At 42.8% G+C, this 72,089-nt stretch overlaps 3 protein-coding genes and 1 pseudogene across 4 annotated transcripts in view; 3 read left to right on the plus strand and 1 right to left on the minus strand.

Moving 5' to 3' along the window:
- LOC124024532 (fish-egg lectin-like) overlaps positions 1-9,931 on the minus strand; it is a 16,786-nt gene extending 6,855 nt beyond the window's left edge. Inside the window, exons 1-7 of one of the 2 annotated variants that reach the window (XM_046338453.1) lie at positions 9,829-9,931; positions 9,680-9,749; positions 9,330-9,563; positions 8,934-9,151; positions 8,682-8,800; positions 8,006-8,090; positions 7,108-7,464 (exon numbers count right to left, since the gene is read on the minus strand). In XM_046338453.1, the coding sequence (XP_046194409.1) occupies positions 7,408-7,464; positions 8,006-8,090; positions 8,682-8,800; positions 8,934-9,151; positions 9,330-9,563; positions 9,680-9,734 (768 nt within the window). In that variant the 5' untranslated portion in view covers positions 9,735-9,749; positions 9,829-9,931 and the 3' untranslated portion in view covers positions 7,108-7,407. Of the gene's footprint in view, positions 1-7,107; positions 7,465-8,005; positions 8,091-8,681; positions 8,801-8,933; positions 9,152-9,329; positions 9,564-9,679; positions 9,750-9,828 lie in introns of those variants that run through there. The other variant, XM_046338452.1, reaches the window with a different exon arrangement.
- A 28,042-nt stretch (positions 9,932-37,973) lies between these two features.
- LOC124024534 (fish-egg lectin-like) lies at positions 37,974-40,173 on the plus strand. The gene is made up of 5 exons (XM_046338455.1): positions 37,974-38,202; positions 38,316-38,549; positions 38,709-38,926; positions 39,028-39,146; positions 39,738-40,173. The coding sequence occupies exons 1-5, from the start codon at positions 38,148-38,150 to the stop codon at positions 39,877-39,879; spliced, it is 768 nt and encodes a 255-aa protein (XP_046194411.1). The 5' UTR covers positions 37,974-38,147; the 3' UTR covers positions 39,880-40,173.
- Positions 40,174-53,678: 13,505 nt separating this feature from the next.
- Positions 53,679-55,861, plus strand: LOC124024533 (fish-egg lectin-like). The gene is made up of 5 exons (XM_046338454.1): positions 53,679-53,818; positions 53,935-54,168; positions 54,343-54,560; positions 54,695-54,813; positions 55,424-55,861. The coding sequence occupies exons 1-5, from the start codon at positions 53,764-53,766 to the stop codon at positions 55,563-55,565; spliced, it is 768 nt and encodes a 255-aa protein (XP_046194410.1). The 5' UTR covers positions 53,679-53,763; the 3' UTR covers positions 55,566-55,861.
- Positions 55,862-67,326: 11,465 nt separating this feature from the next.
- Positions 67,327-69,123, plus strand: LOC124024531 (annotated as a pseudogene).
- The last annotated feature ends 2,966 nt before the right edge of the window (positions 69,124-72,089 follow it).

Genomic DNA, 72,089 nt, shown 5'->3' on the forward strand with positions numbered 1-72,089 from the left:
TGTACACATAGCATTTGTCTTCATTTGTCAGATTAACTCTTTCTGTAGAATAACTGTTTACTCCTTTTTCTTCTTCTCTGGAACCAGTCAGGCAACAATACATACTGTACTTGTGGTAGGTAGCCAGTGGCTAAGGAATTAGACCTGTGGCCCAAAAAGTGTCCTGTTCGAATCCCGGGCTGGCCGCTGGAATAAACAGGCGGAATTGATTTCACAACTGAAGGGCTGCTGGGTTCACATCCTCAAAACATTCCCTTGATGTTGGGACCTTGAGCAAAGTCCCCGATAACCCCACAACATGTTTTCTATCCAGGGGTGCTGCACTACAGATTGAACTTGTGCTCCTCTCAACTGTATGTGTGATGTCTGCTGTTTGGGGGGGTGAGTACGGAGCAGAAGACATATTTTGGTTGTTCGCTCTAACTAATGGACAAAGTTGTATTGTAAAGAAGTCAGCCAGAGTTGACGTGGGCCATAGTAAAAACAAATGTATGCTTCCCTGGCGACCATTGCAAAACTATCTTTACTCCACACACAGAGACGTGTACATAGCTCTCCCCCGCCCTCCATTTGGCAAATCTGACCATAATTCCATCCTCTCGTCATGCCCTGACCTTAGAGATCCCAATTATTCTCTATGTTTGGTTAGGTCAGGGTGTGGCTCGGGTGGAAAGTCTATGTTTTCTATTTCTTTGTTTTGGCCGAGTGTGGTTCCAAATCAGAGGCAGCTGTCTATCGTTGTCTCTGATTGGGGATCACATATAAGTTGTCATTTTCCGTTTGGTTTTTGTGGGATCTTGTTTTCTGTTTCGCTTCTGTACCTGACAGAACTAGATGCTTTTGTTTTCAAAAGTTATTTTGTTTGAGTGTTGTTTTGAAAATAAAAATCATGAACACTTTGAGGAGTATACCACATCAGTCACTGTTTTCATCAATAAGTGCATCGATGATGTCGTCCCCACAGTGACTAGTACATATTCCAACCAGAAGCTTTGGATTACAGGCAACATCCGCACTGAGCTAAAGGGTAGAGCTGCCGCTTTCAAGGAGCAGGATTCCAACCCGGAAGCTTATAAGAAATCCTGCAATGCCCTCCAGCGCACAATCAAACAGGCAAAGCGTCAATACAGGACTAACATTGAATCGTACTACACCAGCTCGTCGAATGTTGCAGGGCTTGCAAACTATTACAGACTACAAAGGGAAGCACTGTAACACTGAAACATGCATGAGAGCATCAGCTGTTCCGGATGACTGTGTGATCACTCACTCCATAGCCGATGTGAGTAAGACCTTTAAATATGTCAACATTCACAAGGCACCGGGCCAGATGGATTGCAAGGACGTGTACTCCGAGCATGCGCTGATCAACTGGCAAGTGTCTTCACTGACATTTTCAACCCTTTCCTGACTGAGTCTGTAATATCAACATGTTTCAAGCAGAATCCCATAGTCCCTGTGCCCAAGAACACTAAGGTAACCTGTCTAAATGACTACCAACCCGTAGCACTCACGTCTGGCTCACATCAACACCATTATCCCAGAAACCCTAGAACCACTCAGATTTTCATACTGATGATGCAATCTCTATTGTACTGCCCTTTGCCACCTGCACAAACGGAATACCTATGTGAGAATGCTATTCATTTACGACAGCTCAGCCTTCAACACCATAGTGCCCTCAAAGCTCATAACTTAGCTAAGGAACCTGGCAATTAACACCTCCCTCTGTAACTGGATCCTGGACTTCCTGATGGGCCGCCCCCAGGTGTTAAAGGTAGGTAACAAAACATATGTCACGCTGATCCTCAACACGGGCGCCCCTCAAGGGTGCGTGCTCAGTCCCCTCCTGTACTCCCTGTTCACTCAGGACTGCAGTGCCAGGCACAACTCCAACACCATCATTAGATTTGCAGATGACACAACAGTACGACAGCCTATAGGGAGGAGGTGCCAGGACAACAGCCTCTCCCTCAACATGATAAAGACAAAGAAGATGATTGTGGACAACAGGAAAGGGAGGACTGAGCACGCCCCTATTCTCGTCGACAGGGCTGTAGTGGAGCAGGTTGAGAGCTTCAAGTTCCTTGGTGTCCACATCACCAACAAACTATCATGGTCCAAACACACTAAGACATTTGTGAACTAGAATTATTTCTCCATGCAAGACAAGAACGTGGGCTCTATCAAATCTGCCCCAAGTAGCCACAGACCAGATAAACAGATAAAACAATCTCACAAGAGTAGGCAGGGTAAACCCTCACAATTTATATTAGTTCCATGTATAGTACAAAAAAGAAGTATAAAAAACATCAATAATCAATATGCAGAAACAGTTTGTGATCCGTTGATAAGTTAATGTACTCTGATTACTTGTTTTATTTGTTAACTAACACATTATCAACTGTATATGCGCCAAAAACCATGTTGTTTTGATAATTGGCATTTGTTCAGCTCTAACACAACTGACACATCTGGTGAATCATTTGTTTATCACTGGTAAGAAGAGAATTTGCTAAAGACAGTCATCTACATTTTAGAGTGTCGGATGGAGATTCAGGGAGGCTGCCGAAACAGGGAAGGAAACCAACTCTGTTGCTTTTCATTTAACCACAATGAATCATTGAACCCTACAGGGGATATCAACATTGACAATAATTTGCTGTTATTTCAGTGGTAGCACACTGGGAAATATGTTAATGAGACATGTATTTTCAGCCAACAGAGTTTTCTAAAGTTGTCAGTCTCAGCAAATTATACTCTGTTTGCAAACTTCAATATTTAAGTTCAAAATAGTTTTACATTGAGCAGAAATCATTGGGTTGATGGAGTATTCCATGTCAGCTGAACAATTACTCAATTTTAATTACAGCCATATCGAAGCTCACTGGACTTTTCCCAAGTGAAATGTTTTAAAGTGTACATTTAGGTAAGATGTTTATGTCGTGTCTGTGACTGAACTATTTGAACATTGATTAATGACTAGTTATGGGATGCCTATTATTCTGCGTAGTTATGGGATGCTGATTGCTCATCTAACATTGAACTACGAACATTGGAACATTGACTGAGTGCCTAGTTATTGGACACTGATGGTAGATTGAGCTATGATCATGATGTATTATGAGAGATGATGAGCTGTGACAAGGATTGCATTCTCAAATGCCTTGTTCATACAGAATGATGGATGTTTCTGCCCACTACTATTTATTCTCAATGTGTGCACTGCATGGTGAAACCGACTGGAGACGACCCAAAGACGACCCAGGTCGTAGGTCACGTGCTTCATGCTCATCAGGGATTGACATTAAAGTCTGAAAGGCACCTGCCCATCGGGCAAGTCAGGAGTATTTTTTGGTTAACTGAAGATTGGATCACTTGCCTGAAAATGTAAATGAGCTGCTCACACTCAGATTTGCCTTTTAACTACACATAGGGGTGAAAAAAAAACCTCATGTAATTCTGCCCAAAAACCATTACAATTGCTCTCAACCAGTGGCACATGGGCTTTTTAGGTGAGCACTGATGTCGCCCTGTGATAAGGCAGGGGTACAAAATATTTTGCATGTTCATTCCCAGCGGCCCCTCTGTTGGCATCGCTGTGACGCTCCACCAAAATAAATTATACCGCATGTTAGAGACATGACAAATGAATGGCGAATGAACTTGAAAAATAATGGTATAGCCTACACTCAAATACGATGTGGTTCAACTAGAACATTGACATTTTGCCAAGGCAGAGATGAGTGGCTGACCCGAAACGCACGGCAACAGCAGTGGATGTATAAATTCTTCCCTGGTGACAGTAGCCAAATTTGACATTAAACTTTTTGGTGTTTTGTGAAAAAGATGTCTCTTTCCACTCACCACTATTTGGAAGCTGGAAATATCTTGCAAGTGGATAAACATGTGCAGGTGGCCTATGAAGGAGCCCTTTGAAATTATAGTTTGACAATCAGATGAAAACATTGTGTTTGTTCCACAGTAAAAGGTAACATATTTGTTAAACATATAAGTGAACTAAAAAATGTTTTTGACCAGGCCCATAGAGATCCTTAGAGACTGTAGATGTAATTCTATGATTAAGCTCATAAAAAATGTTGGTTCACGCGCTTGATCCCGTACCTGGATATAGTATATGGTAGAAATAGTATGTAGCCTTTTCTGTAGCCTACAGGCAGGAGATAAAATGTATGACACAACAGACTGTTTTACAAACGGTGGCTCTAACACATTATTTATACATTTCCTTTGATGGCCTACATGGTACGCTACACCCTAGTAAGCACTGGCCGACGCCAATTTTATTTTTAATTTATTTTACCTTTATTTAACCAGGCAAGTCAGTTAAGAACAAATTCTTATTTTCAATGACAGCCTAGGAACATCCGTAGCTCCATATAACTCTCTCTCTCTCTGTGTCTGTCTGTCTGTGGTGATTTAAAGAAGAGTGAAGTTAAGGACTCATTACATTGCTGAATTTATCTGAAATAACATCTGAATTTCTGGCGGTGTCCATTTTGAAAGTACTAAAGGAATAGGCCTACCTCGTCGCAGATCGTTTGCTAATGATCAGAACAAACATTATGAATTTACTGAACATAAATGTAATAATGTTTGTGTATGGTTCAAAAGTCTAAACTCATGTCGGTATTGTCATGTATTGTCATATTATGTCTTGTTCCTGTTCTTTCTCTTCACTCCGTCTCCGTCTGCTGGTCGTATTAGGTTAACTTCTCTTCCTCTCCTTCCCCCAGCTGTTCCTCATGTTCTCTAACTACCTCGTTCACCCTTTTCCCACCTGTTCCCTTTTTCCCTCTGATTAGGTCTCTATTTCTCTCTCTGTTCCTGCTTCTGTCTTTGTCAGATTCTCGTTTGAGTTTCTCATGCCAGAACCAAACTATCGTCTCGTTTGCTTCACCCTTGTCCCGTCCTGTCGGAATCTGCCTGTTCATCTGATGCTACGTGTGATCAGGTACCTCTGTCCTCTACGACCCACGCCTACCCAGAGAGACCAGCAGTCTGTCGCCGCTCACCCAGCTATTCTCCTCTGCTGCTAAGAAGGGGACTCTAACCCAGCTATTCTCCTCTGCTGCTAAGAAGGAGACTCTCACCCAGCTATTCTCCTCTGCTGCTAAGAAGGGGACTCTTCTGTAAATATCAGAAGGACTTTATGATTCATTTGTCGCCCTCTCTGCGGGTTGTCTATTTTGCCATTATATACATCTGAAGAGGATCTATGTCTTCCCTGTGTTTTGACATTAAAGGACTCTGTATTTGTTAAACCGCTTTTGGGTCCTCACTCACGTGCATAACAGGCATTCACTATTATTGACGCAGAATGTGATTATCGAGTTACACAAATCCACAAGGAATCCGTAGAAACCATATTTATTTAAGCAAGTCTGCCATACAGCTGTTTTTATAAAATGCAGTGAATTATGCCAAATTAACTGTATTGCTGCCAGATGATGCACAGCCTGGTCTCATAAACGTAAGTCTGGGACACTCAAATTAGTATGATATGTTAGGTTTGGTTTGACACATGATTACTTAAGTCTGGGTGGATGGGTGGGTGTATAACGCGTTTGAATCTCATCACGGCTAGCTTTAGCAATTTAGCTAATTAGCTACTGCAACTATTTACTATTTATTAGGAACTTCACAACTACTTAACATGTTAGCTAACCCTTCCCCTAACCTTAACCCTTTAACCTAACTCCTAAACTTAATCCCTAACCTAGCCTATCTAACATTAGCTGTCAAGCTAACGTTAGCCAGCTAACCAGAATATGTAACATAATGTACGCTTTGCAAGTTCGTAACATATAATACAAATGATAATTCGTAACATATCGTATGAAAATGGTAATGGACATCCACAAATGAATACGAAATACGAAATGTAACATATCATACTAAATAGTGGTCTCGGATTTACATACAGAATACTAATTACTCTGAGACCAGGTTGCCAGGCTCCGCTGATAGTCAGGTGTATTGGTGGTAAGGATTCACTCCATGGTGCAGAAAGGAAAGCTCTGCTGTCTGCATAGCTTTATGTAGGCCCTAACGGTATGTGGGCACTGTGTCACTCTTATACTGCAATTAATGGATTACATTACATTTAAGTCATTTAGCAGACGCTCTTATCCAGAGCGACTTACAAATTGGTGCATTCACCTTATGACATCCAGTAGAACAGTCACTTTACAATAGTGCAGGATTGTTTAATGCAGTGGTGTAAAGTACTTAAGTAAAAATACTTTAATGTACTTCTAAGTCATTTTTTTTGGTATTTATTTTACCTTTATTTAACCAGGCAAGTCAGTTAACAAATTCTTATTTTCAATGACGGCCTAGGAACAGTGGGTTAACTGCCTGTTCAGGGGCAGAACGACAGATTTGTACCTTGTCAGCTCGGGTGTTTGAACTTGCAACCTTCCGGTTCTAGTCCAACACTCTTAACTACAAGGCTACCCTGCCGCCCCTATCTGTACTTTACAATTTATATTTTTGCCAACTTGTACTTTTACTTCACTACATTCATAAAAAAAAAAAAAGTACTTTTTACTCCATACATATTCTCTGGCACCCAAAAGTAAATGGTTCGATTCACACCCTTATCAGAGAACATCCCTGGTCATCCTTACTGCCTCTGATCTGGTAGACTCATTAAACACACATGCATTGTTTATAAATGTTGTCTGAGTGTTAGAGTATGCCCCTAGCGATCTGTACATTTTTTTTATTGTGTCGTCTGGTTTACTTAAAATAAGGAAGTTTTACTTTTACTTTTGATACTTATCTATATTTTAGCTATTCTATTTACTTGTATTACTTTTAATCAAGTAGTATTTTACTTGGTGACTTTCACTTGAGTCATTTCCTATTAAGGCATCTTTACTTTTACTCAAGTATGACAATGAAGTACTTTTTCCACCACTGGTTTAAGGTTGTGTTGTGTAGTGGCTTTGCTGGAATGTATCTCAAACAATTTGTTGAGTTTCCCGCACCAAGATGTACATGCTAAAATCGTCACTGGCAGAGCAAACAAAAATCCCCCTGTTCAATATGAAAAAAAGAGACACGGAAATTACAATAGCCTCAAACTGAATGCTTTATTTTTTTTGCGGGAAATGGTTATATAATGAGATAATAAGCATTAAAAAGGATTCCATCCATCTCAATGAATAACCTCTGAAGCAAGATCATTAAATTCAGTGATTACTATTGACAGAGATAAAGTACTGAAAAGTATAGTTAGTAGTAGGTTTTAGAATGAAGGATTCCTTACAACTAATGTTGGGCATTCTCAAGCAGAAGGCTGTTCCAGAAAGAGAGATCAATGAGTTAGCAAGTGAACTTTAGACAGATCCCGAACGGCATTTAGACGCAGAGGAGAGGCTAAGGTGTGCACACCATGGTGACTCCAGACTTGGAGATGACCCAAAGACGGCCCAGGTCAAGACGGCCCGTCTGGTGTTCAACCTTCCCAAGTTCTCTCACGTCACCCCGCTCCTCCGTTCTCTCCACTGGCTTCCAGTTGAAGCTCGCATCCGCTACAAGACCATGGTGCTTGCCTACGGAGCTGTGAGGGGAACGGCACCTCAGTACCTCCAGGCTCTGATCAGGCCCTACACCCAAACAAGGGCACTGCGTTCATCCACCTCTGGCCTGCTCGCCTCCCTACCACTGAGGAAGTACAGCTCCCGCTCAGCCCAGTCAAAACTGTTCGCTGCCCTGGCCCCCCAATGGTGGAACAAACTCCCTCACGACGCCAGGACAGCGGAGTCAATCACCACCTTCCGGAGACACCTGAAACCCCACCTCTTTAAGGAATACCTAGGATAGGTTAAGTAATCCCTCTCACCCCACCCCCCCTAAGTTTTAGATGCACTATTGTTAAGTGACTGTCCCACTGGATGTCATAAGGTGAATGCACCAATTTGTAAGTCGCTCTGGATAAGAGCGTCTGCTAAATGACTTAAATGTAAATGTAAATGTCATAGGTCACGTGGCCCATGTGCATGGACATTGGGATATTGCTCCATCCGGTGCCCTCTGGTTTACTGGCTGTGATGCCGTTTCTGTGTTGAAGAAAGGGTTGAGGTTCATGTTTTAAAGCTTATCCATTATTTTAAGTACATCCATTTTTGGACTGTAATAATTGAATATAACCATAGATTTTTGAAAAATATAACTTCTGCCTCTTGAGCTTTATTCAACCACATCAGAAGCTAAAATGTAAGCTTTTCCTCAATTGTTTGTAAACAAACAATGTAGAGCTTTAAAAAACATGTTACATTTAAAAAAAAACAAATAATTGATCTGTCTTTGCATCTGTAGCTCCATGTATGAATTTGAGTGGCTACATTTCTCTAACTACATTCCTCAGCTGTTTACCAAAACAAGTGGTGGGGTGTCTGGGAAGTTGTTGTTTTTATCCCAAACTGTAGCTTCACAGGACATCCCACTTTTACATACTTCATCTTACAATGTCTACACATTTCTTTATAAGTCCTATAAGTTTAGATCTGATTATATTTGACTGATTTTATTTATGTATCTACAGTATTTTAGTTGTTGTGTAAAGAGCTTCACAAAGCATGTACAGTAAGGATAATAATTATAATTTAAAGTATGCCATTATTATACACATAGTTCAGTAGTAACCTTACCTGGTATAAACTTGGCCTACAGAGTTGACCCCAAAGACACCACCATCAGTTGCCACCTCAATCATGGAAAGCTTGCCGTCAATGTGACTCCACCCGTTGTTTTGACAGTCTTGATTCAGCTGGAAACAAACAGATTCAATCAGTGTTTTAGGACAATTACAACAGATATAATATGAAACAGTTTTAGAATAACTGACACTCTCCATCCTCTACTACTCTACTCCAGCTCTCACACTCTTTCCCAGATCTTACACTCATTAAGAAGATATCATCATTCTTGTTGACTGCCCAGCACCCAAAGGGTCCACAGCTGTAGTACTTCACAGCTCCTGGCAATCCTGTCCATGGAAGAGGTGAGCCTGAACCCTTGTAGCCAACTGTGGCACTACGTGTCAGACAGAATGGAGTATCGTCCATGTTGGCCCCCGCAATAAACTGTTCACCTCCAGCATCCAACTGTTTCAGAAGGCCTGAAGACCACAAAGACAGACAGACAGACGGACAAGCAAATAAGGAGCACATATCTGTGAGTACTGCCAAATGACCTACAAGTTTACAATTTAAAATGTTTTCAACAGCCTGATGATATCAGGAAAGCTGAAAACAAGGTGTCATCTGGATAAATATTGAGTAATTCTCTCCACTAACCTGCAGCTTGCACCCAGTTACCGGCTACATACTTGTAGATTGCATAGTCCTTGTTGACACCCCAGATCCCTGCTGGTCCTACAGTGATATGCTTCAGGGAACCAGGCAGGCGGATCCATTTATCACCTACCAGGTAGTAGGGGATTTGACTTGTGTCCGTAGCAACCACTTGCCCCAGTCCTGCATCAATCTGCATCAGATTCTTGATGTTTACTACCTCCTGACAGTCCCAGGCTTTGGAGACAAAGACATGAGTCGAGCACACAGACAACAAGGAGGATGACATTATGGAGTGAACTTGATGATCAATTTCAAGTTGATCAAGCATGTTTCAGATGATGGTTACTTACCATGACTGATGGTCAGGAGACAGAGGACCAATAGGACGGCTGCAGTGACTCTCATGATGTCTCTGTAGATCTACAGTATACGATTGGTTGTACACCAGACTTCAATTGTCCCCTTGCAAGACTTTGAGCTTTTATAGCCCTGCACATACCTTTAACCAATGATGGCTTCCTGTTCCACCTGTTTAACAAAGACTTGAGGGTGTCCGGTGTCCATCAGAGAGAAGGTGTCACGCCCTGGTCGAAGTATGTATGTTTGTCTTCATTTATTTGGTCAGGCCAGGGTGTGACATGGGTTTATTTTGTGGTTTGTTTTTGTATTGGGGTTTTAGTAGGTATTGGGATTGTGGCTGAGTAGGGTTGTCTAGGAAAGTCTATGGTTGCCTTGAGGCGGTTCTTAATCAGAGGCAGGTGATTTTCATTGTCTCTGATTGGGAACCATATTGAGGCAGCCATATTCTTTGAGTGTTTTGTGGGTGGATGTTCCTGTCTTTGTTATCACAAGATAGACTGTATAGGTTTTCACGGTCCGGTTATTGTTTTGTATTGTTAGTGTTTATTCATTTACATTTACATTTAAGTCATTTAGCAGACGCTCTTATCCAGAGCGACTTACAAATTGGTGCATTCACCTTATGACATCCAGTGGAACAACCACTTTACAATAGTGCATCTAAATATTTTAAGGGGGGGGTGAGAAGGATTACTTTATCCTATCCTAGGTATTCCTTAAAGAGGTGGGGTTTCAGGTGTCTCCGGAAGGTGGTGATTGACTCCGCTGTCCTGGCGTCGTGAGGGAGTTTGTTCCACCATTGGGGAGCCAGAGCAGCGAACAGTTCGAATTATCCATGCTGCATTTTGGTCCGATCCTTGTTCCACCTCTTCGTCAGAGGAGGAGATAGAAGAGAACCGTTACAGAAGGGTTGTGTTATTGTCACCTGATGACAAAGATCATTCCTTTGTTCTTCTCATGTTTTCTGTGTTTACATTTTATTTTGTCCTTGTCTCTTTTTTTTAACTGTCATTTTTATTCAGACATTTGGAACAACACAAACAAATAAACATAACATTTAAAACTATACATTTCAAAAATAAGTAGCAAAGACCAATAGAAACAAATTGTAGTGTATAAATACAAATACAAAAGAGACTTGAATTGTTACACTATTAACCTATTTCTAACAAAAAACACACAAATAAAGCTAAATTTCACAAATCCTGTATCACACCAAATACATATATAGAATAACACACTTATAAAGAAGAGAACCGGATTATTGCACTTCAAACAAGAAACACACAAACTAAATGTCACCACTAATTGCATTAGTACTGTACAAAGTTAGAGGTGCGCTATTTGATAGATTCCCCAACTCTGCCTACCACGGGCTTCCAGTGGGGAGACCAGAGGTCAACCCCCCCCTCCCATCTCCTACTTCTGAGAGGTTTACCTTCCCAGGAAGTAGCCTGCCTAGCTCACAAACTAGAATCAGTGAACCCACTCTGACAAAGTTAAGTGACTTGAAAATGAGCGATAGAAAACCATTGAGCAAATTTCACCATTCCGAATATGATTGTTTTTGTTTTTTGTGCGGGCGCCCCGTGCCGCCCCCAGCAGGATGCCGCCCTAGGCGGCTGCCCATGTCGCCTATACCTAAATCCACCACTGTATGTATGGGGGACAGAGGAAGGGTCAACCCCCTATTATTTCACACAGTGAGGCAATATCATTTATGTGATTTGTTAAGCCACATTTTACTTCCACTACTTACGCAACAACTATATTGTAGTTAATTCATTGTTATTAATTTGTAAAACATTTCAGATTTGTTTTTTTACTTTGACATTATGGAGTATTCATGGATTATTTTGTGTAGATCAATGACAAAAACAATACAATTAAATCTATTTCAAGCCCACTTTGTAACACAACAAAATGGAGGTGTAGACTGTCTTTAGGCCTGTATGTTTGCTATGTCAACCTACAGTACATCACAAGCGCTGTGTGATCAATAATTGAGGTGTAGAGTATTCACGTGTGTAAAAATGGTGGCCTCCTCTGCTGAGAAAAACAGCCTAGACCAGGAAGAGCCTGTTGAGGATGCTGGTGACCAGCCTTTGCTTAGTTTCCGTGGTCTCTTTGTTGTCTTTTTGTGATGACCAGACTTCAGTGTGTTTTTGATGGTGACCAACATAAGCCAGTCACCAGAATCAAGTCACGTCATGCTGGCTTGAAAAGGGATGTTGTGAACTTTTGTTCTCACAATATGCATCCAGAATGACTTCCAGGGTTAGAAATAACACTAAATACGACCCAAACTGTTGGATGTGGTCAGACCAGCTTGACCAGCTTCGTCACCAGTATAACAGCATCACCATTATAAGCTTGTATGTTTCCAAAATACAGTGAAGGCTTGTCACCAGCAAAACCAGCTAGACCATGCTGGTCAGACCAGCTAGAGCATGATGTCTACCACCTGCTGTCTACCACCTGGCTCTTGACGGCACAAAACGACATCTACACACACAATACCCCATAACGACAAAGCAATATTTTTTTTATGGCTGGGGGCAGTATTGAGTAGCTTGGATGAATAAGGTGCCCAGAGGTGCCCAGAGTAAACGCCTGCTACTACTTTCTGCTTTTTGTGACTCCTGTCTTTGGCTGGGAAAATGGCTGTGTTATTCAGTGATTTGGTGGTTACCTAACATAATCGTTTGTGCTGCTTTTGCTGTAAAGCCTTTTAGAAATCAGACACTGTGGTGGGATTACCAACAAGATTACCTTTAAAATGGTATAAAATAATTGTATGTTTGAGGAATTTTAAATATGAGATTTCTGTTGTTTGAATTTGGCGCCCTGCACTTTCGCTGGCTGTTGTCATATCGATCCTGTTAACGGGATTGCAGCCATAAGAATATTTATATATATATATTTATTAATATTTATTTACACAAGTATACAGACCATTTGATACTAGACTCATTTTGAGTACAGGTGCATCCTGTTTCCATTGATAATCCACCTGTTGTAAATTCACTTGATGTGACTTGATTTGGAAAGGTACACACCTGTCTATATCTGGTCCCACAGTTGACAGTGCATGTCAGAGAAAAAACCAAGCCATGATATCAAAGGAATTGTCTGTAGAGATCTGAGACAGGATTGTGGCGAGGCACAGATCTAGGGAAGGATACCAACACATTTCTGCAGCATTGAAGGTCCCAAAGAACACAGTGAGATTGATTGGACATTGATTGGACTAAATCGTTTAAAAAATATATTTTGGTATATTAGCTGTCGCTGTTTTAGACTAAGCATAAGGGATTTGATGTTAAAATGTTGAAGATTAAATGGTGCTGGAATAGTGGAGGCAGCTCCTGTTTATTTTGTTATACTTGCGGTAACGTGGTTCTAAGTTAGTAGTTGTTTAGTGGTCATGAAATGTCAGAAAGATTTACTTCCTACTGTAAGTCATGTCACTGTTTGTTACGTGCAATATGCTTTGTGGACTTCACCAGACAGAGGTTGCTAAAAAAGGTGTGGTTCAATTTATTCTGTCACTGTGTCACGCCCTGGCCATAGAGAGGCTTTTATTCTCAATTTTGGTTAGGCCAGGGTGTGATTAGGGTGGGGATTCTAGTTTTTTTATTTCTATATTTTCTATTTCTATGTTTTGGCTGGGTATGGTTCTCAATCAGGGACAGCTGTCTATCATTGTCTCTGATTAGGAATCATACTTAGGCAGCCTGTTTTTCCACTTAGTTGTGGGTAGTTGACTTTGTTAGTGGCCTGTATAGCCCTAGTAAGCTTCACGTTCGTTTTTGTTGTTGCTTGCGTTTGTTGGCGACATTTATAACATAAAAAGAAATGTACTCTCACCACGCTGCACCTTGGTCCGGACATTTCCCTGACAACGTGCGTAACAGAACTACCCACCACAAACGGATCAAGCAGTGTGGTAAGGAGTTCTGGACATGGGAGGACATCCTGAATGGGAAAGGATCCTGGACGTGGGAGGAGATCCTGGTGGGAAAGGATCTCTTGCCGTGGGAGCAGGTGGAAGCAGCGAGGACGGCAGAGGCAGCGAGTAAAAGGGCCCAGGATTACACAGGGTCACGGCTGGCACTAAAGACCGGGAGGCCAATATTAATATAATTTAATTATGCCAATGTGCTTTCATCAATTGAAAGCCCTTAATCTATTTTATGAGAATTTGTAAGATTTCTTGTTTGCATAAAATAGACGCAGACCAGTCTTTCAATAATAGGGAATATAATTTATTCTCGGAGCGCGCTACCACTTAAACACATGCATCAGTTTATATACAGATCATGACGTCATTTCACTGCTTTAACAGAATCCCCTCCTCTCGACTGGGACTAAGTAAGGTGAAAAGTTCATTCTAACTTACTAACACACTCCCAGATTGACTTTTGACCCCTCAACATTATCGATCACCACTGAACTGTCAGTTTTATTAGACAGAAAACCTAGGAATGCACTCACTGCCTTATCTAAAAACCCCAGAGCTAAGTTTCAGTTGGGTCAACCATAGGCTAACAACATTATGTGTTTACTCAGTACCTAACCCATTTGTTTCTGCCTAGTTGGAATGGTGTTCATTAACTTTTATTACTCCTTGTCCTGTCACACAATCCCTTCTTATGAACTCATATTGTCAATCACTTATAAACCAAAGTATAAGTTTACCTACATACAATTCTATTTTAAATGGGGATATTGTTTATTCATTTATCCATAATAAATTCAACAGCCAACACCCCAAAACATTGTGTGTGTGTATATGGGGGGGGGGCACACGAGGAGATTGGCTGAGTCAGGTTGGAACCCTGAGCCAACTCCTTGTGCTTACCGTAGGGAGAGTGGTACTGGTCAGCCACCGTGTTATGCAATGGAGCGCACTGTGTCTCCAGTGCACATTCACAGCCCAGTGCGCTACATTCCAGCTCCCCGCATCAGCCGGCCTAGGGTGGGCTTCCAGCCAGTACGGAATGTGCCGGCTCAGCGCATCTGGCCGCCAGTGAGTCTCTACAGCCCAGATTATCCTGCGCTGGCTCTGTGCACTGTGTCTCCGGTGCATCTGCACAGCCCTAGTAAGCTTCACGTTCATTTTTGTTGTTTCTTGTTTTTGTTGGAGACATTCAAAATAAAAAGAAATGTACTCTCACAACGCTGCACCTTGGTTCGGTCATTTCCCTGACGACGTGCGTGACACACGGTGTATTCTTACTGTCTTTGCCTTAGGCATATATGTCACGTGTCAAGGTATATGAACTAACAAGCTATAGAGCAAACAACTCAACTATCACAACATAGGTTGTAATATGGCTTTTTTTCTGGCTTCCCCAGTGATATTACCTTCGCACCTCTACTGTATGTTTTGCACAGTCTGGCAGTAACCCAGAACTACCAGAGACGGAGGATCTCTCTTTCGGCTGCTGCTGACAGACACTGCATGTAAATTGTTCTACTACACCCTAAAACCTTATACAGTATGTACACATAGCATTTGTCTTCATTTGTCAGATTAACTCTTTCTGTAGAAGAACTGTTTACTCCTTTTTTCTTCTTCTCTGGAACCAGTCAGGCAACAATACATACTGTACTTGTGGTAGGTAGCCAGCGGCTAAGGAATTAGACCTGTGGCCCAAAAAGTGTCCTGTTCGAATCCCGGGCTGGTCGCTGGAATAAACAGGTGGAATTGATTTCACAACTGGAGGGCTGCTGGGTTCACATCCTCAAAACATTCCCTTGATGTTGGGACCTTGAGCAAAGTCCCCGATAACCCCACAACATGTCTTCTATCTAGGGGTGCTGCACTGCAGATTGAACTTGTGCTCCTCTCAACTGTATGTGTGATGTCTGCTGTTTTGGGGGGGTGAGTACGGAGCAGAAGACATATATTTTGGTTGTTCGCTCTAACTAATGGACAAAGTTGTATTGTAAAGAAGTCAGCCAGAGTTGACGTGGGCCATAGTTCAAACAAAGATATGCTTCTCTGGTGACCATTGCAAAACTACCTTGACTCCACACACAGAGACGTGTACATAGCTCTCCCTCGCCCTCCATTTGGCAAATCTGACCATAATTCCATCCTCTTGTCACGCCCTGACCTTAGAGATCCCTATTGTTCTCTATGTTTGGTTAGGTCAGGGTGTGACTCGGGTGGGATAGTCTATGTTTTCTATTTCTTTGTTTTGGCCGAGTGTGGTTCCCAATCAGAGGCAGCTGTCTATCGTTGTCTCTGATTGGGGATCACATATAAGTTGTCATTTTCCGTTTGGGTTTTGTGGGATCTTGTTTTCTGTTTCGCGTCTGTACCTGACAGAACTATGCGCTTTTGTTTTCAAAAGTTATTTTGTTTGAGTGTTTAAAAAAAAAGCATGAACACTTTAAGGAGTATACCACATCAGTCACTGTTTTCATCAATAAGTGCATCGATGATGTCGTCCCCACAGTGACCAGTACATATCCCAACCAGAAGCTTTGGATTACAAGCAACATCCGCACTGAGCTAAAGGGTAGAGCTGCCGCTTTCAAGGAGCAGGATTCCAACCCGGAAGCTTATAAGAAATCCTGCAATGCCCTCCAGCGAACAATCAAACAGGCAAAGCGTCAATACAGGACTAACATTGAATCGTACTACACCAGCTCCGACGCTCATCGAATGTTGCAGGGCTTGCAAACGATTACAGACTACAAAGGGAAGCACAGCCGCGAGCTGCCCAGTGACACAACACTACCAGACAAGTTAAATTACTTCTATGCTCGCTTCGGGGCAAGTAACACTGAAACATGCATGAGAGCATCAGCTGTTCCGGACGACTGTGTGATCAGTCACTCCATAGCCGATGTGAGTAAGACCTTTGAATACGTCAACATTCACAAGGCACCGGGCCAGATGGATTCCAAGGACGTGTACTCCGAGCATGCGCTGATCAACTGGCAAGTGTCTTCACTGACATTTTTCAACCCGTTCCTGACTGAGTCTGTAATATCAACATGTTTCAAGCAGACCCCCATAGTCCCCGTGCCCAAGAACACTAAGGTAACCTGTCTAAATGACTACCAACCCGTAGCACTCACGTCTGGCTCACATCAACACCAATATCCCAGAAACCCTAGAACCACTCAGATTGTCATACTGATGATGCAATCTCTATTGTACTGCCCTTTGCCACCTGGACAAAAGGAATACCTATGTGAGAATACTATTAATTTACGACAGCTCAGCGTTCAACACCATAGTGCCCTCAAACTCATCACTTAGCTAAGGAACCTGGCAATTAACACCTCCCTCTGCAACTGGATCCTGGACTTCCTGATGGGCCGCCCCCAGCTGTTAAGGGTAGGTAACAAAACATCCATCACGCTGATCCTCAACACGGGCACCCCTCAAGGGTGCGTGCTCAGTCCCCTCCTGTACTCCCTGTTCACTCATGACTGCAGTGCCAGGCACAACTCCAACACCATCATCAAGTTTGCAGATGACACAACAGTGAGACAGCCTATAGGGAGGAGGTGCCAGGACAACAACCTCTCCCTCAACATGATCAAGACAAAGAAGATGATTGTGGAAAACAGGAAAGGGAGGACTGAGCACGCCCCTATTCTTGTCAACAGGACTGTAGTGGAGCAGGTTGAGAGCTTCAAGTTCCTTGGTGTCCACATCACCAACAAACTATCATGGTCCAAACACACTAAGACATTTGTGAACTAGAACTATTTCTCCATGCAAGACAAGAACGTGGGCTCTATCAAATCTGCCCCAAGTAGCCACAGACCAGATAAACAGATAAAACAATCTCACAAGAGTAGGCAGGGTAAACCCGTTTTCACAATTTATATTAGTTCCATGTATAGTACAAAAAAAGAAGTATAACAAACATCAATAATCAATATACTGTGTACTCTGTATTACTTGTTTTATTTGTTAATTATCAACTGTATATGCACCAAAAACCATGTTGTTTTGATAAGTGGCATTTGTTCAGCTCTAACACAACTGACACATCTGGTGAATCATTTGTTTATCACTGGTAAGAAGAGAATTTGCTAAAGACAGTCATCTACATTTTAGAGTGTCGGATGGAGATTCAGGGAGGCTGCCGAAACAGGGAAGGAAACCAACTCTGTTGCTTTTCATTTAACCACAATGAATCACTGAACCCTACTGGGGATATCAACATTGACAATAATTTGCTGTTATTTCAGTGGTAGCACACTGGGAAATATGTTAATGAGACATGTATTTTCAGCCAACAGAGTTTTCTAAAGTTGTCAGTCTCAGCAAATTATACTCTCTTTGTTTGCAAACTTCAATATTTAAATTCAATATTGTTTTACATTGAGCAGAAATCATTGGGTTGATGGAGTATTCCATGTCAGCTGAACAATTACCCAATTTTAATTACAGCCATATCGAAGCTCACTGGACTCTTTCCAAGTGAAATGTTTTAAAGTGTACATTTAGGTAAGATGTTTATGTTGTGTCTGTGACCGGACTATTTGAACATTGATTGATGACTAGTTATGTGATGCCTATTATGCTGCGTAGTTATGGGATGCTGATTGCTCATCTAACATTGAACTACGAACATTGGAACATTGACTGAGTGCCTAGTTATTGGACACTGATGGTAGATTGAGCTATGATCATGATGTAATATGAGAGATGATGAGCTGTGACAAGGATTGCATTCTCAAATGCCTTGTTCATACAGAATGATGGATGTTTTTGCCGACTACTAATTATTCTCAATGTGTGCATTGCATGGTGAAGCCAGAAGTGGAGACGACCCAAAGATAACCCAGGACATAGGTCACGTGCTTCATGCACATCAGGAATTTACATTAAAGTCTGAAAGGCACCTACCCATCAGCAAGTCTGGAGTATTTTTCAGGCTACCTCAGAGCAGGCTTAACTTGAGTGACTGCTCAGTTCACTTGCCCCAGGAGGCAATAGGACATTCCTTACCCTCAATCCCTGCACATTTAGACATTGCTCCATCCAGTGCCCTCTGGTTTACTGGCTGTGATGCCGTCTCTGTGCTGAAGATAGAGGTGGGGTACATCTGTTCAAAATGCCTTGAATCCCACATTATCATTTCCGTGATTTAGTGCTTCCAACCCATTTGAAAAATGGTATGTTTGAGCTACATTGCATTGGTCTATTTATTCTGCATCCATTGACACCAACTATTAGCCTGTGTGACTAACGGCCGCTGAGCTGAAACAGTTTGTGAGACCAGGGCGGATCCTGAAAATGGTTCTTCTCACAAAAACGTCTCTAAAGGTTTTCCCCATTAAGCAGAAAGTCTGAGTCTGAGGCCAAGCCTTCTCTTGTCTCTACTCCTCCCGTTATGGGGTCTGAGACTCCGAAGATTCCCACCATTAGCTCATTAGCTCTGACAAATTGAAAACCCTCGTCATTGGCGACTCCATTACCCGCAGTATTAGACTTAAAACGAATCCTCCAGCGATCATTTACCAGGGGGCAGGGCTACCGACGTTAAGGCTAATCTGAAGATGGTGCTGGCTAAAGCTAAAACTGGCGAGTGTATAGAATATAGAGATATTGTTATCCACGTCTGCACCAACGATGTTAGGATGAAACAGTCAGAGGTCACCAAGCACAACATATCTTCAGCGTGTAAATCAGCTAGAAAGATGTGTCGGCATCGAGTAATTGTCTCTGGCCCCCTCCCAGTTAGGTGGAGTGATGAGTTCTACAGCAGTCTCTTGCAACTCAATCGTTGGTTGAAAACTGTTTTCTGCCCCTTCCAAAAGATAGAATTTGTAGATAATTGGCCCTCTTTCTGGGACTCACCCACAAACAGGGCCAAGCCTGGCCTGCTGAGGAGTGACGGACTCCATCCTAGCTGGAGGGGTGCTCTCATCTATGAACATAGACAGGGCTCTAACTCCTCTAACTCCACAATGATATAGGGTGCAGGCCATGGCAGCAGGCTGTTAGCCAGCCTACTAGCTTAGTGGAGTCTGCCACTAGCAGAGTCAGCTATCTCCATTGAGACCGTGTCTGTGCCTCGACCTGGGTTGGGCAAAACTAACAATGGCGGTGTTCGCCTTAGCAATCTCACTAGGATAAAGACCTCCTCCATTCCTGCCATTATTGAAAGAGATTGTGATACCTCACATCTCAAAGTAGGGCTACTTAATGTTAGATCCCTTACTTCAAAGGCAGTTATAGTCAATGAACTAATCACTGATCATAATCTTGATGTGATTGGCCTGACTGAAACATGGCTTAAGCCTGATAAATTTACTGTGTTTAATGAGGCCTCACCTCCTGGTTATACTAGTGACCATATCCCCCGTACATCCCGCAAAAGGCGGAGGTGTTGCTAACATTCACGATAAAAAAAAATCAATTCACAAAAAAAAACGTTTTCATCCTTTGAGCTTCTAGTCATGAAATCGATGTAGCCTACTCAATCACTTTTTATAACTACTATTAACAGGGCCATATACAGCGTTCCTCATTGAGTTCCCTGAATTCCTATCGGACCTTGTAGTCATAGCAGATAATATTCAGATTTTTGGTGACTTTAATATTCACATGGAAAAGTCCACAGACCCACTCCAAAAGGCTTTCGGAGCCATCATCGACTCAGTGAGTTTTGTCGCATGGAATAAATGTTGTGGATCTTAATGTTTTTCCTCATAATCCTGGAAGATCGGACCACTATTTTATTACATTTGCAATTGCAACAAATAATCTGCTCAGACCCCAACCAAGGAGCATCAAAAGTCATGCATCAAAATTCACATACAACACAAAGATTCCTTGATGCCCTTCCAGACTCCCTCTGCCTACCCAAGGACGTCAGAGGACAAAAATCAGTTAACCACCAAACTGAGGAACTCAATTTAACCTTGCACAATACCCTAGATGCAGTTGCTTGCACCCCTAAAAACTAAAAACATTTCAAATAAGAAACTAGCTCCCTGGTATATAGAAAATACCAGAGCTCTGAAGCAAGCTTCCAGAAAATTGGAATGGAAATGGCGCCACACCAAACTGGAAGTCTTCCGAACAGCTTGGAAAGACAGTTCCATGCAGTATCAAAGAGCCCTTAATGCTGCTCAATTAACTTATTTTTCCAACTTAATTGAGGAAAATAAGAAAAATCCTAAATGTATTTTTGATACTGTCGCAAAGCTAACAAAAAGCAGCATTCCCCAAGTGAGGATGGCTTTCACTTCAGCAATAATACATTCATGAACTTCTGTGAGGAAAAGATCATGATTATTAGAAAGCAAATTACGGACTCCTCTTTAAATCTGCGTATTCCTTCAGCTCAGTTGTCCTGAGTCTGCACAACTCTGCCAGGACCTAGGATCAAGAGAGACACTCAAGTGTTTTAGGATAAAATCTCTTGACACAATGATGAAAATAATCATGGCCTCTAAACCTTCAAGCTGGACCCTATTCCAACTAAACTACTGAAAGAGCTGCTTCCTGTGCTTGGCCCTCCTATGTTGAACATAATAAACGGCTCTCTATCCACCGGATGTGTACCAAACTCACTAAAAGTGGTAGTAATAAAGCCTCTCTTGAAAAAGCCAAACCTTGACCCAGAAAATATAAAAAACTATCAGCCAATATCAAATCTTCCATTCCTCTCAAAATTTGTAGAAAAAGCTGATGCGCAGCAACTCACTGCCTTCCTGAAGAAAAACAATGCATACGAAATGCTTCAGTCTGGTTTTAGACCCCATCATGTTGCTCTTGCTGCGGGCGATTCCCTGATCCACCTCTACGCAGACGACACCATTCTATATACTTCCGGCCCGTCCTTGGACACTGTGCTGTCTAACCTCCAAACGAGCTTCAATGCCATACAACACTCCTTCCGTGGCCTCCAACTGCTCTTAAACGCTAGTAAAACCAAATGCATGCTTTTCAACCGTTCGCTGCCTGCACCCGCACGCCTGACCAGCATCACCACCCTGAATGGTTCTGACCTTGAATATGTGGACATCTATAAGTACCTAGGTGTCTGGCTAGACTGTAAACTCTCCTTCCAGACTCATATCAAACATCTCCAATCGAAAATCAAATCAAGAGTCGGCTTTCTATTCTGCAACAAAGCCTCCTTCACTCACGCCGCCAAACTTACCCTAGTAAAACTGACTATCCTACCGATCCTCGACTTCAGCGATGTCATCTACAAAATTGCTTCCAACACTCTACTCAGCAAACTGGATGCAGTTTATCACAGTGCCATCCGTTTTGTCACTAAAGCACCTTATACCACCCACCACTGCGACTTGTATGCTCTAGTCGGCTGGCCCTCGCTACATATTCGTCGCCAGACCCACTGGCTCCAGGTCATCTACAAGTCCATGCTAGGTAAAGCTCCACCTTATCTCAGTTCACTGGTCACGATGGCAACACCCATCCGTAGCACGCGCTCCAGCAGGTGTATCTCACTGAGCCAACACCTCATTTGGCCGCCTTTCGTTCCAGTACTCTGCTGCCTGTGACTGGAACGAATTGCAAAAATCGCTGAAGTTGGAGACTTTTATCTCCCTCACCAACTTCAAACATCTGCTATCTGACCAGCTAACCTATCGCTGCAGCTGTACATAGTCTATTGGTAAATAGCCCACCCATTTTCACCTACCTCATCCCCATACTGTTTTTATTTATTTACTTTTCTGCTCTTTTGCACACCAATATACAGGTAGAGATATTGGTGTGCAAAAGACAACACAGAGTTACACATGGAGTAAACAATTAACAAGTCAATAACAAAGTAGAAAAAAAGGGGAGTCTATATACATTGTGTGCAAAAGGCATGAGGAGGTAGGCAAATAATTACAATTTTGCAGATTAACACTGGAGTGATAAATGATCTGGAGTGTACATGACCATCTGATCATTTATCACTCCAGTGTTAATCTGCAAAATTGTAATTATTTGCCTACCTCCTCATGCCTTTTGCACACAATGTATATAGACTCCCCTTTTTTCTACTGTGTTATTGACTTGTTTATTGTTTACTCCATGTGTAACTCTGTGTTGTCTGTTCACACTGCTATGCTTTATCTTGGCCAGGTCGCAGTTGCAAATGATAACTTGTTCTCAACTAGCCTACCTGGTTAAATAAAGGTGAAAAAAAATAGCACTGAGACTGCACTTGTGAAGGTGGTAAATTACCTTTTAATGGCATCAGACCGAGACTCTGCATCTGTCTTCGTGCTCCTAGACCTTAGTGCTGCTTTTGATACCATCGATCACCACATTCTTTTGGAGAGATTGGAAACCCAAATTGGTCTACATGGACAAGTTCTGGCCTGGTTTAGATCTTACTGTTGGAAAGATATCAGTTTGTCTCTGTGAATGGTTTGTACTCTGACAATTCAACTGTACATTTCGGTGTTCCTCAAGGTTCCGTTTTAGGACCACTATTGTTTTCACTATATACACTGCTCTAAAAAATAAAGGGAACACTTAAACAACACAATGTAACTCCAAATCAATCACACTTCTGTGAAATCAAACTGTCCACTTAGGAAGCAACACTGATTGACAATACATTTCACATGCTGTTGTGCAAATGGAATAGACAACAGGTGGAATTTCTAGGCATTTAGCAAGACACCCCCAATAAAGGAGTGGTTCTGCAGGTGGGGACCACAGACTACTTCTCAGTTCCTATGTTTCCTGGCTGATGTTTTGTTCACTTTTGAATGCTGGCGGTGCTTTCACTCTAGTGGTAGCATGAGACGGAGTCTACAACCCACACAAGTGTCTCAGGTAGTGCCGCTCATCCAGGATGGCACATCAATGCGAGATGTGGCAAGAAGGTTTGCTGTGTCTGTCAGCGTAGTGTCCAGAGCATGGAGGCGCTACCAGGAGACAGGCCAGTACATCAGGAGACGTGGAGGAGGCCGTAGGAGGGCAACAACCCAGCAGCAGGACTGCTACCTCCACCTTTGTGCAAGGAGGAGCAGGAGGAGCACTGCCAGAGCCCTGCAAAATGACCTCCAGCAGGCCACAAATGTGCATGTGTCTGCTCAAACGGTCAGAAACAGACTCCATGAGGGTGGTATGAGGGCCCGACATCCACAGGTGGGGGTTGTGCTTACAGCCCAACACTGTGCAGGACGTTTGGCATTTGCCAGAGATAACCAAGATTGGCAAATTCGCCACTGGCGCCCTGTGCTCTTCACAGATGAAAGCAGGTTCACACTGAGCACATGTGACAGATGTGACAGAGTCTGGAGACGCCATGGAGAACGTTCTGCTGCCTGCAACATCCTCCAGCATGACCGGTTTGGTGGTGGGTGGGTCAGTCATGGTGTGGGGTGACATTTCTTTGGGGGGCCGCACAGCCCTCCATGGGGCGGCAGCGTAGCCTAGTGGTTAGAGCGTTGGACTAGTAACCGGAAGGTTGCGAGTTCAAACCCCCGAGCTGACAAGGTACAAATCTGTCGTTCTGCCCCTGAACAGGCAGTTAACCCACTGTTCCTAGGCCGTCATTGAAAATAAGAATATGTTCTTAACTGACTTGCCTGGTTAAATAAAGGTAAAATAAATAAATAAAATGTGCTCGCCAGAGGTAGCCTGACTGCCATTAGGTACTGAGATGAGATCCTCAGACCCCTTGTGAGACCATATGATGGTGTGGTTGGCCCTGGGTTCCTCCTAATGCAAGAAAATGCTCGACCTCATGTGGCTGGAGTGTGTCAGCAGTTCCTGCAAGAGGAAGGCATTGATGCTATGGACTGGCCCGCCCGTTCCCCAGACCTGAATCCAATTGATCACATATGGGACATCACGTCTCGCTCCATCCACCAACGCCACGTTGCACCACAGACTGTCCAGGAGTTGGCGGATGCTTTAGTCCAGGTCTGGGAGGAGATCCCTCAGGAGACCATCCGCCACCTCATCAGGAGCATGCCCAGGCGTTGTAGGGAGGTCATACAGGCACGTGGAGGCCACACACACTACTGAGCCTCATTTTGACTTGTTGTTAAAGACATTACATCAGTTGGATCAGCCTGTAGTGTGGTTTTCCACTTTAATTTTGAGTGTGACTCCAAATCCAGACCTCCATGGGTTGATAAATTTGATTTCCATTGATCATTTTTGTGTGATTTTGTTGTCAGCACATTCAACTATGTAAAGAAAAATGTATTTAATAAGAATATTTAATTCATTCAGATCTAGGATGTGTTATTTTAGTGTTCCCTTTATTTTTTTGAGCAGTGTATTTTACCTCTTGGGGATGTCATTCGAAAACATAATGTTAACTTTCACTGCTATGCGGATGAGACACAGCTGTACATTTCAATAAAACTTGGTGAAGCCCCTAAATTGCCCTCGCTAGAAGCCTGTGTTTCAGACATAAGGAAGTAGATGGCTGCAAACTTTCTACTTTTAAACTCTCACAAAACAGAGATGCTTGTTCTAGGTCCCAAAAATCAAAGAGATCTTCTGTTGAATCTGACAATTAATCTTAATGGTTGTACAGTCGTCTCAAATAAAACTGTGAAGGACCTCTGCGTTACTCTGGACCCTGATATCTCTTTTGACAAACATATCAAGACTGTTTCAAGGACAGCTTTTTTCCATTTACATAACATTGCAAAAATCAGAACATTTCTGTCCAAAAATCCCCAAAATTAATCCATGCTTCTTTTTCTTCTGGGTTAGACTACTGCAATGCTTTACTTTCCGGTTAAAGCACTAAATAAACTTCAGTTAGTGCTAAATACGGCTGCTAGAATCCTGACTAGAACCAACAAATTTGATCATATTACTCCAGTGCTAGCCTCCCTACACTGGCTTCCTGTCAAGGCAAGGGCTGATTTCAAGGTTTTACTGCTAACCTACAAAGCATTACATGGGCTTGCTCCTACCTATCACTCTGATTTGGTCCTGCCGTACATACCCACACGTACGCTACGGTCACAAGGCGCAGGCCTCCTAATTGTCCCGAGAATTTCGAAGCAAACAGCTGGAGGTAGGCAGGGCTTTCTCCTGTAGAGCTCCATTTTTATGGAATGGTCTGCCTACTCATGTGAGAGACGCAGACTCGGTCTCAACCTTTAAGTCTTTATTCAAGACTCATCTCTTCAGTAGGTCCTATGATTGAGTGTAGTCTGGCCCAGGAGTGTGAAGTTGAATGGAAAGGCTCTGGAGCAACGAACCGCCCTTGCTGTCTCTGCCTGGCCGGTTCCCCTTTTTCCACCGGGATTCTCTGCCTCTAACCGTATTACAGGGGCTGAGTCACTGGCTTACTGGTGCTCTTTCATGCCGTACCTAGGAGGGGAAACGGAAGGAGTGTGAAGGTGAACGGAAAGGCTCTGGAGCAACGAACCGCCCTTGCTGTCTCTGCCTGGCCGGTTCCCCTCTTTCCACCGGGATTCTCTGCCTCTAACCGTATTACAGGGGCTGAGTCACTGGCTTACTGGTGCTGTTTCATGCCGTCCCTAGGAGGGGTGGGTTGAGTCACTGATGTGATCTCCCTGTCTGGGTTGACACCCCCCCCTTGGGTTGTGCAGTGGCGGAGATCTTTGTGGGCTATACTCGGCCTTGTCTCAGGATGGTAAGTTGGTAGTTGAAGATATCCCTCTAGTGGCGTGGGGGCTGTGATTTGGCAAAGTGGGTGGGATTATATTCTTCCTGTTTGGCCCTGTCCGGGGGTATCATCAGATGGGGCCACAGTGTCTCCTGACCCCTCCTGTCTCAGCCTCCAGTATTTATGCTGCAGTAGTTTATGTGTCGGGGGGCTAGGGTCAGTTTGTTATATCTGGAGTACTTCTCCTGTCTTATCCGGTGTCCTGTGTGAATTTAAGTATGCTCTCTCTAATTCTCTCTTTATCTTTTTCTTTCTCTCTCTCGGAGGACCTGAGCCCTAGGACCATGCCTCAGGACTACCTGGCACGATGACTCCTTGCTGTCCCCAGTCCACCTGGCCTTGCTGCTGCTCCAGTTTCAACTGTTCTGCCTGGGGCTATGGAATCCTGACCTGTTCACCGGACGTGCTACCTGTCCCAGACCTGCTGTTTTCAACTCTCTAGAGACAGCAGGAGTGGTAAAGATACTCTTAATGATCGGCTATGAAAAGCCAACTGACATTTACTCCGGAGGTGCTGACTTGCTGCAACCTCGACAACTACTGTGATTATTATTATTTGACCATGCTGGTCATTTATGAACATTTGAACATCTTGGCCATGTTCTGTTATAATCTCCACCCGGCACTCCCAGAAGAGGACTGGCCACCCCTCATAGCCTGGTTCCTCTCTAGGTTGTGGCCTTTCTAGGGAGTTTTTCCTGGCCACCGTGCTTCTACACCTGCATTGCTTGCTGTTTGGGGTTTTAGGCTGGGTTTCTGTACAGCACTTTGAGATTTCAGCTGATGTACGAAGGGCTATATAAATACATTTGATTTGATTAGCTGGGAATGAACAGGCAAAATATTTTGTAACCCTGCCTTATCACAGGGCGACATCAGTGCTCACCTAAAAAGCCCATATGCCCACTGGTTGAGAGCAATTGTAATGGTTTTTGGGCAGAATTACGTGAGGTTTTATGGGTTGATGGGGAAGGTGCGTCTTGGTTAGATTAGCTCAGAAAATTCCGCCCTCGTGCATATGCCTCCATAGTCGGCCTAATGAGCGGGCCGGCCCTGCTCAGAGGGTAGGTACAGGGTAAGACTGCTGTAAAATAAACCTGTACACAATTAAGGCAAGCACACAACTCAGAGTGAAGTTTATTTCATGAAAAATAAAGCAGTAATCATTCGTAGCTCAAACCAATCAGACTTTAATGGCGTTTTTGTGAGAGGATACGTTTTCAGGATCCGCCCTGGTCTCACAAACACTGCTCTAGCTCAGCCCCGGTTAATCACACAGGCTAATGATTGGTCTCAATGGATTCAGAATAAATAGACCAATGCAATGTCGCTCAAACACACCAGGGGTTGGAAGCACTAAATCACAGAAATGATAATGTGGGATTCAAGGCATTTTGAACAATACCCCACCTCTATCTTCAACACAGAGTCAGCATCACAGCCAGTAAACCAGAGGGCACTGGATGGAACAAATGTGTAAGGATTGACGGTGCCTTTAGGGGCAAGTGAACTGAGCAGTCACTCAAGTTAAGCCTGCTCTGAGGTAGCCCCAGTGCTCTGAGGTAGCCCCAGTGCTCTGAGGTAGCCCCAGTGCTCTGAGGTAGCCCCAGTGCTCTGAGGTAGCCCCAGTGCTCTGAGGAAGCCCCACTGCTCTGAGGTAGCCCCACTGCTCTGAGGTAGCCCCACTGCTCTGAGGTAGCCCCACCGCTCTGAGGTAGCCCCACCGCTCTGAGGTAGCCCCAGTGCTCTGAGGTAGCCCCAGTGCTCTGAGGTAGCCCCACTGCTCTGAGGAAGCCCCACTGCTCTGAGGAAGCCCCACTGGTCTGAGGTAGCCCCACCGCTCTGAGGTAGCCCCAGTGCTCTGAGGTAGCCCCACTGCTCTGAGGTAGCCCCACTGCTCTGCCCCACCGCTCTGCCCCACCGCTCTGAGGTAGCCCCACTGCTCTGAGGTAGCCCCACTGCTCTGCCCCACTGCTCTGAGGTAGCCCCACTGCTCTGAGGTAGCCCCACCGCTCTGAGGTAGCCCCACCGCTCTGAGGTAGCCCCACTGCTCTGAGGTAGCCCCACTGCTCTGAGGTAGCCCCACTGCTCTGCCCCACCGCTCTGCCCCACCGCTCTGAGGTAGCCCCACTGCTCTGAGGTAGCCCCACTGCTCTGCCCCACTGCTCTGCCCCACCGCTCTGCCCCACCGCTCTGAGGTAGCCCCACTGCTCTGAGGTAGCCCCACTGCTCTGAGGTAGCCCCACTGCTCTGAGGTAGCCCCACTGCTCTGCCCCACCGCTCTGAGGTAGCCCCACTGCTCTGAGGTAGCCCCACCGCTCTGAGGTAGAACCATTGGGCCGGTGATATAAAAAAGTGAATTCAAGTCAACTGAAACTAACTCCAGTAGTCTTAACCTAAAACAAATCTTTCTGGTTCCTCTACATTTAAAGGTTAGTGAAAAACAGACAATGTACGGCAGTCAGGCTGGTTGAGCCTGTTCTTACATAACAACCAAAATACATGAGTCCACCCCTATGTGTAGTAAAAGGCACTTCTGAGTGTGAACAGCTCATTTACATTTTCGGGCAAGTGATCCAATCTTCAGGTAACCAAAAAATATTCCTGACTTGCCCGATGTGTCGTTAGGTGCCTTTCATACATTAATGTAAATCCCTGATATGCATGAAGCACGTGACCTACTAACTGGGTCTGTCATGCAGGTGAAAGAGGACCCAAAAGCGACTTAACAGAAACAGAGTTTATTCAAGTCCAAACAGAAAACGACAAATCCTGAATCCTTAACAGGAAATGTCCAAACAGGGAATAACAGAAATCCTCTAGTCTGTAGAGGGGAATAACAGGAGAAGCGGCCACAGACTGCAGGTCGCTTCGGGTAGGCGCAGGCCGTAGCTGACAGAGACACCTGCTCACACGCAGCATCTGATGAAGGCAAAAACACGACAGGACAGGGCGATACACAATCACAGCACGGTGAATTCTAAACAAGGAACCGACAGGACAGGAACGGAACACAAAGGAATAAATAGGGACTCTAATCAGGGGAAAGGATCGGGAACAGGTGTGGGAAGACTAAATGATGATTAGGGGAATAGGAACAGCTGGGAGCAGGAACGGAACGATAGAGAGAAGAGAGAGCGAGAGAGTGAGAGGGAGGGGGGGAGAGAGAGGGATAGAAAGAGGGAAAGAACCTAATAAGACCAGCAGAGGGAAACGAATAGAATGGGGAGCACAGGGACAAGACATGATAATAAATGACAAACATGACAGTACCCCCCACTCACCGAGCGCCTCCTGGCGCACTCGAGGAGGAATCCTGGCGGCAACGGAGGAAATCATCGATGAGTGAACGGTCCAGCACGTCCCGAGACGGAACCCAACTCCTCTCCTCAGGACCGTAACCCTCCCAATCCACTAAGTATTGGTGACCCCGTCCCCGAGAACGCATGTCCATGATCTTATGTACCTTGTAAATAGGTGCGCTCTCGACAAGGACGGGAGGGGGAGGGAAGACGAACGGGGGTGCGAAGAAAGGGCTTAACACAGGAGACATGGAAGACAGGATGGACGCGACGAAGATGTCGCGGAAGAAGCAGTCGCACAGCGACAGGATTGACGACCTGGGAGACACGGAACGGACCAATGAACCGCGGAGTCAACTTACGAGAAGCTGTCGTAAGAGGAAGGTTGCGAGTGGAAAGCCACACTCTCTGGCCGCAACAATACCTTGGACTCTTAATCCTGCGTTTATTGGCGGCTCTCACAGTCTTCCCCGCAGACAAAGGCAGACCGGTAATGAAGTCTAAGGCGATGTGAGACCATGGTCGAGAAGGAATGGGGAGCGGTCTGAGACGACCGGCAGGAGGAGAGTTACCCGACTTAGTCTGCGCGCAGTCCAAACAAGCAGCCACGAAACGGCGCGTGTCACGCTCCTGAGTCGGCCACCAAAAGCGCTGGCGAATAGACGCAAGAGTGCCTCGAACACCGGGATGACCAGCTAACTTGGCAGAGTGAGCCCACTGAAGAACAGCCAGACGAGTGGAAACAGGAACGAAAAGGAGGTTACTAGGACAAGCGCGCGGCGACGCAGTGTGCGTGAGTGCTTGCTTAACCTGTCTTTCAATTCCCCAGACTGTTAACCCGACAACACGCCCATAAGGAAGAATCCCCTCGGGATCAGTAGAAGCCACAGAAGAACTAAACAGACGGGATAAGGCATCAGGCTTGGTGTTCTTGCTACCCGGACGGTAAGAAATCACAAACTCGAAACGAGCGAAAAACAACGCCCAACGAGCTTGACGGGCATTAAGTCGTTTGGCAGAACGGATGTACTCAAGGTTCTTATGGTCTGTCCAAACGACAAAAGGAACGGTCGCCCCCTCCAACCACTGTCGCCATTCGCCTAGGGCTAAGCGGATGGCGAGCAGTTCACGGTTACCCACATCATAGTTGCGCTCAGATGGCGACAGGCGATGAGAAAAATAAGCGCAAGGATGAACCTTATCGTCAGACTGGAAGCGCTGGGATAGAATGGCTCCCACGCCTACCTCTGAAGCGTCAACCTCGACAATGAATTGTCTAGTGACGTCAGGAGTAACGAGGATAGGAGCGGACGTAAAACGTTCTTTTAGAAGATCAAAAGCTCCCTGGGCGGAACCGGACCACTTAAAACACGTCTTGACAGAAGTAAGAGCTGTGAGAGGGGCAGCAACTTGACCGAAATTACGAATGAAACGCCGATAGAAATTAGCGAAACCTAAAAAAGCGCTGCAACTCGACACGTGACCTTGGAACGGGCCAATCACTGACAGCTTGGACCTTAGCGGAATCCATCTGAATGCCTTCAGCGGAAATAACGGAACCGAGAAAAGTAACGGAGGAGACATGAAAAGAGCACTTCTCAGCCTTTACGTAGAGACAATTCTCTAAAAGGCGCTGTAGAACACGTCGAACGTGCTGAACATGAGTCTCGAGTGACGGAGAAAAAATCAGGATATCGTCAAGATAGACAAAAACAAAGATGTTCAGCATGTCTCTCAGAACATCATTAACTAATGCCTGAAAAACAGCTGGCGCATTGGCGAGACCGAACGGCAGAACCCGGTACTCAAAATGCCCTAACGGAGTGTTAAACGCCGTTTTCCACTCGTCCCCCTCTCTGATGCGCACGAGATGGTAAGCGTTACGAAGGTCCAACTTAGTAAAGCACCTGGCTCCCTGCAGAATCTCGAAGGCTGATGACATAAGGGGAAGCGGATAACGATTCTTAACCGTTATGTCATTCAGCCCTCGATAATCCACGCAGGGGCGCAGAGTACCGTCCTTCTTCTTAACAAAAAGAACCCCGCCCCGGCCGGAGAAGAAGAAGGCACTATGGTACCGGCATCAAGAGACACAGACAAATAATCCTCGAGAGCCTTACGTTCGGGAGCCGACAGAGAGTATAGTCTACCTCGAGGAGGAGTGGTCCCCGGAAGGAGATCAATACTACAATCATACGACCGGTGAGGAGGAAGGGAGTTGGCTCGGGACCGACTGAAGACCGTGCGCAGATCATGATATTCCTCCGGCACTCCTGTCAAATCGCCAGGTTCCTCCTGAGAAGTAGGGACAGAAGAAACGGGAGGGATGGCAGACATTAAACACTTCACATGACAAGAAACGTTCCAGGATAGGATAGAATTACTAGACCAATTAATAGAAGGATTATGACATACTAGCCAGGGATGACCCAAAACAACAGGTGTAAACGGTGAACGGAAAATCAAAAAAGAAATAGTCTCACTGTGGTTACCAGATACTGTGAGAGTTAAAGGTAGTGTCTCAAATTTGATACTGGGAAGATGACTACCATCTAAGGCAAACATGGGCGTAGGCTTGTCTAACGGTCTGAAAGGAATGTTATGTTTCCGAACCCATGCTTCGTCCATGAAACAACCCTCAGCCCCAGAGTCAATCAAGGCACTGCATGTAGCACCCGAACCGGTCCAGCGTAGATGGACCGACATAGTAGTACAAGATCCAGATGAAGAGACCTGAGTAGTAGCGCTCACCAGTAGCCCTCCGCTTACTGATGGGCTCTGGCCTCTTACTGGACATGAATTAACAAAATGTCCAGCAACTCCGCAATAGAGGCACAGGCGGTTGGTGATCCTCCGTTCCCTCTCCTTAGTCGAGATGCGAATCCCTCCCAGCTGCATGGGCTCAGTCTCAAAGCCAGAGGAGGGAGATGGTTGCGATGCGGAGCAGGGAAACACCGTTGATGCGAGCTCTCTTCCACGAGCCCGGTGACGAAGATCTACCCGTCGTTCTATGCGGATGGCGAGAGCAATCAAAGAGTCCACATCTGAAGGAACCTCCCGGGAGAGAATCTCATCCTTAACCACTGCGTGGAGTCCCTCCAGAAAACGAGCGAGCAGCGCCGGCTCGTTCCACTCACTAGAGGCAGCAAGAGTGCGAAACTCAATAGAATAATCCGTTATGGACCGTTCACCTTGGCATAAGGAAGCCAGGGCCCTAGAAGTCTCCCTACCAAAAACTGAACGGTCAAAAACCCGAATCATCTCCTCTTTAAAGTTCTGGAACTTGTTAGAGCAATCAGCCCTTGCCTCCCAGATAGCTGTGCCCCATTCTCGAGCCCGGCCAGTAAGGAGTGAAATGACGTAAGCAACCCGAGCTCTCTCTCTAGAGTATGTGTTGGGTTGGAGAGAGAACACAATCTCACACTGCGTGAGAAAGGAGCGGCACTCAGTGGGCTGCCCGGAGTAGCAAGGTGGGTTATTAACCCTAGGTTCTGGAGGCTCGGCAGGCCAGGAAGTGACAGGTGGCACGAGACGTAGACTCTGGAACTGTCCAGAGAGGTCGGAAACCTGAGCGGCCAGGTTCTCCACGGCATGGCGAGCAGCAGACAATTCCTGCTCGTGTCTGCCGAGCATGGCTCCTTGGATCTTGACGGCAGTGTAACGAGCGTCTGAAGTCGCTGGGTCCATTCCTTGGTCGGTTCCTTCTGTCATGCAGGTGAAAGAGGACCCAAAAGCGACTTAACAGAAACAGAGTTTATTCAAGTCCAAACAGAAAACGACAAATCCTGAATCCTTAACAGGAAATGTCCAAACAGGGAATAACAGAAATCCTCTAGTCTGTAGAGGGGAATAACAGGAGAAGCGGCCACAGACTGCAGGTCGCTTCGGGTAGGCGCAGGCCGTAGCTGACAGAGACACCTGCTCACACGCAGCATCTGATGAAGGCAAAAACACGACAGGACAGGGCGATACACAATCACAGCACGGTGAATTCTAAACAAGGAACCGACAGGACAGGAACGGAACACAAAGGAATAAATAGGGACTCTAATCAGGGGAAAGGATCGGGAACAGGTGTGGGAAGACTAAATGATGATTAGGGGAATAGGAACAGCTGGGAGCAGGAACGGAACGATAGAGAGAAGAGAGAGCGAGAGAGTGAGAGAGGGAGGGGGAGAGAGAGGGATAGAAAGAGGGAAAGAACCTAATAAGACCAGCAGAGGGAAACGAATAGAATGGGGAGCACAGGGACAAGACATGATAATAAATGACAAACATGACAGGGTCGTCTTTGGGTCGTCTCCACGTCTGGAATAATAATTAGTAGCGGGCAAAAACATCCATCATTCTGTATGAACAAGGCATTTGAGAATGCAATCCTTGTCACAGCTCATCATCTCTCATAATACATCATGATCATAGCTCAATCTACCATCAGTGTCCAATAACTAGGCACTCAGTCAATGTTCCAATGTTCGTAGTTCAATGTTAGATGAGCAATCAGCATCCCATAACTACGCAGCATAATAGGCATCCCATAACTAGTCATCAATCAATGTTCAAATAGTCCGGTCACAGACGCGACATAAACACCTTACCTAAATGTACACTTTAAAACATTTCACTTGGGAAAAGTCCAGTGAGCTTTGATAAGGCTGTAATTAAAATTGGGTAATTGTTCAGCTGACATGGAATCCTCCATCAACCCAATGATTTCTGCTCAATGTAAAACAATTTTGAACTTAACATTGAAGGGGAGGTTCGCCAAGGGAGCCATACAAGCTAGAACCGCCACTGTATACAGACAACATCTGAAAGGTCCCTCAGTCAAGTATTGAATTTCAAGCACAAAACTGATACTGCCTCCCAACCTAACTGCTGCTGCCCCGCTACCTAACTGCTGCTGGCCCGCTACCTAACTGCTGCTGGCCCGCTACCTAACTGCTGCTGGCCCGCTACCTAACTGCTGCTGGCCCGCTACCTAACTGCTGCTGGCCCGCTACCTAACTGCAGCGGGCCCGCTACCGAACTGCTGCTGCCCCACTACCTAACTGATACTGCCCCCCTACCTAACTGATACTGCCCCCCTACCTAATTGCTGCTGCCCCCCTACCTAACTGCTGCTGCCCCCTACCTAACTGCTGCTGCCCCCTACCTAACTGCTGCTGCCCCCTACCTAACTGCTGCTGCCCCGCTACCTAACTGCTGCTGCCCCGCTACCTAACTGCTGCTGCCCCCTACCTAACAGCTACTGCCCCCTACCTAACTGCTGCTGCCCCGCTACCTAACTGCTGCTGCCCCGCTACCTAACTGCTGCTGCCCCCTACCTAACTGCTGCTGCCCCCTACCTAACTGCTGCTGCCCCCTACCTAACTGCTGCTGCCCCGCTACCTAACTGCTGCTGCCCCGCTACCTAACTGCTGCTGCCCCCCTGCTGCCATACAAGCTAGAACCGCCACTGTATACATACAGCATCTGTAAGGTCCCTCAGTCAAGTATTGAATTTCAAGCACAGATTCAACTATACAGACCAGGGAGCTTTACAAAAGCCTCATAAAGGAGGGTAGTGATTGGTAATTGGGTAACAATGTCAAATCAGATATTGAATATCTATTTAATTTAACATTTAACTAAAATGTAATTCAAATAAAGGACAAAACACATCACGACAAGAGAGACACCACAACACTATATAGAGACCTAAGACAACAGCATGGCAGCAACACAACATGACAACATGTTAGCAACACAACATGGCAGCAGCACAGCATGGTAGCAGCGCAAAGCATGGTACAAACATTATTGGGCAGACAACAGCACAAGTGGCAAGAAGGTAGAGACCACAATACATCACGTGTAGCAGCCACAACTGTCAGTAAAAGTGTCCATGATTAAGTCGTTGAATGAAGAGAATGAAGTATGGTCACATTAATAATTATGCTGTGGATGATGTTTTAAACCACCTAGACACAACAAAGATACATTGGTCCTTCTGAACTGAGCTGCAGGACAGGAAGGAAACTGGTTAGTCATTTTAAAACAGCTAGAGTTCAATGGCTGTGATGGGAGAAAACTGAGGATGGATCAATAACATTGTAGTGACTCCACAATAATGACCTGAATTACAGAGTAAAAATAATTATAAAATGTACAGAACAAAATATTACAAAACATGGATATGTATTCAACAAGGCAACAAACTGAACACAGCAGCGGAATACACGTTTTAGCCTAAATGCAAAGCCTTATGTTTGGGGAAAATCCAACACAACACATCACTGAGTAACTGCCTCCTTATTTTAAAGCATGGTGGTGGCTGCATCATGGTATGGGTATGCTTGACATTGGCAAAGACTGGGAAGTTTCTCAGGATGAAAATGAACAGGATGAAGCTAAGTACAGGAAAAATCCTAGAGGACAACCTGATCAGTCTGCTTCCCACCAGCCACTGGAAGAGGAATTCACCTTTCAACAGGATTAAGACAAATCTACACTGATTGGTTACTGTCACGGTCGTCAAAATGAGGAGACCAAGGCGCAGCGTGGTAAGTGAACATAACTCTTTAATTAAAGAGAGAACACTGAACAGAACTAAATAACAAAACGAACCGTGATACAATATGGCTAGTGCAGAACAGGCAACTAAACCTAGAATAATAACCTACAAAATACCCAGGGAATATGGCTAGTGCAGAACAGGCAACTAAACCTAGAATAACAACCTACAAAATACCCAAGGAATATGGCTAGTGCAGAACAGGCAACTAAACCTAGAATAACAACCTACAAAATACCCAAGGAATGTGTCTAGTGCAGAACAGGCAACTAAACATAGAATAACAACCTACAAAATACCCAGGGAATATGTCTAGTGCAGAACAGGCAACTAAACCTAGAATAACAACCTACAAAATACCCAGGGAATATGTCTAGTGCAGAACAGGCAACTAAACCTAGAATAACAACCTACAAAATACCCAAGGAATATGTCTAGTGCAGAACAGGCAACTAAACATAGAATAACAACCTACAAAATACCCAGGGAATATGGCTAGTGCAGAACAGGCAACTAAACCTAGAATAACAACCTACAAAATACCCAAGGAATATGACTACCTCAATATGGTCCCCGATCAGAGACACCGATAAACAGCTGCCTCTGATTGAGAACAAATCTAGGCAACCATAGACATATAAACACCTAGACTAGACAACCCCTAGACATACAAAAAACCCTAGACAATACAAAAACTAAACAAACTACCCTTTTCACAATCTGACCTAACCAAATAATAAAGAAAACAAAGATAACTAAGGTCAGGGCGTGACAGTTACCAAGAAGACAGAGAATGTTCCTGAGTGGCCAAGTTACAGTTTTGAGTTAAGTCCGCTTGAAAATCTATGGCAACACTTGCAAATTGCGGTCTTGCCATGATCCACAACATCTTTACACAAACTATATGACCTAGTGTGGTCTAGCCTAAACCACAAAAACCATCCAAGACCATTATTTCTCCTCCAGCAAACTCTATAGTTGGCTATATGCAGTCGGGCAGGTAGCGTTCACCTGGCATCCGCCAAACCCAGATTCATCTGCTGGACTGCCACGTCAATTACCTCGACTAACCTGTGCTCCCCCCCGCTGCTCTATTTTTATTTATTATTTGATTTTTTTACTTATCATTTTTAACTTAATACTTATTTACTTCAACTGCATTGTTGGTTAAGGACTTGTTGTATTCGGGGCATATAAACTTTGTAAACTTTGTAAATACTATGTGAAGAAATCAAAGTTGGGTGTGGACTTTCTATGGGCGCTGTATTTCAAAATGTAAACATGGCAAATGCATACTACAATGTAAACACAGAAAACATGAGAAGAACAAAGGAATAATCTTTGTCATCAGGTGACAATAACACAACCCTTCTGGAATGGTTCTCTTCTATCTCCTCCTCTGACGAAGAGGTGGAACAAGGATCGGACCAAAATGCAGCGTGGTTAAGTCGATACATGTTTAATGAAGAATAAACACTAACAATACAAAACAATAACCGGACCGTGAAAACCTATACAGCCTATCTTGTGATAACAAAGACAGGAACATCCACCCACAAAACACTCAAAGAATATGGCTGCCTCAATATGGTTCCCAATCAGAGACAACGAAAATCACCTGCCTCTGATTAAGAACCGCCTCAAGGCAACCATAGACTTTCCTAGACAACCCTACTCATCCACAATCCCAATACCTACTAAAACCCCAATACAAAAACAAACCACAAAATAAACCCATGTCACACCCTGGCCTGACCAAATAAATGAAGACAAAACATACATACTTCGACCAGGGCGTGACACCTTCTCTCTGATGGACACCGGACACCCTCAAGTCTTTGTTAAACAGGTGGAACAGGAAGCCATCATTGGTGAAAGGTATGTGCAGGGCTATAAAAGCTCAAAGTCTTGCAAGGGGACATTTGAAGTCTGGGGTACAACCAAACGTATACTGTAGATCTACAGAGACATCATGAGAGTCACTGCAGCCGTCCTATTGGTCCTCTGTCTCCTGACCATCAGTCATGGTAAGTTACCATCATCTGAAACATGCTTGCTCAATATGGAGTTGATGAAGTTTGCTCCATAATGTCATCCTCCTTGTTGTCTGTGTGCTCGACTCATGTCTTTGTCTCCAAAGCCTGGGACTGTCAGGAGGTAGTAAACATCAAGAATCTGATGCAGATTGATGCAGGACTGGGACAAGTGGTTGCTACGGACACAAGTCAAATCCCCTACTACCTGGTAGGTGATGAATGGATCCGCCTGCCTGGTTCCCTGAAGCATATCACTGTAGGACCAGCAGGGATCTGGGGTGTCAACAAGGACTATGCAATCTACAAGTATGTGGCCGGTAACTGGGTGCAAGCTGCAGGTTAGTGGAGAGAATTACCCTATTTATGCAGACGACACCTTCTTTTTAGCTTTCCTGATATCATCAGGCTGTTAAACATTTTAAATTGTAAAAGTGTAGGTCATTTGGCAGTACTCACAGATGTTTGCTTGTCCGTCTGTCTCTCTTTGTGGTCTTCAGGCCTTCTGAAACAGTTGGATGCTGGAGGTGAACAGTTTATTGCGGGGGCCAACATGGACGATACTCCATTCTGTCTGACACGTAGTGCCACAGTTGGCTACAAGGGTCCAGGCTCACCTCTTCCATGGACAGGATTGCCAGGAGCTGTGAAGTACTACAGCTGTGGACCCTTTGGGTGCTGGGCAGTCAACAAGAATGATGATATCTACTTAATGAGTGTAAGATCTGGGAAAGAGTGTGAGAGCTGGAGTAGAGTAGTAGAGGATGGAGAGTGTTAGTTATTCTAAAACTGTTTCATATTATATCTGTTTGTTTCCAGTTGAATCAAGACTGTCAAAACAACGGGTGGAGTCACATTGACGGCAAGCTTTCCATGATTGAGGTGGCAACTGATGGTCGTGTCTTTGGGGTCAACTCTGCAGGCCAAGTTTATTCCAGGTAAGGTTACTAATGAACTATGTGTCTAATAATGGTATACTTTAAATTATAATTATTATCCTTACTGTACATGCTTTGTGAAGCTCTTTACACAACAACTAAAATACTGTAGATACATAAATATAATCAGATCTAAACTTATAGGACTTATAAAGAAATGTGTAGACATTGTAAGATGAAGTATGTAAAAGTGGGATGTCCTGTATAGCTACAGTTTGGGATAAAAACAACTTCCCAGACACCCCACCACTTGTTTTGGTAAACAGCTGAGGAATGTAGTTAGAGAAATGTAACCACTCTCTAATTCATACATGGAGCTACGGATGCAAAGACAGATCAATTATTTGTAAAAAAAAAATGTAACATGTTTTTTAAAGTTATACATTGTTTGTTTACAATAACATTGTTTACAAACAATTGAGGAAAAGCTTACATTTTAGCTTCTGATGTGGTTGAATAAAGCTCAAGAGGAAGAAGTTAAATTCTTCAAAAATCTATGGCTATATTCAATTATTACAGTCCAAAAATGGATGTACTTAAAAAAAATGGATAAGCTTTAAAACATGAACCTCAACCCTTTCTTCAACACAGAGACGGCATCACAGCCAGTAAACCAGAGGGCACCGGATGGAGCAATATCCCAATGTGCATGCGCATGGGCCACGTGACCTACGACCTGGGCCGTCTTTGGGTGGTCTCCAAGTCTGGAGTCACCATGGTGTGCACACCTTAGCCTCTCCTCTGCATCTGAATGCCGTTCGGGATCTGTCTAAAGTTCACTTGTTAACTCATTGATCTCTCTTTCTGGAACAGCCTTCTGCTTGAGAATGACCAACATTAGTTCATAAGAATCTAAAACCTACTACTAACTATACTTTTCAGTACTTTATCTCTGTCAATAGTAATCACTGATCTTAATGATCTTGCTTCAGAGGTTATTCATTGAGATGGATGGAATCCTTTTAAATGCTTATTATCTCATTATATAATAATTTCCCGCAAAAATAAAGCATTCAGTTTGAAGCTATTGTAATTTCCGTGTTTCTTTGTTTTCATATTGAACAGGGGGATTTTAGTTGCTCTGCCAGTGACAATTTTAGCATGTACATCTTGGTGGGGCAAACTCAACAAATTGTTTTAGATACATTCCAGCAAAGCCACTACACTGGTAGAAAAAAGTACTTCATTGTCATACTTGAGTAAAAGTCAAGATACCTTATTAGAAAATTACTCAAGTGAACGTCACTAAGTAAAATACTACTTGATTAAAATTCGAAAAGTATTTGGTTTGAAATATACTTAAGTACTATAAGTAAATGGAATTGCTAAAAATGTACATAAGTATCAAAAGTAAAAATTCCTTATTTTAAGTAAACCAGATGGCACAATAATAAAATTTGACGGATGGCTAGGGGAATACCTTAACACTCTTTAGTGATTTCACCAGATCAGAGGCAGTAGGGATGACTGTAAGGTGCCTCACTAGGACGAGGTAGGTGCAAGAGTCAGGAGCAGGAGAGCACTGAGGTCCAACTAGTAAAATATTTATTTGGAAGTCCAAAACATAACAAAACTGGTCAGGAAACAAACCCAACGATGGCGCCCAACAAAACAGGAATTCGAAGTGACAACAGGAGGGGAAAAAAACCAATCTACTCCTAAATAAATCACAACGGCACAGACGACCGTTAGAATAGCCTGTGGCGCAACCTAGCACAGGCCCCGAACAAACAGACATATTCCCGCACAAAATAACAGCAGGCAACGAGGTTAATGAACCCACATAAATTAACTCAATAGAACACAGGTGTCAGAAACAGACACAAACGAAAAAGAATGGAAAATTCATTTGTGGAAGCTAGTAGGCCGGCATCGACGAGCACCTCCCGAACAGGAAGAGGAGCCACCTTCGGTGGAAGTCGTGACAATGACAAGGGATGTTCTCTGATAAGGGTGTGAATCGAACCATTTACTTTTGGGTGCCAGAGAATATGTATGGAGTAAAAAGTACATTTTTTTTTTTTAGGAATGTAGTGAAGTAAAAGTACAAGTTGGCAAAATAGTAAATAGTAAAATAAAGTACAGATACCCAAAAAATTACTTAAGTACCGGTAGTACATTAAAGTACATTACATCACTGCATTAAACAATCCATTAATTGCAGTATAAGGGTGACAGACAGTGCCCACATACCGTTAGGGCCTACATAAAGCTATCCAGACAGCAGAGCTTTCCTTTCTGCACCATGGAGTGAATCCTTACCACCAATACACCTGACTATCAGCGGAGCCTGGCAACCTGGTCTCAGAGAAATTAGTATTATTCTGTACGTAAATCCGAGACCACTATTTAGTATGATATGTTACATTTCGTATGGGATGTAATTCATTTGTGGCTGTCCATTACCATTTTCATACAATATGTTACAAATTATAAATTGTATTATATGTTACGAACTTGCAAAACTTACAATATGTTTACATATTCTGTTTAGGTGGCTAACGTTAGCTAGCTGGCTAATGTTAGCTAGGCTAGGTCAGGGATTAAGTTTAGGAGTTAGGTTAAAGGGTTAAGGTTAGAGGAAGGGTTAGCTAAAAGGTTTAAGGTTAGGGGAAGGGTTAGCTAACATGTTAAGTAGTTGTGAAGTACCTAATAAATAGTAAGTAGTTGATGTTGCTAATTAGCTAAATTGCTAAAGCTAGCCGTGATGTGATTCAAACACGTTATACGCCCACCCATCCACCCAGACTTAAGTAATCATGTGTCAAACCGAACCTAACATATCATACTAATTTGAGTGTCCCAGACTTAAGTTTATGAGACCAGGCCGTGCATCGTCTGGCAGCAATACAGTTAATTCAGCATAATTCACTGCATTTTATAAAAACAGCTGATATGGCAGACTCTTGAACGTGCCGTCCTTGGCCAGCTCTCCCGCTATCTCTCTCTGAATGACCTTCTTGATCCAAATCAGTCAGGTTTCAAGACTAGTCATTCAACTGAGACTGCGCTTCTCTGTATCACGGAGGCGCTCCGCACTGCTAAAGCTAACTCTCTCTCCTCTGCTCTCATCCTTCTAGACCTATCGGCTGCCTTCGATACTGTGAACCATCATATCCTCCTCTCCACCCTCTCCGAGTTGGGCATCTCCGGCGCGGCCCACGCTTGGATTGCGTCCTACCTGACAGGTCGCTCCTACCAGGTGGCGTGGCGAGAATCTATCTCCCCACCACGCGCTCTCACCACTGGTGTCCCCCAGGGCTCTGTTCTAGGCCCTCTCCTATTCTCGCTATACACCAAGTCACTTGGCTCTGTCATAACCTCACATGGTCTCTCCTATCATTGCTATGCAGACGACACACAATTAATCTTCTCCTTTCCCCTTCTGATGACCAGGTGGCGAATCGCATCTCTGCATGTCTGGCAGACATATCAGTGTGGATGACGGATCACCACCTCAAGCTGAACCTCGGCAAGACGGAGCTGCTCTTCCTCCCGGGAAGGACTGCCCGTTCCATGATCTCGCCATCACGGTTGACAACTCCATTGTGTCCTCCTCCCAGAGCGCTAAGAACCTTGGCGTGATCCTGGACAACACCCTGTCGTTCTCAACTAACATCAAGGCGGTGGCCCGTTCCTGTAGGTTCATGCTCTACAACATCCGCAGAGTACGACCCTGACTCACACAGGAAGCGGCGCAGGTCCTAATCCAGGCACTTGTCATCTCCCGTCTGGATTACTGCAACTCGCTGTTGGCTGGGCTCCCTGCCTGTGCCATTAAACCCCTACAACTCATCCAGAACGCCGCAGCCCGTCTGGTGTTCAACCTTCCCAAGTTCTCTCACGTCACCCCACTCCTCCGCTCTCTCTACTGGCTTCCAGTTGAAGCTCGCATCCGCTACAAGACCATGGTGCTTGCCTACGGAGCTGTGAGGAGAACGGCACCTCAGTACCTCCAGGCTCTGATCAGGCCCTACACCCAAGCAAGGGCACTGCATTCATCCACCTCTGGCCTGCTCGCCTCCCTACCACTGAGGAAGTACAGTTCCCGCTCAGCCCAGTCAAAACTGTTCGCTGCTCTGGCCCCCCAATGGTGGAACAAACTCCCTCACGACGCCAGGACAGCGGAATCAATCACCACCTTCCGGAGACACCTGAAACCCCACCTCTTTAAGGAATACCTAGGATAGGATAAAGTAATCCTTCTACCCACCCCCCCCTTAAAAGATTTAGATGCACTATTGTAAAGTGGCTGTTCCACTGGATGTCATAAGATGAATGCACCAATTTGTAAGTCGCTCTGGATAAGAGCGTCTGCTAAATGACTTAAATGTAACGTAAATGTAATGTTAGCCTGAAATTTGAAATATTTTATGAGGCATTTGTGGTCTAAAAAGGAAGGAAAATACAATCCTGAGGATTCACTTTTATGTGAAATATACCGACTCACAGACAGCGCATTGAGCAAACAAAACAACGCTCGCAAAATCAACTGGAATTACATGGAGAAAAATACCTGAGCTAATTATAATACACAAAGTAAGCAAAACAATTAAATGCATAATTCCAACATTACCTAAAATAATGAACAAGATACTAATGAGATAGACCTATATATACAATATAACAATTGAGATGTACAAAATACAGTATAAGGGAAAAAGTTGTGGATAAGAGGGAAGCAAGCATTCTGATTATGACATTAAATCAGCGAGTTTAAATGGAATTAATTGATATGCCTATTTGTTTCAGCCCTTTTGAAATGGACAGAAACAGAATACGCCGTTCTTACTGTATTCCCCCTATACACCAAGTCAGAATAGTAAGATAAATAACAGGGGCAAAGATGCAGACAATAAAAGCTCTTACAATATTCAATAATAGGTGCACCACCGTCAGTTTACATAAGGAAGGTGGCAGTCCCTCTTGTAGGCAAACTTTATCATCATCAAACTTGGTCATCAAAGTCTGGCATTCTCTGGATGAAGTCATGCTGGATTGATGCATGACCAATGATTTCAACCTTTTCTGGCCCATAATGTTGCGTGGGAATGTTTATCCTTTTAAGCTTGATAATGAGACCCATTCAGACAGATGTTGTCCATCCTTTAAACCAGACCTGGACCACACACCCTCTCCACTGAATAGCAGACAGGGGAAGAAAAATAGTGATTGCTTTGCGGCACTTGCAGCAAATTATTGAATTTGTGATTTCTGACTTGTGTAACGTTTATGTCCAATGGCCGATGAGCACAGAGATGTTTTATTCATAATGTATCTTCATATGATAAGGATTGAAAAGGATTTCCCAGTACATTGGCAATGTGATTCATAATGATGACTGCTTGTCTAGCTAGCTATCATGCTAGCTAAGATTTTGAAAGACTATGATATGACATCCAGTGGAACTGACATGATCAGTCCAATCAAAGCTAGGTGGGGTTTCAGGTGTCTCCGGAAGGTGGTATAACTAAGATTTTGAAAGTATGATGTTGACATGATCAGTCCAATCAAAGCTACGGTATAACATGTTTTGACGTCTTTTTTATCTGAACCAAACATAGACATCTATGACTGTTTCAGATTTTGGTTTGGACCGGACTAAAAACCAACTTCCGTGGACATAGAAATCAAGGCCATAGAAATCAAGGACATAGAAATCCAGACAGGACCAAAAAAAGATGTCCAAAAGGGGTCTGCATTTATCCGTGTTTACTGGGGTGTAGCCTACAGTGTCGCCTGAAACAGCGTTTTATGAATGGCCATCTATATGGTAGGCCTACCATTGTGAAACACCAAAAAAAGAACATCAGGTCCAACAGGACCAAAAAAAGACGTCCAGAGGACATTGGCGTCGGCCCGTGCTCACTGGGATGTAGAGTACCATGTAGGCCATCAAAGGAAATGTATAAATAATGTGTTAGAGCCACCGTTTGTAAAACAGGCTGTTGTGTCATACATTTTATCTCCTGCCTGTAGGCTACAGAAAAGGCTAAATACTATTTCTACCATATACTATATCCAGGTACGGGATCAAGTGCGTGAACCAACATTTTTTATGGGCTTAATCATAGAATTACATATACAGTCCCTAAGGATCTTTGTGGGCCTAGTCAAAAATATTTTTTGTTTAACTTATATGTTTAAATATGTTACATTTTAATGTGGAATAAACATAACAAATCAATAATTTTTTCATCTGATTGTCAAACTATCATTTCAAAGGGCTCCTTCATAGGCCACCCGCACATGTTTATCCACTTGCAAGATATTTCCAGCTTTCAAATAGTGGTCAGTGGAAAGAGACATCTTTTTCACAAAACACCAAAACGTTTAATGTCAAATTTGGCTACTGTCACCAGGGAAGAATTTATACGTCCACTACTGTTGCCGCGCATTTCGGGGTCAGCCACTCATCTCTGCCTTGGCAAAATGTCAATGTTCTTGTTGAACCATATCGTATTTGAGTGTAGGCTATACCATTATTTTTCAAATTCATTCACCATTCATTTGTCATGTCTCTAACATGCGGTAATCATAAAAAGTTGTGTAATAGCCTAGAGTTTTTGTGAATGGCTTATGTCTCACCCTGGCTCTATCTGCTACATCATTTGTTGGTGGAGCGTCACAGCGATGCCAACAAAGGGGCCGCTGGGAATGAACATGCAAAATATTTTGTACCCCTGCCTTATCACAGGGCGACATCAGTGCTCACCTAAAAAGCCCATGTGCCACTGTTTGAGAGCAATTGTAATGGTTTTTGGGCAGAATTACATGAGTTTTTTTTTTAGCCCTATGTGTAGTTAAAAGACAATTCTGAGTGTGAACAGCCCATTTACATTTTCAGGCAACTGATCCAATCTTCAGTTAACCAAAAAATACTCCTGACTTGTCCAATGGGCAGGTGCCTTTCAGACATTAATGTAAATCCCTGATGTGCATGAAGCACGTGACCTACGACCTGGGTCGTCTTTGGGTCGTCTCCACGTCTGGAATAATAATTAGTAGTGGGCAAAAACATCCATCATTCTGTATGAACAAGGCATTTGAGAATGCAATCCTTGTCACAGCTCATCATCTCTCATAATACATCATGATCATAGCTCAATCTACCATCAGTGTCCAATAACTAGGCACTCAGTCAATGTTCCAATGTTCGTAGTTCAATGTTGAGCAATCAGCATCCCATAACTACACAGAATAATAGGCATCCCATAACTAGTCATTAATCAATGTTCAAATAGTTCAGTCACAGACACGACATAAACATCTTACCTAAATGTACACTTTAAAACATTTCACTTGGGAAAAGTCCAGTGAGCTTCGATATGGCTGTAATTAAAATTGAGTAATTGTTCAGCTGACATGGAATACTCCATCAACCCAATGATTTCTGCTCAATGTAAAACTATTTTGAACTTAAATATTGAAGTTTGCAAACAAAGAGAGTATAATTGTGTTAGTTAACAAATAAAACAAGTAATCAGAGTACATTAACTTATCAACGGATCACAAACTGTTTCTGCATATTGATTATTGATGTTTTTTATACTTCTTTTTGTACTATACATGGAACTAATATAAATTGTGAGGGTTTACCCTGCCTACTCTTGTGAGATTGTTTTATCTGTTTATCTGGTCTGTGGCTACTTGGGGCAGATTTGATAGAGCCCACGTTCTTGTCTTGCATGGAGAAATAATTCTAGTTCACAAATGTCTTAGTGTGTTTGGACCATGATAGTTTGTTGGTGATGTGGATACCAAGGAACTTGAAGCTCTCAACCTGCTCCACTACAGCCCTGTCGACGAGAATAGGGGCGTGCTCAGTCCTCCCTTTCCTGTTGTCCACAATCATCTTCTTTGTCTTTATCATGTTGAGGGAGAGGCTGTTGTCCTGGCACCTCCTCCCTATAGGCTGTCGTACTGTTGTGTCATCTGCAAATTTAATGATGGTGTTGGAGTTGTGCCTGGCACTGCAGTCCTGAGTGAACAGGGAGTACAGGAGGGGACTGAGCACGCACCCTTGAGGGGCGCCCGTGTTGAGGATCAGCGTGACATATGTTTTGTTACCTACCTTTAACACCTGGGGGCGGCCCATCAGGAAGTCCAGGATCCAGTTACAGAGGGAGGTGTTAATTGCCAGGTTCCTTAGCTAAGTTATGAGCTTTGAGGGCACTATGGTGTTGAAGGCTGAGCTGTCGTAAATGAATAGCATTCTCACATAGGTATTCCTTTTGTGCAGGTGGCAAAGGGCAGTACAATAGAGATTGCATCATCAGTATGAAAATCTGAGTGGTTCTAGGGTTTCTGGGATAATGGTGTTGATGTGAGCCAGACGTGAGTGCTACGGGTTGGTAGTCATTTAGACAGGTTACCTTAGTGTTCTTGGGCACAGGGACTATGGGATTCTGCTTGAAACATGTTGATATTACAGACTCAGTCAGGAAAGGGTTGAAAATGTCAGTGAAGACACTTGCCAGTTGATCAGCGCATGCTCGGAGTACACGTCCTTGCAATCCATCTGGCCCGGTGCCTTGTGAATGTTGACATATTTAAAGGTCTTACTCACATCGGCTATGGAGTGAGTGATCACACAGTCATCCGGAACAGCTGATGCTCTCATGCATGTTTCAGTGTTACAGTGCTTCCCTTTGTAGTCTGTAATAGTTTGCAAGCCCTGCAACATTCGACGAGCTGGTGTAGTACGATTCAATGTTAGTCCTGTATTGACGCTTTGCCTGTTTGATTGTGCGCTGGAGGGCATTGCAGGATTTCTTATAAGCTTCCGGGTTGGAATCCTGCTCCTTGAAAGCGGCAGCTCTACCCTTTAGCTCAGTGCGGATGTTGCCTGTAATCCAAAGCTTCTGGTTGGAATATGTACTAGTCACTGTGGGGACGACATCATCGATGCACTTATTGATGAAAACAGTGACTGATGTGGTATACTCCTCAAAGTGTTCATGATTTTTATTTTCAAAACAACACTCAAACAAAATAACTTTTGAAAACAAAAGCATCTAGTTCTGTCAGGTACAGAAGCGAAACAGAAAACAAGATCCCACAAAAACCAAACGGAAAATGACAACTTATATGTGATCCCCAATCAGAGACAACGATAGACAGCTGCCTCTGATTTGGAACCACACTCGGCCAAAACAAAGAAATAGAAAACATAGACTTTCCACCGAGCCACACCCTGACCTAACCAAACATAGAGAATAATTGGGATCTCTAAGGTCAGGGCATGACGAGAGGATGGAATTATGGTCAGATTTGCCAAATGGAGGGCGGGGGAGAGCTATGTACACGTCTCTGTGTGTGGAGTAAAGATAGTTTTGCAATGGTCGCCAGGGGAAGCATACATTTGTTTTTACTATGGCCCACGTCAACTCTGGCTGACTTCTTTACAATACAACTTTGTCCATTAGTTAGAGCGAACAACCAAAATATGTCTTCTGCTCCGTACTCACCCCCCAAACAGCAGACATCACACATACAGTTGAGAGGAGCACAAGTTCAATCTGTAGTGCAGCACCCTGGATAGAAAACATGTTGTGGGGTTATCGGGGACTTTGCTCAAGGTCCCAACATCAAGGGAATGTTTTGAGGATGTGAACCCAGCAGCCCTTCAGTTGTGAAATCAATTCCGCCTGTTTATTCCAGCGGCCAGCCCGGGATTCGAACAGGACACTTTTTGGGCCACAGGTCTAATTCCTTAGCCACTGGCTACCTACCACAAGTACAGTATGTATTGTTGCCTGACTGGTTCAGAGAAGAAGAAAAAGGAGTAAACAGTTATTCTACAGAAAGAGTTAATCTGACAAATGAAGACAAATGCTATGTGTACATACTGTATAAGGTTTTAGGGTGTAGTAGAACAATTTACATGCAGTGTCTGTCATCAGCAGCCGAAAGAGAGATCCTCTGTCTCTGGTAGTTCTGGGTTACTGCCAGACTGAGCAAAACATACAGTAGAGGTGCGAAGGTAATATCACTGGGGAAGCCAGAAAAAAAGCCATATTACAACCTATGTTGTCATAGTTGTGATAGGGGCGGCAGGGTAGCCTAGAGCGTTGGGCTAGTCACCGAAAGGTTGTAAGTTCAAATCCCCGAGCTGACAAAGGTACAAATCTGTCGTTCTGCCCCAGAACAAGGCAGTTAATCCACTGTTCCTAGGCTGTCATTGAAAAAAAGAATTTGTTCTTAACTGACTTGCCTAGTTAAAAAAGGTAAAATAAATATATTTAAAAAATAGTTGTTTGAGTTGTATAACCTGTTAGTTCATATGCCTTGCGACCCTGATATATATGCCTAAGGCTGAGGCAATAAGAATACACTGTGACAAAATAAATTCAACCACACCTTTGTTCATCTTGAAACCAGATAGCAATCTCTGTCCACAAAGCATATTGCATCTAACAAACATTGACACGACAAACAGCATGGTCAAGGAAGTTCATTTGTCTGACATTTTGTCTGACATTTAATGACCACTAAACAACTATTGATTTAGAACCACGTTACCGCAAGTATGAAAAAATAAACAGGAGCTGCCTCCACTATTCCAGCACCATTTAATCTTCAACATTTTAACATCAAATACCCTATGCTTAGTCTAATACAGCGACAGCTAATATACCAAAATATATCAAAAACGATTTAGTCCAATCAATGTCCAATCAATGTAATCTCACTGTGTTCTTTGGGACCTTCAATGCTGCAGAAATGTGTTGGTATCCTTCCCTAGATCTGTGCCTCACCACAATCCTGTCTCAGATCTCTACAGACAATTCCTTTGATATCATGGCTTGGTTTTTTCTCTGACATGCACTGTCAACTGTGGGACCTGATATAGACAGTTTAACTTTCTAGATCATGTCCAATCAATTGAATTCACAACAGGTGGATGATCAATGAAAACAGGAAGCACCTGAGCTCAAAATGAGTCTCGTATCAAAGGGACTGATGTGTAAATAAGGTATTTCTGTTTTATATATTCAACAAATGTAACAAAATCTTGCTTTGTCGTTATGGGGTATTGTGTGTGTAGATGTCGTTTTGTGCAGTCTGCTTTACATAATATAAGGAATGCAAAATGATTTATACTTTTCATTTTGATATTGTATTTAGACTATTTAGACTATTTTAAGGACTATTTTACTGGGTGACTTTCACTTGTAGGTGTGGACTCATCTAGTGGGCTGGATACTTGACTTTTTTACCATCAGAAGCCAGAGGTTGAGGGGAAATGGGTGCCTGTCAGGGGAGCTGGCATCATCAACAGGCTCACCTCTGGGACTTCCTCTCACCACTCCAATATATCCTGTATATTCTGTCGTAGCCACTACACTCAGAAAAAAGGGTTCCAAAAGGGTTGTTTGGCTGTCCCCATAGAATAACCCCCTTTGATTCAAGGTAGAACCCTTTTTGGTTCCAGATAGAACCTTTTTGGGTACTGTCATGTTTTGTCTTAGATTGTCTTGTCATTTTGCTTTTCCCTCTGTTCATTTTCCCCCTGCTGGTCTTTTTAGGTTCGTTCCCCTTTTTCTCTCTCCCTTCCTCTCTCTCTTCTCTATCGTTCCGCTCCTGCTCCCAGCTGTTCCTATTCCCCTAATCAATCATTTAGTCTTCCCACACCTGTTCCCGATCCTTTTCCCTGATTAGAGTCCCTATTTCTCTCCTTGTTTTCCGTTCCTGCCCTGTCGGATCCTTGTCTATTGTTCACCGTGCTGTGTCTATGTATCGCCCTGTCGTGTCGTGTTTCCCTCAGATGCTGCGTGGTGAGCAGGTGTCTGAGTCTGCTACGTTCAGTGCCTTCCCGAGGCAACCTGCAGTTCTTGATCAAGTCTCCAGTCTGTTCTCGTCATTACGAGTAGAATTATGCCTTTTGATTGTAAAGTTACTTTACTGGATTAAAGACTCTGTTTTCGCCAAGTCGCTTTTGGGTCCTCATTCACCTGCATAACAGGTACCATGTTGGACCTCCCAAAAGAGTTCTACCTGGAACCGAAAAGGGTTCTTCAAAGGGTTTTCCTTTTGGGACAGCCGAAGAACCCTTTTCGGTTCTAAATCTCACCTTTTTTCAAAGAGTGTTCGAGAATGTAGTTTGTGGACGACTCAGTAATAGTCCTTCATGCAGTTAAAACTGCTAATGATTTTGTACATTGATGCGACAGTATATTCTTACAACTGAATGTGACAAACACTAAAGATATGTGTATTGATTTCAGGCATTAACCCCATACCCCTCAGAACACTATCATCAAGAGCCTGGTGGTAGACAGCAGGTGGTATACATTATGCTCTAGCTGGTCTGACCAGCATGGTCTAGCTGGTTTTGCTGGTGACAAGCCTTCAGTGTATTTTGGACAATGGTGACAAGCCTTCACTGTGTTTTCGACACAGGTGACAAACCTTCACTGTGTTTTGGACACATACAAGCTTATAATGGTGATGCTGTTATACTGGTGACGAAGCTGGTCAAGCTGGTCTGATCACGTACAACAGTTTGGGTCGTATTTAGTGATATTTCTAACCCTGGAAGTCATTCTGGATGCATATTGTGTGAGAAGAAAAGTTCAAAATGGTTTATATCCCCACTCTGGGTAGATTCTGATAGGTATTAAACATCCATTTTCAAGCCAGCATGACGTGACTTGATTCTGGTGACTGGCTTATGTTGGTCACCATCAAAAACACACTGAAGTCTGGTCATCACAAAAAGATAACAAAGAGACCACGGAAACTAAGCAAAGGCTGGTCACCAGCATCCTCAACAGGCTCTTCCTGGTCTAGGCTGTTTTTCTCAGCAGAGGAGGCCATCTTCTTTACCCATGTGAATACTATTACCATCATGGTATGGGTATGCTTGACATTGGCAAAGACTGGGGAGTTTTTCAGGATGAAAAGAAACAGGATGAAGCTAAGTACAGGAAAAATCATAGAGGACAACCTGATCAGTCTGCTTCACACCAGACACCGGGAGAGGAATTCACCTTTCAGCAGGACTAAGACAAATCTACACTGATTGGTTACTGTCACGGTCATCAAAATGAGGAGACCAAGGAGCAGCGTGGTAAGTGAACATAACTCTTTAATTAAAGAGAGAACACTGAACAGAACTAAATAACAAAACGAACCGTGATACAATATGGCTAGTGCAGAACAGGCAACTAAACCTAGAATAATAACCTACAAAATACCCAGGGAATATGGCTAGTGCAGAACAGGCAACTAAACATAGAATAACAACCTACAAAATACCCAGGGAATATGGCTAGTGCAGAACAGGCAACTAAACATAGAATAACAACCTACAAAATACCCAGGGAATATGGCTAGTGCAGAACAGGCAACTAAACCTAGAATAACAACCTACAAAATACCCAGGGAATATGGCTAGTGCAGAACAGGCAACTAAACCTAGAATAACAACCTACAAAATACCCAGGGAATATGGCTAGTGCAGAACAGGCAACTAAACATAGAATAACAACCTACAAAATACCCAGGGAATATGGCTAGTGCAGAACAGGCAACTAAACCTAGAATAACAACCTACAAAATACCCAGGGAATATGGCTAGTGCAGAACAGGCAACTAAACATAGAATAACAACCTACAAAATACCCAGGGAATATGGCTAGTGCAGAACAGGCAACTAAACATAGAATAACAACCTACAAAATACCCAAGGAATATGGCTAGTGCAGAACAGGCTAAACTAAACAAAATAGAATAACCTAGAATAACAACCTACAAAATACCCAGGGAATATGGCTAGTGCAGAACAGGCAACTAAACATAGAATAATAACCTACAAAATACCCAAGGAATATGGCTACCTCAATATGGTCCCCGATCAGAGACAACGATAAACAGCTGCCTCTGATTGAGAATCTAGGCAACCTTAGACATATAAAAACCTAGACTAGACAACCCCTAGACATACAAAAACCCTAGACAATACAAAAACTAAACAAACCACCCTTGTCACAATCTGACCTAACCAAATAATAAAGAAAACAAAGATAACTAAGGTCAGGGCGTGACAGTTACCAAGAAGACAGTGAATGTTCCTGAGTGGCCAAGTTACAGTTTTGAGTTAAGTCTGCTTGAGTTTTGAGTTAAGTCTGCCCCCCCCCCCACACACACACACACATTGACACTGTACCGGTACCCCCTCGAAATAGCCTCGCTACTGTTATTTTACTGCTGCTCTTTAAATATTTTTTATTTTTTACTTATCAATTTTTTACTTAATACTTATTTATTTAAACTGCATTGTTGGTTAAGGACTTGTTGTATTTGGGCATATACACTTTGTAAACTTTGTAAATACTATGTGAAGAAATCCAAGGTGGGTGTGGACTTTCTATAGGCGCTGTATTTCAAAATGTAAACATGGCAAATGCATACTACAATGTAAACACAGAAAACATGAGAAGAACAAAATAATGATCTTTGTCATCAGGTGATCTCTTTGTTAAACAGGTGGAACAGGAAGCCATCATTGGCTGAAAGGTATGTGCAGGGCTATAAAAGCTCAAAGTCTTGCAAGGGGACAATTGAAGTCTGGTGTACAACCAAACGTATACTGTAGATCTACAGAGACATCATGAGAGTCACTGCAGCCGTCCTATTGGTCCTCTGTCTCCTGACCATCAGTCATGGTAAGTAACCATCATCTGAAACATGCTTGATCAACTTGAAATTGATCATCAAGTTCACTCCATAATGTCATCCTCCTTGTTGTCTGTGTGCTCGACTCATGTCTTTGTCTCCAAAGCCTGGGACTGTCAGGAGGTAGTAAACATCAAGAATCTGATGCAGATCGATGCAGGACTGGGACAAGTGGTTGCTACGGACACAAGTCAAATCCCCTACTACCTGGTAGGTGATAAATGGATCCGCCTGCCTGGTTCCCTGAAGCATATCACTGTAGGACCAGCAGGGATCTGGGGTGTCAACAAGGACTATGCAATCTACAAGTATGTAGCCGGTAACTGGGTGCAAGCTGCAGGTTAGTGGAGAGAATTACTCAATATTTATCCAGATGACACCTTGTTTTCAGCTTTCCTGATATCATCAGGCTGTTGAAAACATTTTAAATTGTAAACTTGTAGGTCATTTGGCAGTACTCACAGATATGTGCTCCTTGTTTGCTTGTCCGTCTGTCTGTCTTTGTGGTCTTCAGGCCTTCTGAAACAGTTGGATGCTGGAGGTGAACAGTTTATTGCGGGGGCCAACATGGACGATACTCCATTCTGTCTGACACGTAGTGCCACAGTTGGCTACAAGGGTTCAGGCTCACCTCTTCCATGGACAGGATTGCCAGGAGCTGTGAAGTACTACAGCTGTGGACCCTTTGGGTGCTGGGCAGTCAACAAGAATGATGATATCTTCTTAATGAGTGTAAGATCTGGGAAAGAGTGTGAGAGCTGGAGTATAGTAGTAGAGGATGGAGAGTGTCAGTTATTCTAAAACTGTTTCATATTATATCTGTTGTAATTGTCCTAAAACACCTGATTGAATCTGTTTGTTTCCAGCTGAATCAAGACTGTCAAAACAACGGGTGGAGTCACATTGACGGCAAGCTTTCCATGATTGAGGTGGCAACTGATGGTGGTGTCTTTGGGGTCAACTCTGCAGGCCAAGTTTATACCAGGTAAGGTTACTACTGAACTATGTGTATAATAATGGTATACCTTTAATTATAATTATTATCCTTACTGTAAATGCTTTGTGAAGCTCTTTACACAACAACTAAAATACTGTAGATACATAAATAAAATCAGTCAAATATAATCAGATCTAAACTTATAGGACTTATAAAGAAATGTGTAGACATTGTAAGATGAAGTATGTAAAAGTGGGATGTCCTGTGAAGCTACAGTTTGGGATAAAAACAACAACAACTTCCCAGACACCCCACCACTTGTTTTGGTAAACAGCTGAGGAATGTAGTTAGAGAAATGTAACCACTCTCAAATTCATACATGGAGCTACAGATGCAAAGACTGATCAATTATTTGTAAAAAAAAATGTAACATGTTTTTTAAAGTTATACATTGTTTGTTTACAATAACATTGTTTACAAACAATTGAGTAAAAGCTTACATTTTAGCTTCTTTTGTGGTTGAATAAAGCTCAAGAGGCAGAATTTTTAGTCTTCAAAAATCTATGGCTATATTCAATTATTACATTCCAAAAATGGATGTACTTAAAAAAAATGGATAAGCTTTAAAACATGAACCTCAACCCTTTCTTCAACACAGAGACGGCATCACAGCCAGTAAACCAGAGGGCACCGGATGGAGCCATGTCTCAATGTGCATGATAATGAAGCACGTGACCTATGACCTGGGCCGTCTTTGGGTCATCTCCAAGTCTGGAGTCACCATGGTGTGCACACCTTAGCCTCTCCTCTGCATCTGAATGCCGTTCGGGATCTGTCTAAAGTTCACTTGCTAACTCATTGATCTCTCTTTTTGGAACAGCCTTCTGCTTGAGAATGCCCAACATCAGTTCATAAGAATCCTTCATTCTAAAACCTACTACTAACTATACTTTTCAGTACTTTATCTCTGTCAATAGTAATCACTGAATTTAATGATCTTGCTTCAGAGGTTATTCATTGAGATGGATGGAATCCTTTTTAATGCTTATTATCTCATTATATAATCATTTCCTGTAAAAATAAAGCATTCAGTTTGAAGCTATTGTAATTTCCGTGTTTCTTTGTTTTCATATTGAACAGGGGGATTTTAGTTCCTCTGCCAGTGACAATTTTGGCATGTACATCTTGGTGAGGCAAACTCAACAAATTGTTTGAGATACATTCCAGCAAAGCCACTACACTGGTAGAACACACCACCACTACACCACCAATACACCTGGCTCTCAGCGGAGCCTGGCAACCTGGTCTCAGAGAAATTAGTATTATTCTGTACGTAAATCCGAGACCACTATTTAGTATGATATGTTACATTTCGTATGGGATGTATTCATTTGTGGATGTCCATTACCATTTTCATACAATATGTTACAAATTATAAATTGTATTATATGTTACGAACTTGCAAAACTTACAATATGTTACATATTCTGTTTAGGTGGCTAACGTTAGCTAGGCTAGGTTAGGGATTAAGTTTAGGAGTTAGGTTAAAGGGTTAAGGTTAGAGGAAGGGTTAGCTAAAAGGTTTAAGGTTAGGGGAAGGGTTAGCTAACATGTTAAGTAGTTGTGAAGTACCTAATAAATAGTAAGTAGTTGATGTTGCTAATTAGCTAAATTGCTAAAGCTAGCCGTGATGAGATTCAAACGCGTTATGCGCCCACCCATCCACCCAGACTTAAGTAATCATGTGTCATACCAAACCTAACATATCATACTAATTTGAGTGTCCTAGACTTACGTTTATGAGACCAGGCTGTGCATCGTCTGGCAGCAATACAGTTAATTCGGCATAATTCACTGCATTTTATAAAAACAGCTGATATGGCAGACTTGCTTAAATAAATATGGTTTCTACGGATTCCTTGTGGATTTGTGTAACTCGATAAGAACCACATTCTCCTTCAATAATAACATATGCCGACATGAGTTTAGACTTTTGAACCATACACAAACATTATTACATTTATGTTCAGTAAATTCACAATGTTTGTTCTGATCATTAGCAAACGAGCTGCGACAAGGTAGGCCTATTCTTTTAGTACTTTCGAAATGGACACCGACAGAAATTCATATGTTATTTCAGATAAATTCAGCAATGTGTTGAGGCCTAAACTTTACTCTTCATTAAATTAAACTTTTATGTGAAATATACCGACTCACAGACAGCGCATTGAGCAAACAAAACAACCCTCACAAAATCAACTGGAATTACATGGAGAAAAACACCTGAGCTAATTATAATACACAAAGTAAGCAAAACAATTAAATGCATAATTCCAACATTACCTAAAATAATGAACAAGATACTAATGAGATAGACCTATATAAGTAATATAACAATTGAGATGTACAAAATACAGCTTAAGGGGAAAATGTTTGGATAAGAGGGAAGCCATCATTTTGATTATGACATTAATCAGCGAGTTTAAATGGAATTAGTTGATATGCCTATTTGATTCAGCCCTTTTGAAATGGACAGAAACAGAATACGCCGTTCTTACTGTATTCCCCCTATACACCAAGTCAGAATAGTAAGATAAATAACAGGGGCAAAGATGTAGACAATAAAAGCTCTTATAATATTCAATAATAGGTGCACCACCGTCAGTTTACTTAAGGAAGGTGGCGTGGCAGTCCCTCTTGTAGGCAAACTTTGTCATCATCAAACTTGGTCATCAAAGTCTGGCATTCTCTGGATGAAGTCATGCTGGATTGATGCATGACCAATGATTTCAACCTTTTCTGGCCCATAATGTTGCGTGGGAATGTTTATCCTTTTAAGCTTGATAATGAGACCCATTCAGACAGATGTTGTCCCTCCTTTAAACCAGACTTGGACCACACACCCTCTCCACTGAATAGCAGGCAGGGAAGAAAATAGTGATTGCTTTGCGGCACTTGCAGCAAATTATTGAATTTGTGATTTCTGACTTGTGTAACGTTTATGTCCAATGGCTGATGAGCACAGAGATGTTTTATTCATAATGTATCTTCATATGATAAGGATTGAAAAGGATTTCCCAGTACATTGGCAATGTGATTCATAATGATGACTGCTTGTCTAGCTACATATCATGCTAGCTAAGATTTTGAAAGTATGATGTTGACATGATCAGTCCAATCAAAGACATGATCAGGTATAACATGTTTTGATGTCTTTTTATCTGAACCAAACATAGACATCTATGACTGTTTCAGATTTAGGTTTGGACCGGACTAAAAACCAACTTCCGTGGACATAGAAATCAAGGCCATAGAAATCGTGGACATAGAAATCCAGACAGGACCAAAAAAAGATGTCCAGAAGGTGTCTGCATTTATCCGTGTTTACTGGGGTGTAGCCTACAGTGTCGCCTGAAACAGCGTTTTATGAATGGCCATCTATATGGTAGGCCAAAAAAAGAACATCAGGTCCAGACGAACCCAAAAAAAGACGTCCAGAGGACATTGGCGTCGGCCCGTGCTCACTGGGATGTAGAGTACCATGTAGGCCATCAAAGGAAATGTATAAATAATGTGTTAGAGCCACCGTTTGTAAAAACAGGCTGTTGTGTCATACATTTTATCTCCTGCCTGTAGGCTACAGAAAAGGCTATACACTATTTCTACCATATATTATATCCAGGTACGGGATCATGCGCGTGAACCAACATTTTTATGGGCTTAATCATAGAATTACATATACAGTCCCTAAGGATCTCTGTGGGCCTAGTCAAAAATATTTTTTGTTTAACTTATATGTTTAAATATGTTACATTTTTAATGTGGCATAAACATAACAAATCAATAATTTTTCATCTGATTGTCAAACTATCATTTCAAAAGGCTCCTCCATAGGCCACCCGCACATGTTTATCCACTTGCAAGATATTTCCAGCTTCCAAATAGTGGTGAGTGGATAGATACATCTTTTCACAAAAAACACCAAAAAGTTTAATGTCAAATTTGGCTACTGTCACCAGGGAAGAATTTATACGTCCACTACTGTTGCCGCGCGTTTCAGTGCCGGCCACTCATCTCTGCCTTGGCAAAATGTCAATGTTCTCGTTGAACCATATCGTATGAGTGTAGGCTATACAATTTTTTCGCCATTCATTTGTCATGTCTCTAACATGCGGTAATCATAAAAGTTGTGTAATAGCCTAGAGTTTTTGTGAATGGCTGCATGTCTCACCCTGGCTCTATCTGCTACATCATTTATGTTGGTGGAGCGTCACAGCGATGCCAACAGAGGGGCCGCTGGGAATGAACATGCAAAATATTTTGTACCCCTGCCTTATCACAGGGCGACATCAGTGCTCACCTAAAAAGCATATGTGCCACTGGTTGAGAGCAATTGTAATGGTTTTTGGGCAGAATTACATGACGTTTTTTTCACTATGTGTAGTTAAAAGATAATTCTGAGTGTAAACAGCTCATTTACATTTTCAGGCAAGTGATCCAATCTTCAGGTAACCAAAAATACTCCTGACTTGCCCGATGGGCAGGTGCCTTTCAGACATTAATGTAAATCCCTGATGTGCATGAAGCACGTGACCTACGACCTGGGTCTTTTTTGGGTAGTCTCCACGCCTGGCTTCACCATGCAGTGCCCACATTGAGAATAATTAGTAGTGGGCAAAAACATCCATCATTCTGTATGAACAAGGCATTTGAGAATGCAATCCTTGTCACAGCTCATCATCTCTCATAATACATCATGATCATAGCTCAATCTACCATCAGTGTCCAATAACTAGGCACTCAGTCAATGTTCCAATGTTCGTAGTTCAATGTTAGATGAGTAATCAGCATCCCATAACTACACAGAATAATAGGCATCCCATAACTACACAGAATAATAGGCATCCCATAACTAGTCATTAATCAATGTTCAAATAGTTCAGTCACAGACACGACATAAACATCTTACCTAAATGTACACTTTAAAACATTTCACTTGGGAAAAGTCCAGTGAGCTTCGATATGGCTGTAATTAAAATTGAGTAATTGTTCAGCTGACATGGAATACTCCATCAACCCAATGATTTCTGCTCAATGTAAAACTATTTTGAACTTAAATATTGAAGTTTGCAAACAAAGAGAGTATAATTTGCTGAGACTGACAACTTTAGAAAACTCTGTTGGCTGAAAATACATGTCTCATTAACATATTTCCCAGTGTGCTACCACTGAAATAACAGCAAATTATTGTCAATGTTGATATCCCCTGTAGGGTTCAATGATTCATTGTGGTTAAATGAAAAGCAACAGAGTTGGTTTCCTTCCTTGTTTCGGCAGCCTCCTTGAATCTCCATCCGACACTCTAAAATGTAGATGACTGTCTTTAGCAAATTCTCTTCTTACCAGTGATAAACAAATGATTCACCAGATGTGTCAGTTGTGTTAGAGCTGAACAAATGCCAATTATCAAAACAACATGGTTTTTGGCGCATATACAGTTGATAATGTGTTAGTTAACAAATAAAACAAGTAATCAGAGTACATTAACTTATCAACGGATCACAAACTGTTTCTGCATATTGATTATTGATGTTTTTATACTTCTTTTTGTACTATACATGGAACTAATATAAATTGTGAGGGTTTACCCTGCCTACTCTTGTGAGATTGTTTTATCTGTTTATCTGGTCTGTGGCTACTTGGGGCAGATTTGATAGAGCCCACGTTCTTGTCTTGCATGGAGAAATAGTTCTAGTTCACAAATGTCTTAGTGTGTTTGGACCATGATAGTTTGTTGGTGATGTGGACACCAAGGAACTTGAAGCTCTCAACCTGCTCCACTACAGCCCTGTCGACGAGAATAGGGCGTGCTCAGTCCTCCCTTTCCTGTTGTCCACAATCATCTTCTTTGTCTTTATCATGTTGAGGGAGAGGCTGTTGTCCTGGCACCTCCTCCCTATAGGCTGTCGTACTGTTGTGTCATCTGCAAATTTAATGATGGTGTTGGAGTTGTGCCTGGCACTGCAGTCCTGAGTGAACAGGAGTACAGGAGGGACTGAGCACGCACCCTTGAGGGGCGCCCGTGTTGAGGATCAGCGTGACATATGTTTTGTTACCTACCTTTAACACCTGGGGCGGCCCATCAGAAGTCCAGGATCCAGTTACAGAGGAGGTGTTAATTGCCAGGTTCCTTAGCTAAGTTATGAGCTTTGAGGGCACTATGGTGTTGAAGGCTGAGCTGTCGTAAATGAATAGCATTCTCACATAGGTATTCCTTTTGTGCAGGTGGCAAAGGGCAGTACAATAGAGATTGCATCATCAGTATGAAAATCTGAGTGGTTCTAGGGTTTCTGGGATAATGGTGTTGATGTGAGCCAGACGAGTGCTACGGGTTGGTAGTCATTTAGACAGGTTACCTTAGTGTTCTTGGGCACAGGGACTATGGGATTCTGCTTGAAACATGTTGATATTACAGACTCAGTCAGGAAAGGGTTGAAAATGTCAGTGAAGACACTTGCCAGTTGATCAGCGCATGCTCGGAGTACACGTCCTTGCAATCCATCTGGCCCGGTGCCTTGTGAATGTTGACATATTTAAAGGTCTTACTCACATCGGCTATGGAGTGAGTGATCACACAGTCATCCGGAACAGCTGATGCTCTCATGCATGTTTCAGTGTTACAGTGCTTCCCTTTGTAGTCTGTAATAGTTTGCAAGCCCTGCAACATTCGACGAGCTGGTGTGGTACGATTCCAATGTTAGTCCTGTATTGACGCTTTGCCTGTTTGATTGTGCGCTGGAGGGCATTGCAGGATTTCTTATAAGCTTCCGGGTTGGAATCCTGCTCCTTGAAAGCGGCAGCTCTACCCTTTAGCTCAGTGCGGATGTTGCCTGTAATCCAAAGCTTCTGGTTGGAATATGTACTAGTCACTGTGGGGACGACATCATCGATGCACTTATTGATGAAAACAGTGACTGATGTGGTATACCTCAAAGTGTTCATGATTTTTATTTTCAAAACAACACTCAAACAAAATAACTTTTGAAAACAAAAGCATCTAGTTCTGTCAGGTACAGAAGCGAAACAGAAAACAAGATCCCACAAAAACCAAACGGAAAATGACAACTTATATGTGATCCCCAATCAGAGACAACGATAGACAGCTGCCTCTGATTTGGAACCACACTCGGCCAAAACAAAGAAATAGAAAACATAGACTTTCCACCCGAGCCACACCCTGACCTAACCAAACATAGAGAATAATTGGGATCTCTAAGGTCAGGGCATGACGAGAGGATGGAATTATGGTCAGATTTGCCAAATGGAGGGCGGGGGAGAGCTATGTACACGTCTCTGTGTGTGGAGTAAAGATAGTTTTGCAATGGTCGCCAGGGAAGCATACATTTGTTTTTACTATGGCCCACGTCAACTCTGGCTGACTTCTTTACAATACAACTTTGTCCATTAGTTAGAGCGAACAACCAAAATATGTCTTCTGCTCCGTACTCACCCCCCCAAACAGCAGACATCACACATACAGTTGAGAGGAGCACAAGTTCAATCTGTAGTGCAGCACCCTGGATAGAAAACATGTTGTGGGGTTATCGGGACTTTGCTCAAGGTCCCAACATCAAGGGAATGTTTTGAGGATGTGAACCCAGCAGCCCTTCAGTTGTGAAATCATTCCGCCTCTGTTTATTCCAGCTGCCAGCCCGGGATTCGAACAGGACACTTTTTTGGGCCACAGGTCTAATTCCTTAGCCACTGGCTACCTACCACAAGTACAGTATGTATTGTTGCCTGACTGGTTCCAGAGAAGAAGAAAAAGGTAAACAGTTATTCTACAGAAAGAGTTAATCTGACAAATGAAGACAAATGCTATGTGTACATACTGTATAAGGTTTTAGGGGTGTAGTAGAACAATTTGCATGCAGTGTCTGTCAGCAGCAGCCGAAAGAGAGATCCTCTGTCTCTGGTAGTTCTGGGTTACTGCCAGACTGAGCAAAACATACAGTAGAGGTGCGAAGGTAATAATCACTGGGGAAGCCAGAAAAAAGCCATATTACAACCTATGTTGTCATAGTTGTGATAGGGGCGGCAGGGTAGCCTAGAGCGTTGGGCTAGTCACCGAAAGGTTGTAAAGTTCAAATCCCCGAGCTGGACAAAGGTACAAATCTGTCGTTCTGCCCCAGAACAAGGCAGTTAATTCACTGTTCCTAGGCTGTCATTGAAAAAAGAATTTGTTCTTAACTGACTTGCCTAGTTAAAAAAGGTAAAAATAAATATATTTAAAATAGTTGTTTGAGTTGTATAACCTGTTAGTTCATATGCCTTGCGACCTGATATATATGCCTAAGGCTGAGGCAATAAGAATACACTGTGACAAAATAAATTCAACCACACCTTGTTCATCTTGAAACCAGATAGCAATCTCTGTCCACAAAGCATATTGCATCTAACAAACATTGACACGACAAACAGCATGGTCAAGGAAGTTCATTTGTCTGACATTTTGTCTGACATTTAATGACCACTAAACAACTATTGATTTAGAACCACGTTACCGTTAAAGTATGAAAAAAAATAAACAGGAGCTGCCTCCACTATTCCAGCACCATTTAATCTTCAACATTTTAACATCAAATACCCTATGCTTAGTCTAATACAGCGACAGCTAATATACCAAAATATATCAAAAACGATTTAGTCCAATCAATGTCCAATCAATGTAATCTCACTGTGTTCTTTGGGACCTTCAATGCTGCAGAAATGTGTTGATTATCCTTCCTAGATCTGTGCCTCACCACAATCCTGTCTCAGATCTCTACAGACAACCTTTGATATCATGGCTTGGTTTTTTTCTCTGACATGCACTGTCAACTGTGGGACCTGGATATAGACAGTTTAACTTTCTAGATCATGTCCAATCAATTGAATTCACAACAGGTGGATGATCAATGAAAACAGGAAGCACCTGAGCTCAAAATGAGTCTCGTATCAAAGGACTGATGTGTAAATAAGGTATTTCTGTTTTATATATTCAACAAATGTAACAAAATCTTGCTTTGTCGTTATGGGGTATGTGTGTGTAGATGTGGTTTTGTGCAGTCTGCTTTACATAATATAAGGAATGCAAAATGATTTATACTTTTCATTTTGATATTGTATTTAGACTATTTAGACTATTTTAAGGACTATTTACTGGGTGACTTTCACTTGTAGGTGTGGACTCATCTAGTGGGCTGATACTTGACTTTTTTACCATCAGAAGCCAGAGGTTGAGGGGAAATGGGTGCCTGTGGGGAGCTGGCATCATCAACAGGCTCACCTCTGGGACTTCCTCTCACCACTCAATATATCCTGTATATTCTGTCGTAGCCACTACACTCAGAAAAAGGGTTCCAAAAGGGTTGTTTGGCTGTCCCCATAGAATAACCCTTTGATTCAAGGTAGAACCCTTTTTGGTTCCAGATAGAACCTTTTTGGGTACTGTCATGTTTTGTCTTAGATTGTCTTGTCATTTTGCTTTTCCCTCTGTTCATTTTCCCCCTGCTGGTCTTTTTAGGTTCGTTCCCCTTTTTCTCCCTTCCTCTCTCTCTTCTCTCTATCGTTCCGTTCCTGCTCCCACTGTTCCTATTCCCTAATCAATCATTTAGTCTTCCCACACCTGTTCCCCGATCCTTTTCCCTGATTAGAGTCCCTATTTCTCTCCTTGTTTTCCGTTCCTGCCCTGTCGGATCCTTGTCTATTGTTCACCGTGCTGTGTCTATGTATCGCCCTGTCGTGTCGTGTTTCCCTCAGATGCTGCGTGGTGAGCAGGTGTCTGAGTCTGCTACGTTCAAGTGCCTTCCCGAGGCAACCTGCAGTTCTTGATCAAGTCTCCAGTCTGTTCTCGTCATTACGAGTAGAATTATGCCTTTTGATTGTAAAGTTACTTTACTGGATTAAAGACTCTGTTTTCGCCAAGTCGCTTTTGGGTCCTCATTCACCTGCATAACAGGTACCATGTTGGACCTCCCAAAAGAGTTCTACCTGGAACCGAAAAGGGTTCTTCAAAGGGTTTTCCTTTTGGGACAGCCGAAGAACCCTTTTCGGTTCTAAATCTCACCTTTTTTTCAAAGAGTGTTCGAGAATGTAGTTTGTGGACGACTCAGTAATAGTCCTTCATGCAGTTAAAACTGCTAATGATTTTGTACATTGATGCGACAGTATATTCTTACAACTGAATGTGACAAACACTAAAGATATGTGTATTGATTTCAGGCATTAACCCCATACCCTCAGAACACTATCATCAAGAGCCTGGTGGTAGACAGCAGGTGGTATACATTATGCTCTAGCTGGTCTGACCAGCATGGTCTAGCTGGTTTTGCTGGTGACAAGCCTTCAGTGTATTTGACAATGGTGACAAGCCTTCACTGTGTTTCGACACAGGTACAAACCTTCACTGTGTTTTGGACGCACATGTTTATAATGGTGATGCTGTTATACTGGTGACGAAGCTGGGTCAAGCTGGTCTGATCACGTACAACAGTTTGGGTCGTATTTAGTGATATTTCTAACCCTGGAAGTCATTCTGGATGCATGTGTGTGAGAAGAAAAGTTCAAAATGGTTTATATCCCCACTCTGCAGATTCTGAGTAGGTATTAAACATCCATTTTCAAGCCAGCATGACGACCTAATTCTGGTGACTGGCTTATGTTGGTCACCATCAAAAACACACTGAAGTCTGGTCATCACACAAAAATAACAAAGAGACCACTGAAACTAAGCAAAGGCTGGTCACCACATCCTCAACAGGCTCTTCCTGGTCTAGGCTGTTTTCTCAGCAGAGGAGGCCATCTTCTTTACCCATGTGAATACTATTACCATCATGGTATGGGTATGCTTGACATTGGCAAAGACTGGGGAGTTTTTCAGGATGAAAAGAAACAGGATGAAGCTAAGTACAGGAAAAATCATAGAGGACATCCTGATCAGTCTGCTTCACACCATTGTGACACCGGGAGAGGAATTCACCTTCAGCAGGACTAAGACAAATCTACACTGATTGGTTACTGTCACGGTCATCAAAATGAGGAGACCAAGGGAGCAGCGTGGTAAGTGAACATAACTCTTTAATTAAAGAGAGAACACTGAACAGAACTAAATAACAAAATGAACCGTGATACAATATGGCTAGTGCAGAACAGGCAACTAAACCTAGAATAATAACCTACAAAATACCCAGGGAATATGGCTAGTGCAGAACAGGCAACTAAACATAGAATAACAACCTACAAAATACCCAGGGAATATGGCTAGTGCAGAACAGGCAACTAAACATAGAATAACAACCTACAAAATACCCAGGGAATATGGCTAGTGCAGAACAGGCAACTAAACATAGAATAACAACCTACAAAATACCCAGGAATATGGCTAGTGCAGAACAGGCAACTAAACCTAGAATAACAACCTACAAAAATACCCAGGGAATATGGCTAGTGCAGAACAGGCACTAAACCTAGAATAACAACCTACAAAATACCCAGGGAATATGGCTAGTGCAGAACAGGCAACTAAACATAGAATAACAACCTACAAAATACCCAGGGAATATGGCTAGTGCAGAACAGGCAACTAAACCTAGAATAGCAACCTACAAAATACCCAGGGAATATGGCTAGTGCAGAACAGGCAACTAAACCTAGAATAACAACCTACAAAATACCCAGGGAATATGGCTAGTGCAGAACAGGCAACTAAACATAGAATAATAACCTACAAAATACCCAAGGAATATGGCTACCTCAATATGGTCCCGATCAGAGACAACGATAAACAGCTACCTCTGATTGAGAATCTAGGCAACCTTAGACATATAAAAACCTAGACTAGACAACCCTAGACATACAAAAAACCCTAGACAATACAAAAACTAAACAAACCACCCTTGTCACAATCTGACCTAACCAAATAATAAAGAAAACAAAGATAACTAAGGTCAGGCGTGACAGTTACCAAGAAGACAGTGAATGTTCCTGAGTGGCCAAGTTACAGTTTTTGAGTTAAGTCTGCTTGAGTTTTGAGTTAAGTCTGCCCCCCACACACACACACACACATTGACACTGTACCGGTACCCCCTCGAAATAGCCTCGCTACTGTTATTTTACTGCTGCTCTTCTAAATATTTTTTATTTTTTACTTATCAATTTTTTACTTAATACTTATTTATTTAAACTGCATTGTTGGTTAAGGACTTGTTGTATTCAAGCATATACACTTTGTAAACTTTGTAAATACTATGAAGAAATCCAAGGTGGGTGTGGACTTCTATAGGCGCTGTATTTCAAAAATGTAAACATGGCAAATGCATACTACAATGTAAACACAGAAAACATGAGAAGAACAAAATAATGATCTTTTGTCATCAGGTGATCTCTTTTGTTAAACAGGTGGAACAGGAAGCCATCATTGGCTGAAAGGTATGTGCAGGGCTATAAAAGCTCAAAGTCTTGCAAGGGGACAATTGAAGTCTGTGTACAACCAAACGTATACTGTAGATCTACAGAGACATCATGAGAGTCACTGCAGCCGTCCCTATTGGTCCTCTGTCTCCTGACCATCAGTCATGGTAAGTAACCATCATCTGAAACATGCTTGATCAACTTGAAATTGATCATCAAGTTCACTCCATAATGTCATCCTCCTTGTTGTCTGTGTGTCGACTCATGTCTTTTGTCTCCAAAGCCTGGGACTGTCAGGAGGTAGTAAACATCAAGAATCTGATGCAGATCGATGCAGGACTGGGACAAGTGGTTGCTACGGACACAAGTCAAATCCCCCTACTACCTGGTAGGTGATAAATGGATCCGCCTGCCTGGTTCCCTGAAGCATATCACTGTAGGACCAGCAGGATCTGGGGTGTCAACAAGGACTATGCAATCTACAAGTATGTAGCCGGTAACTGGGTGCAAGCTGCAGGTTAGTGGAGAGAATTACTCAATATTTATCCAGATGACACCTTGTTTTCAGCTTTCCTGATATCATCAGGCTGTTGAAAACATTTAAATTGTAAACTTGTAGGTCATTTGGCGGTACTCACAGATATGTGCTCCTTGTTTGCTTGTCCGTCTGTCTGTCTTTGTGGTCTTCAGGCCTTCTGAAACAGTTGGATGCTGGAGGTGAACAGTTTATTGCGGGGGCCAATATGGGACGATACTCCATTCTGTCTGACACGTGGTGCCACAGTTGGCTACAAGGGTTCAGGGCTCACCTCTTCCATGGACAGGATTTGCCAGGATGTGAAGTACTACAGCTGGACCCTTTGGGTGCTGGGCAGTCAACAAGAATGATGATATCTTCTTAATGAGTGTAAGATCTGGGAAAAGTGTGAGAGCTGGAGTATAGTAGTAGAGGATGGAGAGTGTCAGTTATTACTAAAACTGTTTCATATTATATCTGTTGTAATTGTTCTAAAACACCTGATTGAACTGTTTGTTTCAGCTGAATCAAGACTGGTCAAAAACAACGGGTGGAGTCACATTGACGGCAAGCTTTCCATGATTGAGGTGGCAACTGATGGTAGTGTCTGGGGTCCAGCTCTGCAGGCCAAGTTTATACCGGAGTAGGGTTACTACTGAACTATGTAATATAATGGTATACCTTTAATTATAATATTATCCTTACTGTAAATGCTTTGTGAGCTCTTTACACAACAACTAAAATACTGTAGATACATAAATAAAATCAGTCAAATATAATCAGATCTAAAACTTATAGGACTTATAAAGAAATGTGTGGAGCATTGTAAGATTTAGTATGTAAGGGTGGGATGTCCTGTGAAGCTACAGTTTGGGATAAAACAACAACTTCCCAGACACCCCACCACTTGTTTTGGTAAACAGCTGAGGAATGTGCGTTAGAGAAATGTAACCACTCTCAAATTCATGGAGCTACAGATGCAAAGACTGATCAATTATTTGTAAAAAAAATGCATGTTTTTAAGGTTATACATTGTTTGTTTACAATAACATTGTTTGCAAACAATTGGTGAAAGCTTGCATTTTAGCTTCTTTTGTGGTTGAATCAAGCTCAAGAGGCAGAATTTTAGTCTTCAAAATCTATGGCTATATTCAATTATTACATTCCAAAATGGATGTACTTAAAAAAATGGATAAGCTTTAAAACATGAACCTCAACCCTTTCTTCAACACAGAGACGGCATCACAGCCAGTAAACCAGAGGGCACCGGATGGAGCAATATCCCAATGTCCATGCTCATGGGCCACGTGACCTCGACCTGGGCCATCTTGGGTCATCTCCAAGTCTGGAGTCACTGCATGGTGTGCACCCTTAAGCCTCTCTGCATCTGAATGCCGTTCGATCTGTCTAAAGTTCACTTGCTAACTCATTGATCTCTCTTTGGAACAGCCTTCTGCTTGAGAATGCAGCATCAGTTCATAAGAATCCTTCATTCTAAAACCTACTACTAACTATACTTTTCAGTGCACTTTATCTCTGTCAATGGTAATCACTGAATTTAATGATCTTGCTTCAGAGGTTATTCATTGAGATGGATGGAATCCCTTTTAATGCTTATTAAAAGCATTATATAATCATTCCTGTAAATAGAAGCATTCAGGCCAAAGCTATTGTAATTTCCGTGTTTCTTTGTTTTCATATTGAACAGGATTTTAGTTCCTCTGCCAGTGACAATTTTGGCATGTACATCTTGGTGAGGCAAACTCAAACAAATTGTTTGAGATACATTCCAGCAAAGCCACTACACCTGGTAGAACACACCACCCACTACACCACCAATACACTAGCTCTCAGGCGGAGCCCTGGCAACCTGGTCTCAGAGAAATTAGTATTATTCTGTACGTAAATCCGAGACACTATTTAGTATGATATGTTACATTTCGTATGGATGTATTCATTTGTGGATGTCCATTACCATTTTCATACAATATGTTACAAATTATAAATTGTATTATATGTTACAACTTGCAAAACTTACAATATGTTGCATATTCTGTTTAGGTGGCTAATTAGCTAGGCTAGGTTAGGGATTAAGTTTAGAGTTAGGTTAAAGGGGTTAATTGCTAAAGCTAGCCGTGATGAGATTCAAACGCCGTTATCGCCCACCCATCCACCCAGACTTAAGTAATCATGTGTCATACCAGGCTAACATATCATGCTAATTTGAGTGTCCCAGACTTACGTTTATGAGACCAGGCTGTGCATAGCCTGGCAGCAATACGGTTAATTAGGCATAATTCACTGCATTTTATAAAACAGCTGATAGGCAGACTTGCTTAAATAAATATGGTTTCTACGGATTCTTGTGATTTGTGTAATCTCGTCAAGAACCACATTCTCCTTCAATAACATGTATGCCGACATGAGTTTAGACTTTGAACCATACACAAACATTATTACATTTTATGTTCAGTAAATTCACAATGTTTGTTACTGATCATTAGCAAATGGCTGCATAAGGTAGGCCTATTCTTTAGTACTTTCGAAATGGACACGAACAGAAATTCATATGTTATTTCAGATAAATTCAGCAATGTGTTGAGGCCTAAACTTTACTCTTCATTAAATTAAACTTTATGTGAAATATACTGACTCACAGACAGCGCATTGAGCAAACAAAACAACCCTCACAAAATCAACTGGAATTACATGGAGAAAACACCTGAGCTAATTATACACAAAGTAAGCTAAACAATTAAATGCATAATTCCAACATTACCTAAAATAATGAACAAGATACTAATGAGATAGACCTATATAAGTAATATAAATTGAGATGTACAAAATACAGCTTAAGGGGAAAATGTGGATAAGAGGGAAGCCATCATTTTGATTATGACATTAATCAGCGAGTTTAAATGGAATTAGTTGATATGCCTATTTGATTCAGCCCTTTTGAAATGGACAGAAACAGAATACGCCGTTCTTACTGTATTCCCCCTATACACCAAGTCAGAATAGTAAGATAAATAACAGGGGCAAAGATGTAGACAATAAAAGCTCTTATAATATTCAATAATAGGTGCACCACCGTCAGTTTACTTAAGGAAGGTGGCGTGGCAGTCCCTCTTGTAGGCAAACTTTGTCATCATCAAACTTGGTCATCAAAGTCTGGCATTCTCTGGATGAAGTCATGCTGGATTGATGCATGACCAATGATTTCAACCTTTTCTGGCCCATAATGTTGCGTGGGAATGTTAATCCTTTTAAGCTTGATAATGAGACCCATTCAGACAGATGTTGTCCCTCCTTTAAACCAGACTTGGACCCACACCCTCTCCACTGAATAGCAGGCAGGAAGAAAAATAGTGATTGCTTGGCACTTGCAGCAAATTATTGAATTTGTGATTTCTGACTTGTGTAACGTTTATGTCCAATGGCTGATGAGCACAGAGATGTTTATTCATAATGTATCTTCATATGATAAGGATTGGAAAAGGATTTCCCAGTACATTGGCAATGTGATTCATAATGATGACTGCTTGTCTAGCTACATATCATGCTAGCTAAGATTTTGAAAGTATGATGTTGACATGATCAGTCCAATCAAAGCTACGGTATAACATGTTTTGACATCTTTTTATCTGAACCAAACATAGACATCTATGACTATTTCAGATTTAGGGTTGACCGTGACTAAAACCAACTTCCGTGGACATAGAAATCAAGGCCATAGAAATCGTGGACATAGAAATCCAGACAGGACCAAAAAAAGATGTCCAGAAGGTGTCTGCATTTATCCGTGTTACTGGGGTGTAGCCACAGTGTCGCCTGAAACGGCGTTTTATGAATGGCCATCTATATGGTAGGCCAAAAAGAACATCAGGTCCAGACGAACCAAAAAAGACGTCCAGAGGACATTGGCGTCGGCCCGTGCTCACTGGGATGTAGAGTGCCATGTAGGCCATCAAAGGAAATGTATAAATAATGTGTTAGAGCCTGGTTGTAAAACAGGCTGTTGTGTCATACATTTTATCTCCTGCCTGTAGGCTACAGAAAAGGCTATACACTATTTCTACCATATACTATATCCAGGTAGGGGATCAAGCGCGTGAACCAACATTTTTATGGGCTTAATCATAGAATTACATATACAGTCCCTAAGGATCTCTGTGGGCCTAGTCAAAAATATTTTTTGTTTAACTTATATGTTTAAATATGTTACATTTTAATGTGGAATAAACATAACAAATCAATAATTTTTTCATCTGATTTGTCAAACTATCATTTCAAAAGGCTCCTCCATAGGCCACCCGCACATGTTTATCCACTTGCAAGATATTTCCAGCTTCCAAAT

The sequence above is a fragment of the Oncorhynchus gorbuscha genome, unplaced genomic scaffold (genome assembly GCF_021184085.1).
Source record: "Oncorhynchus gorbuscha isolate QuinsamMale2020 ecotype Even-year unplaced genomic scaffold, OgorEven_v1.0 Un_scaffold_1913, whole genome shotgun sequence".
Lineage (NCBI taxonomy): Eukaryota > Metazoa > Chordata > Actinopteri > Salmoniformes > Salmonidae > Oncorhynchus > Oncorhynchus gorbuscha.

Bases quoted from the DNA above. Each gene is read 5' to 3' on its own strand.
- LOC124024534 (XM_046338455.1), top strand. From the start codon at position 38,148: ATGAGAGTCACTGCAGCCGTCCTATTGGTCCTCTGTCTCCTGACCATC. The intron at 38,550-38,708 runs GTTAGTGGAGAG...TGTGGTCTTCAG, and splicing joins TAACTGGGTGCAAGCTGCAG to GCCTTCTGAAACAGTTGGAT. The intron at 38,927-39,027 runs GTAAGATCTGGG...GTTTGTTTCCAG, and splicing joins ATGATATCTACTTAATGAGT to TTGAATCAAGACTGTCAAAA.
- LOC124024533 (XM_046338454.1), top strand. From the start codon at position 53,764: ATGAGAGTCACTGCAGCCGTCCTATTGGTCCTCTGTCTCCTGACCATC. The intron at 54,561-54,694 runs GTAAGATCTGGG...GTTTGTTTCCAG, and splicing joins ATGATATCTTCTTAATGAGT to CTGAATCAAGACTGTCAAAA. The intron at 54,814-55,423 runs GTAAGGTTACTA...TCTTCAACACAG, and splicing joins GCAGGCCAAGTTTATACCAG to AGACGGCATCACAGCCAGTA.